The sequence below is a fragment of the Haliaeetus leucocephalus genome, unplaced genomic scaffold (assembly GCF_000737465.1).
Source record: "Haliaeetus leucocephalus isolate CR32 unplaced genomic scaffold, Haliaeetus_leucocephalus-4.0 Scaffold262, whole genome shotgun sequence".
Taxonomy (NCBI): domain Eukaryota; kingdom Metazoa; phylum Chordata; class Aves; order Accipitriformes; family Accipitridae; genus Haliaeetus; species Haliaeetus leucocephalus.
In genome coordinates this window covers 1,564,410-1,636,498 of record NW_010972698.1, presented here as the reverse complement: position 1 = coordinate 1,636,498, position 72,089 = coordinate 1,564,410, and positions in this window count along the sequence as shown.

The following is a 72,089-nucleotide window of genomic DNA, read 5'->3' as shown; positions in this document are numbered from 1 at the left end:
ATAAGTAATATGCCGGAGGCATTTAACTGTCTCAGTTGGCTGTGAGAAAGGGGACAGATAGTTTTGGCTGACTATGTAACTTAGAAGCCTAAAGTTGCAATTAGATAAGAGAAACCCTGCCCAGTTTCACTGGACTGTGTCTTGTCAGAAGCACTGATCAGAATTATCTGCTCCTTAGCTTATCATATGCATATTAAAATTCCATATTTCTACATCTGTTTCAACTAATCTTTTTCATTGAAACTGAATAATTAAAACTATAGGTTGTAGACTACCTGAAACCACAGCACAAAACTCTGCAGTATTTTATGACTTCACTTTTTTTTGACTGGGGCTTCTAGTCATCAAGACAACTTGAAAATACATTATATTTCAGTCACTCATAATGTTTCTGATACATAACTATGTTTACCTGCATAAAGTGTGTGAGAGAAGGAATCTTCATTTAAAACAGAATTGGTCAGTTGATGTATGCTAGGATAGTGTTGCTCTAGAAATAATTCCTTCAAAATAAAGTACAGCTTTCTTGTTAAATTTCTTTTCTTTTTCTTGCTTTCTCTTTAGAAAGCTCTAGTGTGATAGAAATTCCCAAATGGGGCTTTTCGTTTTTCTTTTGTCTCTCTTTCACTGGAACCATTCATTTCCATTTCTCCCCAAAACTTACTTTTGCTAACAGGCTTTTTTTCTTTTTTTTAAACATGAAACTAAAAACTCTGGCCCCAGAAGCCGGCATGCACCACTTCACCTCTGCCATTGGTCCGGTTTTCTCAGGCCTCAGCAGGCGAGGCGGGGGGTTTAGGCTGCACTCGCGGTGAAAGCGGGGCAGGAAGAGCCACAGCCGTTTCGCGGCCGCCATCAACACCCGCAGCACTGCCTTCCTGCCTCTGTGAGGGGTTTTCTGAAGCTATAATTGCCTCTGGGCTCTCAGAACTCTTCCCATGTCTCCAAGATGTCTTCCGGGGACCAAGGTAGGTGTTGCTTAGCTTTCTGTGAGGAGATGGCGGCTATGCTGCTGAGGTGAGGGGGTGCACGGATCCCCTTGTCCATGAGGAGGAGAGTGCTGGTAATGCCTCTCTGGCCAGGGGCTGCGTATGACCGGAGACATTGACAGTGCTCAGGTAAGGCCTTGTAACTCTGAGGCTACGAGCCTTTCCCTGTGGGCCAGCCATGGCGGCTGGGGGTGAGAGGTGCCTGAGCCGCAGCACGGGCCTGGCTCTGGCTCCGGCTCCTCAGCTGCTGAGCCTGCGTGGAGCCATTGCCCCCACAGTGTGCCGCTGGCCAGGGGGGTTGCGAGTGTGATTTTCACCTTTGTTCGTTTATGAGCTGACTTTACCCCAGTGTCTGAGATGTATGAAAGCAAGATTATGAACTGAGGTTTCTTTTTCTTTTTTTTTTTCCCCTACCTGTTAAGTTCATTTTCCTTTGTTCCTTAATGAGACTTTTCCATGTCACGCTAAGTGTCTCTGATGATGTGACATTCACAGCTTCCCCTCTGAGAACAATTCTGTTTAGTATAATTATTTTGCCATTATAGGTGCATTGCTAATCGTAATAAATAGTGAGCTTTCAAGGCCTTTTACATTTCTACTGGTAATTTCTGCTTGAGCGTTTATTGCAGAAGGGAAGCTCCTGCTTACTTTTTTTCTGCCTCGCGCCACCATTTCAGACCCTAGCTCTGAAACAACAGCTGACTTGATTGAAATTTGGTTTGTGCACTGTTGATATTTTAGTATAAAACCTTTACTTCTATGGATTCTTCCCACACAACAATGCATCACATTTTTTGCCAGATGGGCTAAAAACCCCTCATCTGGCAATTGTTGCTGGTTTTGCTATAGTTCAGGTAAAATTTCTTGAAGTTAGTGGGAGATTTGCATGACTAAGGACTGACTCTAATTGAGCGAGAGCTTGAGAGATTGAGCCTTACTGAGATTGAAATAACTGTTCTTCAGCTTTTTTACTACCTTTATATAGTTCATAGTTTTTGTTGTACTTCTTCCCAGGAATAACAATAATATTCTCATTTTACTGCTAGGCACTTGCATATAACCTATGGAGTTTCAAAGCAATCTCATACCAAATCCACATGAATCTTGTATCTTCCTTAATGTATTCCAGTCTAGTTCTGAGTAATCAAAATCTACTCTATTTACCAGGGCTTCTCCTATGTTTTATATTTTATTTGCTCATCCATTTCACAGTGTAGTTATCTTTTTCTTGGACAAATCTATGAATGTTAAAGTAATTAGTTTATTCCTTGGAACCTTTCCAAGTACAGTCAGTAACAATCATGAAATATCAGTTTCTCTGAAGTCCACTTTTTCTGTGACAAACCTTCTGTAAAGAACACATCTTCCATTGCCAACCCACATACAAATGTACTTGGCTATAATTACTACAGCAACAAGAAATGGCTAATAAAAAGAAATGACTGAATGAAGCATAATTATACTTAACAAACTTGAAGATTTAGTTTGCTCATTAATGAATACATGAAACTCACTTATACTACATCTTTTTAGGGTTTTCGGGAAAAGATTATCAAGTATCATCTTCTGAAATTATGTGAGAAATGGTGTTTGTTTCCTACACAGAAATGCAATTTGACCCCCAAACCGTTTCATGGTCTTTGACCTCAGATGACTGCCCTGAACATGGATTTTTCCTATTAACTCTTTTACTGCAAATGGAAATACCGTTCCCTTGCTGTCAGGCTGTTAGTGCCAAGGGCTGCATTCTAGCTAGGGCTGCATGCAGGCAGCTACTGGTAAAGGAAATTTGCAAGTATAATTCTGTTTTATCAACACTCAAACCACTGAAAACAATCCAGGTAAGCAAACAGAATAACTTTTGGGGAAGAGAGAAGAGGTGGAAAACATTAAATGTGTACACGTGTGAGCTGAACAACATTCGAATATAGGGTCTAAATTTAATGAATCTCGTATGGTTTCTTTTTAGGTCACTTTTCATTTATTCATTTAAATTCATTAAAATGAATTTAAAATTCATTTAATACACAAACAAGAAAGAAATGAACTTGAGATGGTGTTGCATAACCTCACTCTTCACTAGGTTTTGTCCGTGGTATGATTTATGACACAATTCCACAATACGAAGATCAATAGCGATAATCCTATACTTTTACATGGCTTTTTGTTTATTTATTTAGCACAGTTAAAAACAGTTTATAAAAGACCTGAAATGCACAGCCCCTCAGAGATCTTTAAGGAGCTGTCTTCTACTAGAATTATTATCGCCATTTTACATGATGAGTAAACAGTGATACTGGTCTACTGGGCAATACTCTTCCATCCCTCTATGCAAGCTGAGAATAGAGCAGATGCCTTGGAGCAGGGCTCTGCCTCACTGGTCCCTTGGCCAGATATTGGTGTTCAGTGCCAGCATTCATACACAGGACTCTTTGAGAGACTTGTCACCTCTTTTAGGCCCTAGAGTCTCTGTAGGTGCAGGGATTCATTCACATAGTAGGACTGGAGCTGTGACATTGTGCAGGACATGTTTTTTGAGTTTTCAGATTCCAGATCTCGAGAAGCAGATGGATACTTGACGGTGGTTAATCATGGCAGTGTGACCTTGAAATCTTTCATAAATTGCTTCCTGCTGGTAGGACCTGGGATGTTGGTGATTCCCTTGAGCCTTCCTGCTCTGCTGTGGCAGCTTATAGCTCTGTTTTGGACATTCAGTTTTTAGTTTTTTCCAAGGTGTTGAAAATGCTTTCAGCCTGGCAGTATGCAAGGACATGTAGATATTGATCCTGCTAGATTATTGTTTGCTTTCCAGGACTGCAAAGGACTGGTTTTTGCAATCCAAGAGACTGCTTGCTTTTGTCCATTCCTAATGATGTAGACAGAATAGGGAGGAGAGCTGAATGTGTAATTATGGATGTAAATTCTGAAATACGTGCAAATGACAGGTTTTTCTCTTTGATCTTGTACTTTCAAAACCCCTGTTTCATTTTTGTCAGCAAAATGGCTATAGAAAAACTGGGAAAAATCAAATCCTTGGAACTGTGTATTTTTTGTTCATGAAAATAATATTCCACCTCTTTACAGTTGTGTTGAAAGAATTCTCAAAGGAATTTGTAAGTGATCTTCTATTTTAGGATCTGGCTCAATCCCAGGAGACAGGCTACATTTTGAAAAGCGAATAGGAATATACCTCAAACTGCCTTAGCCCAGATGTTAGTATTCACAATGTGGCAAAGGCAGCTTCAGGGACTGGTAATAGGATGCATGGATCCCTTTCCCACATACCTCTGGCAGGTGGTATCATGTCACCTCATCTGCTTGTATTTCTGTTCCTCTTTCTCTCATGGTCTGTCATCTCTGCAGATTGTACAGGAAACTACCTTTAATTCACATAGTCTCATAGTCTTCCACACAGTGAGTCCCCAAATGCAGCTAGTAACTAGCTGTGGCTGTCATGTAAGTACCAGTTTTAAGAACAATCAGGTAGGAAACAAAATTAACTTAAAGACATTTATTGCTTAAAAAAAAAAAGAAAGAAAAAAAATCTCTCTTTACATAATCTTAGACTCTTGATTGTCTTTCTTGTCTCCAAAAGAATAGTTTTGAGCAGTAGGTAGGAACTTTATCAAAATTTAAATTTGGTACTGAAATAAGTGACATCAAGAGTGTCTGGTTGCAGGGATCACTACAAAGAATTGCCCCTTCTTTGTCATTCTTACAGATCATTAGATGCCAATGTGTTCTTAGTAACAATGTTTCACAAGTAAGAGGCTGAGGCTTTTGGAAATCCTAAAGTTGTCTATCATATTTTCAGCCATGACCCTGATACAGTAGTAAAATGTTAGTAGTGTTAGGAATAATTGAATCCTTACCTTATTACATATGGACTCATTTGAAAGCTCATTATTTATTTGGCAAGTACTTAGCATAACAAATTAATCTAAAGTGACACATGAGAATAAAGTAGGTAACTCAAAATGAAAGCTGAAATCAAGATTAAAGAGGTAAGATCAAGCCTCTTTATATTGAACACTAGTAAAATGTTTTGATAAATCGAAGAGGTTCAAATAGCTGTAGAAAAATAAAGAAAAGAGAGAAGACCACAGATAAAAGCAAAGTTAATTGTAATTTGAGAGTTTATTCATGGAAGAAGGGTACAATATCCAGGAATTCTGTAGAATACTTTTGCATATGGCTATATGTTTAGAAAAGCTACCTGGGAATTTTTGTTTAACTGGACAGATGTCCTAGTTAGAGCTTTACAGTAACTTTTTCCTGTATTATGATTATCTTCACTGAAGCTTTGTAAAGGAGCCAGAACTTCATCTTTGATTCTTCACCATGTGTTCTCTCAAGAGTTTCATAGAAGAACAGGTGAAGTGAGCATAGGTGTCTCAAGATAGATGGCTATGCAGAATGAAAGACAGATTATGCATGTCCTTGGGGAAGGGAAGAAAGAGAAGAGGAAACAGATTTAAGTGCTTCAGTTTCACCATTAGCATGAGCAAATTTGAGTACCCTTGCAGGCTGTGGTGTTTGCAGCTGCATAGCTGGCAGAAAGGGCAGCTTCTTGAAATAGGCTTCAGAGTGTTTACTGCGTAAGTAAATTTTATTGCTTCCTTTTTTCATTGCTTGTTCACTTTATTTGGGTCACAATTCAACAAAACATTTAAACATTTCAAACAGGTGAATGCTTCTATTGAATTAAAAGTTAAGCACGTACTTAAGAACTTTCCTAGTTCAAGGCCTTAATCATAAAATGTCATAAATAGGGCACCACAGCCATTTGTATGTATCAGCAAGATTTCCCTCTTTGAATCCCTTAAACATTGGGGCACGGTTTACATACAAAGCCTTTGCCTTTATTATGAGATATAGTTCACTTCAGGGAAGTGCAAAACTATAACCTACTGCTCTGTAGGCCACGTGGTATAGATCCATATGGAAATGAAGCAGATAAACTGGAGCTGCTTCTGAAAACATAAGACTAAGTAGCTATATGAATGCATAGTAATTTAGGAGGATGATGAACCTTTTACTTACTGTTAGGATTTTTGGTTATTAAAAATCGTTCTATTTTTAGCTGAAGCATCAGAGTTCGAGAGGAAAAATAAGGAAACTGTTACAATTTAAATAAAACAGAATGTAAGACCATATAAACACAGAATAAAAACTTGAAGAAACCATTTTAAAGACATCAGCTCAAGCAATGACTTCTAATCAGTTCTAACTGGTCGTATTAGACATGCAGCATTGCATTAATAAAGAAAATTAGCAAAAGGGCACAACTTTATATGAAGACTCACAACAAACCCTCTCAACAGAACAGCTTTATGAAGCCAGTTTCCTGTGAAATGAAATTAATAATATGCTACAGATGTTTTATTTTTAACTAAAAATATTCAGCCACAAGTAATTTTGGAAGGAATATTTTATTCTTTAGGAAGAAAGTAAAAATACCCCACATAGCACTCAGTTGCATAGCTTCAAATAGATTTTGGGTTCACAGTAGTTGAAATGTTAAATTTGTGGTGTTGGCATTCTAAAATGCAGAATTTCAGACTCATGTTCCAAAGTTTAACCTGGCCACTGTCAGAATCAAGATGACGCATAAGAATTTCCTTGTCCCTGCCAGAATGCTAAATGATGCAACTGCATAAGAGTACTGCATAGTGGAAGCAACAGATTCTGTTTTTCATCAGCATGGTGTGTGGCATTCTGAAGTATTTCCAATATGTGTGGTATTAGGCAAATCTAACTTTTGTAAAGTAAAATTTATACAAAATGTCCATTTTCCCAAATTTCCAGTGATTCAGCAGTTAAATAGGAAAAAACCATGAAACTGTGGGTCAGAGAAAATATTATGGTAAATTCGGACAATGAATTTTGAAGAATCAGAGGGACAGTTGATTTGTAGCAGCCAGAGACCCATGTGTTTCACAGAGTTTCTTTGTAGTTTTAACCTTTGACCTGCCCAGGACAAAATCTGCAGGAGATTCTGGGCAGAATGACAAAGGAGTGAGAGTGGCATTCTTACCACACAGGTCAGTGTGAGATGGGGGCTTTGGAGACCATTTTGCTTAGTTCCTCCATGACTAGGGATTTGAATCAGATGTGTGTGGAAGAGCTTCCTTTACATGCAGAGAAGCCTCTATGAAAGCTGTGAATGTCTGTGTTACATCAGAGCATGTTACAGGAATAAATGGGAAATCTAGGGTTTGTGACAGCAGTGAATAAGATATATATGGTAAGTGACAAATAATGCTTTCATGTCAAAGTCATCCCAGTAGCTTTTTGGTGAGCTGGAATAAGAAACACTAGAATCAGGGACGTTCAAACTCTCCTTCTAAGAAGTGACACTGTACTCAAGTGTCTTCCTTGAATGACAAATGTGAAATGTTTTCACCTTACCCATATACATAGACATGTATTCATGGGTTCTTTTGTTACAAGTTTTATTCAAATATTTTCTTCTATACATGCCACAAACTTTGGCAGAATGCTTACTGTCAGTTTTAATTAACCGAGACCTCAATCTTTTCTAGTAAAGTGGTATTTTTCAAAACTTTCTTTTGGTGACTTAAAATATGTGTTAATGTATCTAATATGCTAACTAATATTGTAGACCATATACATTAATATTTAAGGCTTTTCTATATAATTTATACCCACTTGAGGAAAAAAGTAGATTTTTCAGTGACTTAGATTTTAGAAAATTAAGATTTTGAGAAGACAACAGAAACTTTATTATTGGCAACCTGCTGTATATAAAAGAAGTAACAACGTCATTTCCCTTTCTGTTGGTAACCTTTCGTTCTCCCTGAGTTGTTTATGGAATTCCATCAAGTGATAAGACACACACAGAATGCCTCCTCTGGTACATCCAGCCAGAGCAAGCAGAACAAGTGTTCCTTTTTGCAATTTCCAAATACCATTATATATATATATATATATATACATACACACACACACTCTTCTGAAAAAGGTTAATTTAGGGAGGAAGGAGAGAGTGAAGAGAAGCATGTACCGTAAAGAACTTTGCTCTATTTCCAGTGAACTGAGCTTTGCTTGTGGGTTCAGAGTAGCTCAGTGGAGACAAAAGAAGTCTGTCTTTTTTTTTTTTTTAAAAGCTTGCCTGGGAAAGATAAGGTGGCAGAACTGAGGCATAAAGACACTTCCATGGGTGAACACCGCATTGACTTTAATGCCTTAAAATAAAACTCCTGTTGATATAAACCATGCTATACTAAATCTTAGGTAACTGTGAATTAGTACATTAGGCAACTTAATGTTTGTCCACTTTTCATGTGCATCAGACACAAGTTTACCCATTCTTTATTTGCCAGTATATGACTGAATCCATATGAGGAGTATCTTTGATGGAACATAGTTAACGTATCAGTTATTAGCCAGTGGGAAGCAGGAAGAAATCCAATGAACATCCTGACCCTATTCCAGACTAATGTGGGACTGGAGTAAATGCATGTATTCTACTACAGGTTTTAAAATACGTTTTGTTTAGTCTGCAATTCCTTTTCTTTATATCAGAGCCAGATAATAAACTACCTCAGTTGGAGAGCTGTGAATCCAGTTTTCTGGCCCTGTTATTTTTCAAGACACCAACATCCATCAGCAGTTCCAATTGTAAAAGGAAATGGACCTGCTCAGTAGCCAGCATGTTTTTCTGCTACTTGCTATGGCTTACATTATGCAAGCTGAAAAGTTAATCATGCTTTCTGCTTGTTGCATGCAATTGCTATATATCATACTACGCGGATATCTGAAGCTACTGGAGTTGGAAGAATCTCTGCTTCATCATATTTCTGTGAGTACTGTTTTCATAAGTTATATGGCTGATGCTATACTTACTGGAGAAATTAAATGCTATAAAACTACTTTCAGTAGTACCTTAGGGTGACATTAGAGAAATAATTGTACTAGCCAATTTTGAAATCCATAGCCATAATACTCTACACTTATGTTTTAATACTTGTAATATTTTAGGAGTGTCAAATGCAGACCCATTACAAAGTACATGTGTTCTGCATATTTAGTTAATCAGGTATAACTTAAACTTTCCTTTAACATAAAAAAACATATGAAAGGTATGGATAGAAAATCCTACAAAATTAAGCCATTAAATCTTCTTTAGTATGCAATCAGATAAAGGAATAACCTTAATGGGAATTATCATGTCCTACATCAATAATGAGAGAATAGTGAAATCCCAGTAATGTTGCACCTGTCTCCATGTTAACTTTTCACATATTGATATTTTTAATGAGATGAATCAATTGGGCTGAGAATTTAGGAAGTGAATGTCAATGGAAAAACAAACGAAAACAAAAAATGAAATTGGGATGAACAAATAAAATGATAGGAAGAGATGCAACAAAGGAAGAATAAAAGGGGCTTAAGAAAAGTCAATTTTCTATCTTAAGGTTGGCAAAAAGGAAAGACTGCATTTCTCCCTTGATCTTTGTGCAATCCCTTTCCTGACATGTGTGAGGATTCTCTGTGGAAAGTGTGTAATTTTAGTTTGTGTCATACTATGAGACTGCTGCCTGTGACCTGAAGAGTGACATTCTGTAGTTATTCTTCAGTTCTGGCTTTCTTATCTACACATCCTCATTGCTATAAAACTTATTTGGGTTCCAGTCAGAGCTGTGCCATCATTGTAGCCCATTTGGATTCTTCTAGAGATGTCAGTCCTCTGAAATTTCTTGGCAGGCAGAGCTGGTTGGAATTTGGCTTGAATTAATTTCACTTTAATTTAAAGAAGATGAATGCTAGCCCTTTAACTGATTCTAGGAAGTGCTTCCAGAAAACTGCAGTTACTTTTCAAGGCTCAGTTATAGAGGGAATCAGTACAGTATAGTTTCTAATGGATGCCACATTGGCTGAAATCCTGTCTCTGAGGAACAAGTCACGCAGCAATAAAAACATTTTTAAACTGCGTTAACAACATGACTTTATTGTGAACTACTGGAAGAGATGGAAGCATCCTAGCCAGTGGGTGGAAACAGTGCCTTCCTAAGTCATGAGGGTAGAGGGTCCAAATTCAGTTTGATCAAGCAGTGATTGCTAATGCATCCAGACACTCTGCTATAATATGAGATTTCACGTATTTTACCATTAAATCCTGTCTCTCATAAAAAAAGCATGCACGATGTCATTTATGCTGTATTTTTATAGCTTTTGGTGGCTCTTCCTGGTACGTGGAAGCCTAGACTGTCAGGTGTCCATGAAATGTTTAGTAGTCACATGCAATAAATCATACATGGTGTCGGGATGCATCAGACATACTGCTCAAAAAGACATACTTAAGCAAAATAACTCTGTTCATGCATAATTTCTCTTACTGGGACCACAGAGGATCTCCCAAATCCTTAGGTAATACAGAGTGAAGACTACTACTTTCATCATTCCAAAACACTTTTTGTGCTGCTGTTTTGCAGCTGTTAAGAGTTGCTCAGTGGGCTGGATAGACAGGCCATGGAACAAGTCCGTTCAATTTTGATTTCAGTTCAGTTTTGAAATGTTTAATTTTGATGTCAAGAAGAAACTGCTGAAGTGTGTGTGGTCTGTTGATGGATGCTGTAGAGAAAACAGGAACCACTTACATCAAGGTTTAATTCCTAACATTTAAACAAATTGACATGTTTTTAGGAATTTGCGGTATGTTCTATGCATTTCAGAAAGGGTCCTGTCAGTCCCTCAGAGGTATGGTATACAGTTTGGCATGATTCTGGCTGTCTTTCCTGTCAAGGCCCAAACACTGACTGTTATACATTGGAGAGAGAAATACCTGAAAAATTAAACACACATACACTCTTTTCAAATCAATATTTAAGAATATGTGACTTGCCCAACAGGTTTTTCAGAGTAAACCAGGAAAGCATGCCTTCCTTACCATCTCCTTGATTCTTCTTTATGTGCAGAATTCCTTTCATTCAAGGCTGGTAATGTATAGACACCATTTATATAATATACGTGAGACCTCTCTATCAAGCTTTACTGCAACTAGAATTTGTTCAACCTAAAATGTATTACTTAGTCAGGAGAGGTAATACTGAATCACTAGTAACAGTATTATCTGGTTTTCCTCATAAATTCCCTTCCATGAAGATATAAGCTGATTTGGAAAATAATGTTGTTCCTTCACATGTGGCATTTTCTTGCATGATCTAAAAATTCACTTTGTTTCTTGGCTTTAACACAATTATTTCCTGCTGAAAGCTGTAGAAGCATTTTTATATGTCTTTCTTGAGAACATCAGAGATTTTAAATTGTATTTTCTTGTAATTGTCAGAACTGTGCATGAAATAAAATGCAATGTAGGGTGCCTTACAAGTTATCATCCTTTATTTTGGTCACAAACAAAAGTATCCTGCTATTACCAACCACTGCTGCCTCCTTGAACTCTGAACTTTTAAGAAAAACTTGCAGCAATAGTATCTAACGGGAAAAGTCCGTTCCTGTAAAAGTACCAGCCAGGCAGTGCTCTACTCCATGTTGAGCTGGATCCAGTGGCCAAGCGTCAGCTACGCTGTTTCAGATGACAAATGCCTTATCTGTCCTATGCAGAGGTGCTTTGAGCTCTTGGCCTCAGTGGGATAGGTAAAGGGGAATGTCCATACAGATATACCTCTGTTTTCTAAGAAGTGTAGATGAAACTTCTTGGAGTGCTGTTTTTCTGTTTTGGTTTGTTTGGGTTTTTTTCCTCTGTTATTGATTTCCCTCTCTCCACAGGAAAAATAACGGAAGTAATAATCATTAGAAATAGAGAACATAAATGCAGCAGAAAGCATACATGAAAGATGTAATCTAGAGAAAGTGAAATTCTACTAAATATGTCAAAAAGATGGTCTGTACACTCCCTGTTTTGGAGACATAAGCTATCTGCATGTACTGTTGACTTCAAAGTGGTAGAAGATACTCTTCAGGTTTGGTCTTAGATATTAAAAATAGAGAAGACAAGGTAATTTCACAACATTCAGCAAACAGTGATGTTAGTTCACTTCCTGCTTACGGGACATTAATCGCATTGATTTGGATTGCTCAGATATGCAATTGTACTGCTAAATCTGAGCAGTTGTGAGGTTAACTGTAAAGTGTTGCTTGGCAATACAGAACTGCCCTTTTGTTCATAATTGTGTCTAATTTGCAGTATTTTTAAATTAGTTGTACGTGTCAATCATTTGTTACAGACAATGGATTTTACTCTTGACTACTTTGAAGGGTTTGTATGAAATAGACAACCCCCTTAAAATGGTGGAAGCAGATAAAACTATTAGAAAAATGTTTGAATTTGAAAGGAGTCTTATCTTTTTTGTTTTGACAAAGATTTTATTTTAAAGTCTTAAAAATTAAATTTAAAAACATTGGTTTTAAACCAATAAAAAGAAATGACCTTCAGTAACCTTGTTCAATGAACTCTTAATTCTAAATGTTTTTGACATCATTTCTACATCAGAATTGTCAGGTAATAACAAAAATATTGATCAATTTAGGGTTTTTATTACTTGATATGTTAAAATAAAAAAAAAGGCAATTTCTTCAATTCATCAAAATGTATTGTATTCCTTTTAATTCCAAAATTAATAAAAACACATTTATACAAAATATATACCACATATAGCAAAACACAACCATTACCAGATAAGATGACCTCAAATTTAATTAACAGCATTTAATGAACAGCATTTAATTAAGTATAAAACCATCAATTGAATGCCATTTTCTAGTAGAAAATTCTCATGCCCCATCTGCTCATTATCTGTTAGACTATCTTGTATGTGTGGCATTTGTAAAAATAGTATCTACTTGGCCTTCCCCCCACTCCCCCTTTCATGCACTGATAAGGCACAGGTAAGATTGTCTTAGTTTTATTTACCTTGGTAGTTACATTTCAAACTTCATTCTTGATTTCTTGTCTCTTGCTTCTGTTTAAGACCACTTATTCCCATTTACAAAGATTTTTTTTTTCCTTCCCCCCACTTACTTAGAAGCTCAAATGTATTTATGTTATAGCGATACATGTATTTTCTTGTCATCATTACAGTATTTTAGCTAGGTTTTTTGGTAGTTGTTAACATATCCCAGAAATTGCATGATTTGATATCAGATTCAGGTGAATGTGTATAACATTAAACTGGAAAAATTACTTAGAATGAAAGTGCTTTTCATTGTGCATTTGTTTAGCTGTGTAATTCTCTTCGTGTCCTGTCTATCCTTTCTAGTCTTCCTGATGCTGACCCTCCTGATTGTTTAGGTTTATTGTCTTTTTTTTTTTTTTGTGAAGGATAAAATAATGGCTGAGAAGCCATAATTAATATTTTGTCCATCATTTGCCCTAATGTGCACTCAGGAGAAGGAGGAATTTCTCAACTAATTGTTTAACAACTAAATCTGAGGTACATCTGTACTCCTAGGTTAGTACAGACTAACATCAGTCCAGAGTACTCTGACAGCTAAGTTATTAGTAAATTACTCCATTGACTCTCCTAATGTTTGAATGAACTCAAGCTCTGCGCTTCCTTAATGAATGAAGGCATTCTCTTTATCCTATGGAACATTTAAGTTCTGGCTGATATTACAACTGAATATCAAAACCAGAAAGGCTTATAAAACATTTCTTTAGTAAAGTATGGGAATAAATAAGCATGTGTTGAGGATGTTAGTTTAAGCTGGTTATCATTTTTCCTCTTTATGTCCCTGTGGCTTTGTGGTAGATGTGAGTCATCAGGAGGAGCAATGAAGGTGAAAACTTAATTAGTACTTTTGCAAAGGTGATATGTGGCAGAAGGAGCTGTATCAAAGCTGATATCTAGGGCTTGGGAAGCACAGGTGTATAGGAAGTAAAACTAGTCAGAAATAATAGGTAAAGGCTATTATGTAGGATTAGATTGTCAGAAAAAAATGTAGGCACTAATCAGAAGAAATTAGATCTGTGCACCTGTATATGTGCAGTTTTTACTCACTATGTTTAGATGGTATGCTTAAAGTATACACCTTAGTGGATAGTTACAGTGAAGTACTCTGTGATTCTGTGAGGAGATCAGGTGGCATGGCTAAAGCAACAAGTAAGAAGAATTATTATACAAGTATTTTGTAGAATTGACTGGAATAGTCAATAGTAATGTCTGTGAATGTTGCTTCCATACCAAGTCTTAGTAGTCAGGAACTTCTCTATGATATCTAAACAGAATTGGCTTTTTCTTAGTGTAAGCTTGTGCTTAATTAGCATGTGCAATTTGACCACTAATCTAATCAGTTTAGCATGATCAACAACTTTATTCCTGGCACAAGGATATATATTTGGGACAGAATTTTTCCTAGCAAATTTTTCACCAAATAACCTAAAGTTCCATAAAGGTTAACTGACTTCACAGGCGCCATACATCTGTCAGTCTCAGTTGTCCTGAGACAGACTGAAAACAGACAGTTTTCAATGAAATAAACAGGCTTCAGAATTAGGACCTGCAGGCAACATAAATGAAAATGAAGGAATGAAGACCACAGAGGTCCTTTAAAAATATATGTGTACTGTTGGGTTTGGGTTTTTTTCAGATAGAACTTCCAGCATTTTTCACAGATTAGTTCATCTGCTTAGAAGCAAGCAGCCCTATCGTACAGAGCTGTGATGTCACCTGTTACCTTCATTTTTGTTATAGCTGCTGTGGCAATAACCATTACAGTCCAGGCTGTACAACTCTGTTCTATCTCCTCTCTTCCACATGCTCTTCCATTTTGAGCTGACATTTTCCACACCTGGTCTCTGTCCTTTTTAATGCACATTTTGAATACAGTGCTCATGGTAGTCACTGAGATGTGCATGATATATTTTTTTCCTTTAAATAAAATAAAAGCATGACAGTAACAATCTTTGACATGATAAACTTTGTATGAAGATGAAGACTAGTGGACAAGGGTCAAGACTTTGGAGCATGAAGGATTTCTGGTTTTGGACTGTGACAACTTGGCAGAAACCCATACAGGAGATGAGGAGTTGCCCCTTGTCATCTCTGTGAAATGTTCAGCTAAAATAAAGCCTTTCTTGCTTTTCTTTGTCCTCCTTGTTTATAGTACACTGCAAAATGTGTGGAACACTCAGTTTCTCAAGCTCACAGCTTGAGTTTTGGTTTGCTTAATTGCAAAATCACTTAATAAGGTTGTGGTGGAAGACAATAATAATATAAAAAAATCAAGACTATAAATCTTGTAAGGCAACATTTTTTTGTTTCTCAATAGTATAGGTGCAAAACTGTGGAGGTGTTTTATGAATACCTCATTCTACTTAAAACATGTAATTTGAGACACTAGATGGAGTTTGCTCTTCAGACGCTTGACATAACTGCATATATTTTAAAAGGAAGAGGCTTCTACAAAGTAGCATTCTGTACTACAGTCAGTATGTTTGAAATGATGGATTAGTTCCTCTGGGGAGTTGGAGGTTATAAGGTTTACTGTGGAAACTTCATCTGGGAAAGGTTACCAGATTCTATCAATTTAACCTATATGCTTTCAGGTGCATTGCTATGTTCCTTTGTTAAGGGAAGTTAGGGAAGGATGGAAGTGTTAGGCAGCACTCCCCAGCATGAGAAAGAACATTCCCACAGTCCCTCACCAACCCCAGGGACAACACACCAACTTCCTCCTAACCATGGAATGAAGACAGACACAGTATAGCAGAAATAGTAGGGTTTGTCCTGCTGCAAACTGTAGCAGTCAAGCACAGAGCTGATCAATAGGAACACCTGAACTTCCTTGATTACATCATTTGCTTCACCTGATAACCTTTTTTCCCCTCCTTGGTCCCCACTGGGCTCCAATTTAGTCCAGCTGAAGTGTATTCCCTAGGTATACAAGGTAGTTTTATCAGTTGCAGAGCTAAATGCAATGTGGTGATTTTTATTTTCCTTTTTTTCATTTTTTCTCGAGGCTTACTGAGCAGTTAAGGTTAATACCTAACCTCTAAGGCTTATTTATAGACTGAAGTAGCTCCCTAATATTGCACCACAACAAGAAGGGCCCTGAGGCTGTGTATTTGACTGCTGATGCCTGCTTTTGAATGATTTAAAAGAAACCCCAACAAACAAAAAAAAACCCTGAACCAAAATATTTTTGCTGTATTTCTTTAAGAGAAGAATTAATTTGATATATGTTCCAGTTCATTGTTATTCAAGTAATGCATTGTGCAGGACAACAATCCTGACTGTTCTATAAGGTAAAAGTATTACTTTATTGAAATCCTCTGCTTTTGAGCTCTACATGTGTGAACTGCATGGAGGGAGTCTTTTACTGTTGATTTGGTGGTTTTGTGTTTTGGGTTTTTTTTTCCAAAGGTATTTTTGTTGTTAATAGGCCTTAGCTACAGTTGGGGTTGAGACTTATTAGTGATGTTTTCTCATGTCACAATTTTCCTAAGAGTGTGCTGATATGTGCATCCAGCCATGTATGCAAAGATAGATACGCAGTTGTTGATGACTGGTTGTTTTGGGTTTGTGTGGCTGGGGTTTTTGGCAGTGGGGGAGAGGCTGCAGGGGTGGCTCCTGTGAGAAGCTGCTAGAAGCTTCTCTGGTGCCAAGTCGGACCTGCTGCTGGCCAGGACCAAGCCCATCAGTGACGGTGGTAGTACCTCTGGGATAATGTATTTAAGAAGGGGAACCTGCAGCACAGAGGAGATTAGAATGCGAGAGGAACACCTCTGCAGACAGCAAGGTCAGTGAAGAAGGAGGGGAGAGGAGTGCCAGAGGAGGGGATGCCCCTGCAGCCCGTGGTGAGATGGCAGGCTCCATGGAGGGGAGTGGGGGAGCAGATGCCCACCTGCAGCCCGGGGAGAGAGGAGCCCACGCCGGAGCAGGGGGATGCCCCCCAGATGGCCGGGACTCCGTGGGAAAGCCCGTGCTGGAGCAGTTTGTGCCTGAAGGACTGCAGCCCACCAAAAGGACCCATGCCAGATCAGTTCATGAAGAATGGCAGCCCATGGGAAGGACCCACACTGGAGAAGTTCGTGGAGGACTGTCTCCCATGGGAAAGACCCCATGTTGGAGCAGGGGAAGAGTGTGAGGAGTCATCCCCCTGAGGAGGAAGGAGTGGCAGAGATGTGTGATGAACTGACCCCAACCCTCATTCCCCGTCCCCCTGTGCCACTGGGGGGGAGGAGGGAGAGAAAATTGGGAGTGGAGTTGAGCCTGGGAAGGAGGGGGCGGGGGGGGGAAGGTGTTCTAAGGTTTGGGTTTACTTATCATTAGCCTTGTTTTGATTTGATCTGTAGTAAATTAAATTGATTTTGTTTCTTCCCCAAGTTGAACCTGTCTTTTGCCCATGACCCTAAGTGGTGAGTGATCCCTCTCTGTCCCTGTCTCAACCCACAAGCATTTCTTTATATTTTCTCCTCCTCATCCTACTGTGGCCTTGGGGGGGGAGGGGGGGGAAGGAGTGAGCGAAAGGCTGTGTGGTGCTTTGTTACTGGCTGGGCTTAAACCACAACACTGGTGCATACAGTTTCTCTGTATAATTTCCTCTGAAGCTGAATACTTAGCCTTATTACATCAGAGGCAAACTTAGATAGCTTAAGGAGGCTTATTAATATAGCTGTGAAAACAGAAAAGACTTCTGTGATGAATGTCCATTTGTTATGTGCAGTTATTGAGTGTGTTGGAAATGTACTAGATGATTTCACAACATATTCCAATGCCATTGCTGCTGCAAATTAATGTGTCATGGTTTTTTTAACTTTAGTACTTGAATCATGCTTCTTTTATGTTTGAAGACATAACCACTGTTATGTCCAACACTTCTAATAAATGGCTTTAATGTGGTCTGACCTTTAATTTCAGTGGCTTTCCATGGAAATTTGATTTGGACTAATTAAGTAATAATTTCAAAGAAATAAATTTGATTACTATGTTACAGTTTTGCTTTATTTTTTAAGAAGCAATATTGTGATGCATAAATACTTCTTTACTGCTTCAAGCTTTTTCAATAAAAAAGAATGAGATTTACATCTTACACGTATTGTAACTGAAAGATGTGTCTAAAAGAGGCATCATCTCTATTTTATAGCCGTGGAAGCTTATAAGTCTTGATCAAGTAGCTTCCTGTAATCTCTAAATAAAGTAGTGGCATAGGGTTATATTTTGAATTTTTGCCATATTTATTGTACATTATTCCAGGAATGAATTCCTGTAGAACATGTGCTTGGTCTATTTAAATCGGATACTATTTAATTTGTAAGTTAATGTAGTAAGTTTCCCAGGAACAGATAAAAAAATTTACATCATGAGAGGCTTGTTAAAATAATGAGGGGAAGTAGAGGCTGGGAAAATTGTGGATAGTAGCAAAATAAATCATTTAGAGCCTGAAAGGCTAAAAAAATATAATTTAGGCCAAATAATTTCATCAAGTTAATTTTGTAATCTAAGCTTATATAAGCAAATAGCTGTACTGAGTTCATATAAATATGGATTGTGGGAATGAATTGATTGCTCTAGAGAGAGTGCTTATTGAAATTATTTTGGTTTTATTCTCTCTGCTTTAAAACTTTAGCTGGGCCAGAGAAATTTGTATGGATGAAAATTTTGCCAGAAAGAGTAAATTTCTTTTTGAACAAAAAGTGACCTTATTCCCTATCAGAAAGCTAGAGTAAATACACCTTCTTCCTAGGTAAAGAAATGTTGTTTTTCAATGACTCCATGGTAGTTTCCAGTATAAGAGCTGCACTTTTTCTCCTGTTTTCTAGAATTTGAAATGGTATTGCAGATATGTAGTAAATTTCCAATAGAAGAGAAAGGGATGGATGAGAAACTGAATGTGTTTGCAGCTTCAGTATTTTTTTCCTGTAAGTAGCCCTGACACCAATAATTATCCACCTTTTTAATTCCTTCTGTTTAAAAATACTTTTTGGTAACCTTTAAAAATGGGAAATGTTGCTTCATTTTCTGTAAGTTACTCTAATTTGTAGGCCCTGTCTGCTAGGTTTTTTTAAGAAATTTAGGATAATTGGGCTTGGAATTAGTTGAATATGCTGGACAAAAGTTAGGATACAATGCCAGTTGCATTCCCCTAGGTAAGATAATGGCAGCTGGCATACACACACAAAGGTATAGACTGGATGGAGGGAGGGAGTAGCAGTTTTGTGGTGGAATTAGGGGATCAATTTGGAATTATGACCCAGAATTTGTTCAGAATCTAGTTGCTGAACTTCAGGAGGAGTATTGTTGTGGATGTGCTGACAGTGATGCTGGAATTGTGTGAAGGGTAGGACTACTTTCAGATGGTGTAAATTTGTTTAAATTTTATGGCTCTGAACTGTGGACCATCAGGCTTTCTAAACTGTAGTTGTGTTTAAGAAATATGTAGAAGTAACGTTTCACTGGTTTGAGTTACCAAACCTGACTTTGTTTCCCAGTCAGTTCTCTATCTAATTTGCATTGGGTAAATTAGAGTCCTTTAAACACTTCAGATCAGTGTTTTCTAAAAATAGCTCACTTGCAAAAGATTGTTTTCATAGGATGTGCACCTGCTGACGTATAACGGTGCTGAAAGTGCTACAGAGTTTTCACAAGAAGTGGCCCTGTTCTCCACTGAACGAACACATTTCCTTTCCAGGCGGTGTTGGACTAGTCCTCTATCTCTAGCCTGCTGTGCATGAGCTGCAAACCGGCTACTGTTAATCAAACTTCCCAGCCTTTGCAAGGCATAGCTGAAGGAAAGAGGAAAGGCAGCTTACCCCACACAGCTGCCAGCTTTATTAAAAGGGAAATACTGTAACAATGCTTTGTCAATGACTGTGCTATGAATCTGATGTTCCCTTGGGTTTTCCTTCTGCTTTGTATTAGTTATTTGGACAGCTAGACTCAACACTTCTGTAGAAAAAGTGTTGTTCCATGCATCTATATTTTGAAAATGGGCTTTTGCATTGTAATTATACTTTAAAATTATGCTGTTTGCAGGTTGAATTTATATTCATTTTAAAGGTAAATCAGAAGAGTCTGAAGAACTGTCTGCTCACAAAAAGCAGCCAATGACATTACATTTCTTTTTTGTACTCCATCAATCAGCTATCCAAACATGCAAGTAGATAAAAGGAAAAATCTATTTTGAGCAGGTTCTGTATGCTTATGTGAGAAAAGTGTTAATATCACATAAAAATCCACTGGGGACATAGTCTTAGAGCTATCTGGTAGATATTGTATTTTAGTATGGTTTCCCCAAAAACTGGAGACAAATGAATTGGCCAAAAAACCCCAAACAAAACCAACCCTAATTTTGCCTTTCTGTATCTTAGAAGTGCAAAATACTCTTTTATTCTTATTCAAAGAAAAAAAAAAAATTTTTCAACAGTTCCAAAACAGGGGTATTGTTTCCACCATATCCCAAAAGAAGTTTCTTAGTAATCTCCAGAAGCTAAACTTTCACTGTGCAGATGTACCCCGCTGCCCCACCACCCCAACCAAACAGCTCATCTCGTGCTGCTTATGTGTTCTGGGAAAAGACATTTCAGCTGTTTTTATTCTCTGGGTGGTAGTATGTATTCAGAACTGTAGATAAATATAGATAAGTAAAAATGACATACATTCTGTAACTGATCCCTGGAGGTGATGCTTTTGGAGAAGCACTGAAGGTTCCCAGCTATTTGTAACCCTCAGTCACTCACGGTATTGGTTTAAGTAGAAAAGTAGTGCTTCATGGACATTGCCTGTTGGAGCCTATGGGTTTCAGAGTACAGGACACTGCAAATAGGGATGCAGCAAGACCTGTGGAAGTTTGTTCTCGACACACAGAAAGTCTATAGTCAAGCTGACTCTAAATTTAGGATCTTAAATGTATGCTCGAACTTCTAATGGGCAAGGCATACTTCATGTGAGTTGTAATTTTTTTTATTTTTTTTTCTTGAATGTAGATTTTCCCAAATCTTTTTAATCCACCTTTCTGTTTCCAGCAGATCATAGCTTTATCTTATTGGGAGCTTTTGTATGCTTGCAAAAAAATCCAAGTATAAATTAACCTCTTCCTCCCACACCCAAGTCCTCATTCGTATAGTTACAGGTTTTGTGTAAGCTTCGCTCTGAACTTGTTGCATTGATATCTTTGGAACACAGAATACTGGCAAAGAATAATAAAGATAATGTAATGCCTAAGCATTTCAAGGTTATTGCATAAACAGGTATTCTGTATTACAGGTTGGTTCCATCTTGATGTCCCCACTAAATTCTTCCTTGAAAGGGAACTTAGAAATTAAAGAATATGTATGTTCTATGTTTACAATCTCTTTCAATAGCAGCTTAAATGATTGCTGATGGAAGACTTCAAAAGATGCTTTTCACTATTTATACTATTCCTCCCATTTTTCTCTCTTCCCTCCCCTCCCCCCGTTGCAGAGGCTCACGCTCACCAATGAAATTTATTCTTTAATCAAAGTTGTTTAGAACTCTAACATTAGTAAAGCACAGATTCAGTAATGTAAGGGGAAGTTAAGTCTGCACAACAGACTTAAGAATTCTTAAGTTTTAGAAATGATGGCCCAAAATGCACATGTCACTCCCCTAAGAGGTGAGGGCTCTCAACCTCGAGGAGTTTCCTTAGGTGGTGGTCCCAACCCAAGGGGAGAGTCCCCAACTGCTGACCTGCTACGAGGTGGACTGGCTCCATTTGCTCTCTGACAGGGCTCTGTTTATACCCTAGTCGAATCGTATCTGTGGTAATATATGGTCAGCAGTCTAGAAACTACTCTTGACTGAAACGTTTCATTGGCTGAGGGCCTTGTTTGTTGACCGAAGGGCCTTGCCTTTCCTATCCCTTGGCAGGTGTGATGGCCGTCACCAGCTGAGGTGTGTACATGGTCACAGTCACCATGTGGGCTGGGCAGCTTGACCCCCAGACTGCAGCTTCTAGTTTTGACTCTTTCCTTTCAGCAGTTGAGAATTTTCAGTCTTTATTGGGGTGGGTGCACCTGCCACAAACCCAAGTGTAGAAGACTGAAATCTTTGAAATATTTTTTTTTTCATTGTTAGTCTTGTCTTCAGGGTATCTGGACATGGGTGGAAAACTTTGTATAGGAACATGCTGGGTGTTTGTTTTTGAAGCAATCATTTCCACTATTTTTTTAATGTGAAATTTCTGCTAGCTCTTGCTACGTTATCCTGTTAGATTCTGCTCCAAGCAGTTTGGATTTAAACTGTACTGTAAATTTAAGTTGCTGTTGTATTATTCTGTTGTTGAAGGCTGGATAATGGGTATAATGGATTATTCATTGTGTGTGTGTGTGTACAAAAAAAGGTGGAAATGAGATAAGGGAATGGGTTGCTTGTAACTGTTATGCTGATGTGCCAAAATGATGGAGTGCAAGCTGTGCACAGATTAATGTTTCACTAGCTGAGTTGAACTTTATTAGAAATATGTTCTGATCCTTCTTAGGTGTCTTATCAGAAGGGATTTGCCTTAAAACCAAAAATCAAGAAATGAAACTGGAGGGAACTGACCTTCACTTATTGAAGTGTCTAATGCAGTTCTCAGGTGACACAGGGTAACAGATATGGCTGGTGGGATAGCTGAGCCACCAATATAGTGCAGCAGTGGAAAGGTTAGCATGAATTTGGGATTTGCAAGCAAGAATACTTTAAAGGAAACAGAAATATTGGTAACTGCCCATGAATATCTGGGCGGAAAGGGGCATAAACCTTAATGACAAGAAAAACTACTTATCTTGAAGGATTATTTGAGACCAAGTTCAGATGGATGTTCACAACTACTTTTTGTGGGAAGACTAGGAATTAGGATGCTTCTTTTAACACTTCTACAATTCTATTATTTAAAAAAAAAAAAGTGACTTCATTTCTAATGAAGCAGCTTGATAAAGCTTTTGGAAGGGACTAACTGACACAATAGGGAATTACTGAAGAAAGGAAATGAAGTTTGTGATGTGACCCCTTGGGTGCTGGATGTTTGGTAAAACAGGGCGGCAGATGGAGGATGCGAAGAGAGATTATGTTGTTGTTTGTACTGTATTTGTATTCTGTTAACTCACACTTAAGGGATTCTGCTGGTTATCTGCTGGCAACCAGAAAAGATTCCTCTCTCCTTTTGATACAAAACTTGGCTTCTAGGGTTTAGATTAGAATTATCATTTGTTTGCTTGCTTTTTTTTTTTTTCTTTCTGATGTATTAAAGCTTAAGCACAAATAGAGAATGAAAGTGGGATGTGCTAGTGCATCCTGAGGTTGATTTCTGGCTTTGTTTGGTCTCCCTCCCATCAGAGAAAGACATGATGTCTTTCCTAGCACTTTTCAGGAGTTTTAGCAAGCAAGTTCTTGGTGACTGAAAAAAATCTAATACTCCCATCTTGTATGATGAAGTGCTTTATAATGGCTAGTAAAAAGGGCTACAACTAGTCTCTAATGGTCCACTGTATTTCACTATGAGCCCTGTAATCATCAACGTTTTGCTCTTTAGCTCAGGGATCTAACCATAATACCCTTCCAAGCTGTGCATCCAGCATCCATATTTTTGTTCCAGGTCACTGAAGGAAAAAGGCTTGTCATTGTATTATTACTGGGGCGTAACCCCCCCCCCCCCCCCAAAAAAAAAAGTAGAAAAGTACCAGCATTTAGACATTAGCAAAAGGGGTTGTCTGAACTAGACCAGCAAGACTTTTCTGTTTGCTCAGCTTTGTATTTTAAAATTCTTCATTCATGTGGGTGACTTCTGTAGCTGTCAGCAGGATAACTCCCTGCACAGGTAGAAGGCTGATATTTAGTACCAATTGAGTCAAGGTGTAATATGTATTTTTATCACAGATTCTTTCCTTGCTCTACAAAATTTCCTATAGTCCCTTTGTAGCACAAATATGCTATGGATTCCAAATGGCTGTGATAATTAGGCAGGAAGGATATTTCTTAAGGGATTTTGAACTATTACATGAGTAATGGTAGCTTTTCTTGTTGTGTGTTGGGGGTCATGAGGAGGTGCTATTTGACTGATTTGGTTCAAACATTACTATGAATGCTGAATCCAATCCTCCTGGGCAGTCTTACTGTCTTATACTTCCTTAATGCCCATATATCCACTTTTTTGTGCTTGTTGAGTGTGGGGATCCTTAATTCAGTATAAACTGGTAGACACTGTTCAGGTGTCAGTATAAGCATAGGGTATCTCCATCTAGAAGAATTGCCTCAATTGTAGAATTTTTCTTGCTAATGGTGAAGTAGCATAAATTGCAAAAACAGTTAAAAAGGTGATGAACCTGGAGGCGATTAGCTGAAAAAGCCAGAGAAAGAGAAAATATAGTATATATTTCTCAGTCGTTGTGATTTTGCCACAGTGGAGTCCAGAAAATCAAATACTCTCCTAGTAGATGTATCTACTTTGTATATGTAAATTGCGTAGGTATATAATATGTCAGACAAGCCATTTACAATGCAATAGTGATGCTGAATTTTGTTTCCCACTGTAGTCCATAGGGAATGTGTGCATGTATACGTGTATCAGAGTGAAGTTTGTCTAACAATGTTTTGCTTAGTATATATGGTCTCTGTGCAGGGGAAGAAGTATTTTAAAGGAAGAGCAATATTTGCCCAGTCTCATGGGCTGACCTTACATTTCACTAACTTGAAGCCTGTCTTTCATATTGTGCTTGCATTGAATGTACATAAAGTATGTGATGGCCTCGCCTGCTTCATATGCCTGATATATTTGACAAAATCCATGGTTAGTTACATCTAGCAAATGAAAATGGAAAAGACTATAGTGAAGATTTAGGGGTTTTCTGTTAATGGGACTCCATGCTTATTCTGCTATTAAAATGTATTCTCCAGGAGCAGCAGACTACTTCCATGCTGCCCCCACCTCTCTCAAAATTACTTGATTTGCTTAAGTGTGTGCTATTAAATATCTCCATCAACTGTCAAAATTCACTCAATATCTATCCCATCATATATCAAGTTTCAGCAAAGCTGAGCAGTTCACCAATAATAACATTGAGGTGGTGTTAATTTCCTTCAGAAAAGCTTGGCAGTAGAGGGAAATGTCTTCATTCTAGATTCCTTATTTAAATAAGGCTATGGTAACTCCAATGACATATCTGTGAGGTTACCTCTCATCAGAGTAAAAGATGGAAATTACAGGCCCTATGATGTACACACAATGATAATTTAAGGCCCATCAGCAATCCCATTGAAACTGATGAATATTTGCTGTTGACTTCAGTGGGAGTAAGATAAGGGGACCTGTGTAATTTATTGTGAGATTCTTAATGCATGCAGTTTCCTTTCATCACTCTCAGTGCAATTACATTGATCCAGACATTAGATTGTAGCATGCTCTCCTTTATTAATGAGTAGCTGACCTCAGCAAAGATTTTTTTTTTAGCTCATTTTGACTTCAAAAATGCCATTTTATACAGCCTGTAATGTGTCTGCACTAGCTTGTTCTAAGAATGCTCTGGAGTATTATAGAAATCAGTAATAGTGACCTTTTTGCCCTGTGGGTCTCATAATCTTAATACTATTGAATTTGGAAGGAGACAAGACTGCTGTAAATTTAGAATTTGAAACAGTACTCTGTCTCTATTTTTTTTTTTTGTAAGATGGCCTCTCATTCATCATTTTGCAATCTCTGACATAATTAAGTTATGATAGTCTTTATTTAGAAATATCTACAGATCCATAATAATAATAATGCCCCAAACACCCTTGCTATTTTGACTTGCTAATTGTTAGTGTTGTGCTACTACTGGATTTATAAACTGACACTGTAGTAACATGGGGAAATTGCATATAGTGGCTGGCTAATATGTAATTTTCTTCAAGCACCCATGTATTTTAAAGCAGATTGTGTTTAAGGGAGTAACTTCAAACTCTTCTTCAGATTTCAGTGCTGTGTGAAAAGGTTGCTTTGGATTATTGTTCCATTTTCACGATACTAATTTAAAGCTTTTATTAGATTGACTAATGACATATCACTAGGATGTGCACAAGACTTGAATCCTGGTCTTGATAACAGAACTTGTTTAATTTCTGAAGTCTTAATTTAAAGCATTAAATAACATCTCATACTTCCACTGAATGAAGCCTGTGTGTAAGAATGTCTGAGTAAGGTCCAACACCTTAAAAGGCAGAGGAGCTAGAACACAAGCAAAGGCTGGAGTATTCATGTCCCTGTTTAAAGCAAAGGCCTGGGCAGCCTCATCAAAGGCCTTAATAGCAGCACTTTAATAAAATGGTCCTACTAAAATCCCTATGGCCTAGGATCTTGTAGTCATTCTATATTCATGTTCTAGTGGAACAAATTAAAACTCTCTTCCTTAAAATATTCTTTTTAGGTAGTTGGTAAACACTTTTGTGTTATTATTGTGTGAAGATCCAGGAATTGTAGTGCATATAATCAAACGGTTTAGCAAATAGCTCTTCAAACTGATCATAGGAAAGCATTTGCAGTTTTGACTAGAAAAGGAGTGGATTCAGAAATTAAGCTTACAAACCTGTGTAACATGATGGTCTTGGACAGAAACAAATCAATCTACCTGTTGCAGGGTATTCACCAAATGATAATGTAAATTTTTTTCCTCCACTTATTCATCTTTAACTTAAACATAGTAGTTGAAAATATTGGATAATGTTATAATTTTAAAGTTCTGCCTGACCTTCCGCACCTATTAAGATAGGACAGCCACTTTGTTTTTAATGAGCACTTTGTAGGAATGATACCTTTGGGATTAACAACTTAGAGGACATGTAAAGAGTAATGCAAGATAGACAGGACTGTGTTTGTGTTCAAATTAATGTTAAATGATACAAGCAGAAACCAAATTCAAATTGCAGTTAAATGGAATTAATTAAAATTGATTATTTGTGTGTCAGATGTCACACAGAACATTTGGAAGCTGTGGTAGAAATGACCCAGTATGAGCCACGTAGTAAATACGGTTAAAAAAAAAAAAAAAAAGTAGGATGCATGTCTGCCAGCTGACATTTCTTTTGGGGAGGGAGCTCTATATTGTGGAATTTCTTTTTCAGGTCTTGTTCTGTTAACTTGGGAAAAGCTGGATTTGAGGGATGCATTTGGAAGATGCTCTCAATTTGAAGGTGTCTGCTCCCCCTTGAGTTACATGGCTTTTAAAAACGTTTAGTTTCACTTGTGATATGTAGGTAGATAGTATAAGGCCAGGATCATCAGCATCTGGGACAGATGCCAAAAATAGATGAATTTGTATTTTAAGAGGAATATAGCTCATCCGATACATTTCTGCCTTATCTGTACTATGGATGCAAATAGTGTCATGCCTCTGTGCACTCCCATTCTGTGAGCTGTGAGAAACAGCAGCAACCACGTGCTGGTTCCTGCCATGCTCTAGACTTGGTAAAGTCAGGAGCCTCTCTCTGTCTTAGAGGCACAGCAATGATAACCGACAGTATCTTGCTTCTCCCAAACCCCGCTGAATTTCTACTGATGTAATAATCTCTGAACTGAAAAAAAGAATGTGATCTGGCACAGCACCCTGGTTTGCTGCTGATCCCCATTTCGGAAGGCTGAATAGTTTCCTGAGTCCATGATATTTTTGTCTCCATTTGGTCCCCACTTTAAGCACTTTTATGACAACCCTGCTATGATTTATCTCTACCTTCTATACTGTCACAGTAGTTTTCATTAATAAAGGTAAGGCCTTGAATCTACTGTATACTGTCTAAAATATCTCCTGGCGATCAGTTTAATTATATTCATATAAAATGTGGTTAAACAGCTGTGGTGAAGCTTGTTATTACAGCCATATATTAGTGTTTCCAGGCCTCCCTCTTCATGTGGAAAAGTAGCCAACTTTTGGTTAGAGTTTTTACACTCCAAATGTTTACTTAGCATAAAATTCACTCATGTGAAGGATTGCTTGGGTGTGACAGATGGCATATTCTGCATCATGTAAAAGTAGTTTGGGGGCAGAATTAATTTTGTTTTTTAAACACCCTTTTTATCAATTAAGTGGTTGGAAGATTATTTCTGGCCACCTTTTTTTTTTTTCTTCAGAATTTTTATGGTTTCAACACAGTTCTTTGTGTTTATTTTCATGCTTCTCTGAAAATATTAATCCTTGCCATCTTGTGGGGCTTTTTCCTCTGTTGTGGAGTGCAGTTCTGTTTGGATTTTTTTTTTAATTTATCTTGTGGACAGTCTGAGTAATTTTTTGGACTGTATCTAGCTTCTGCCCCAAATTAAACACACCAGGCCAGAGAGAGTCAGAGCAAGTAGGTCTGAAGTTGTTGTAAGTTCTATTATAGAAACGACCAGCAATTCTGAGGGATCTGACGGAGTTGATTAGTCCACTCACCTGTGCAATATAGGACAAGCTATGCCTGTTCATGTCAAGTGATTGCTTAACCTGTTCCTAAATATGCTAGTAATGGGGATTTCACACTGCTTGAAGGAAATCTTTTCCATTGCTTTGCTATTTTTACCATTAGGAAGTTTTTTTCCTACTTACAAACATAAGTCTTTCTTGCTGAAATCTAAAGTCTGTTGCTTCTCTTCTTTTCTATACTGGGTAAGAAATAAAGATTATTTCTTTTTTTCTTTAAAGCCATCTTTTTATGTACTGAATGCACATTATTTACGGATTGCAATAGCAACAGACTTGATGGTTACGGAGACTTGGTCTGAATTCTTCAGAGCCACTCCACGCTAACTGGATTCATGCAGGATTCAGACACAATGTTATAGTAATGGCATGTTAAAATTGATCAATTCAGATTTATAGCCAAGTTTTTGGTTTAGGCCTTCACGGCGTCAATATTATTTATTAAGCATGTATATGTACAGCAGCAGTAATACCATTTATTAGACCAACCAAAGTGGTTGACAAGAAATAGTTGAGTGTTGTGGTTCCACAAGCTCTCTTCAGGTTTGAAATGAAAGCTGCAAACTTCAAAGCTAAATGAAAAATGAGAAAACTGGTTTTGGTCTGACTGGTTAATATATCTAGTTAAACTACCTGAGAGAGGAAGTTATTGCTACCCACGGAGCAGAAGGACCACCTTGCTGTGGAAAGGTATTTCAAGGTGGTTTCCTACTCTAATGGGAAATAGAAGGAAAGGTAATTTATTGCTTGTGGAACATGGAAAAAGTTACTGTGAGAAAGACGTTTTAATGGATTAAAATATGATTAAACTCAGCACACACATTCTGAGCTCTAATTTAACTTTCAGTTTATATTTTTTATATCTGAAGGAGGAGCCATGTGAGACTCAGTTATATTTTTCCAAATAGACCATTTAATCTAATAAAATATTACTTCTAGTCTCTAACTTTGTCTTATATGCTTAGACTATCACAGCTATAGTAACACTGCCCTTGGAAGTACTCAGACTTTTGTTGATTTGAAGATGTGTTTGATTCATTTGCTAAATTAGCACCTGTTTTGAAGAAAGTAAGCACTTATCTAATGTGATTTTATTGCTAGTGTGTAATCCTGGACAATGTCACCTAATCCTAGCTCAGTTGTCTATTTTTGACATTTATGCCCTCCTGCAAAACTTTATATGCCATAGTGTAGGCTCTTATCTCAAACCAGCTGATGGTGTGTCCACCACGTACTTCCATGAAGTGCAAGCCTCTTTGAAGGTATTGATTTGTCCTGTTACTCAATGGCAGGTGGCTGCACACACGTGATCATGTTAAGCACTAAGTGTATTTCAGTGTATTGTTTATAGCTGCTGTGTTGTTAGACTGTGGGTTGACAAATCTCAATAAATAATCATGAGTGTTCAATGATATTACAGCTCCACCATTAGACTCTTAAACAGGCATATGTATCTGCCATACTTTATAATAAGGTGCTATTTTAAGTGGTTAAATAGTGATTAGGAGATATTAATAATAAATAATATTTCTCAATAGGGTGCACAGGTCATTAGTTACATAAGTCATGGCTATAGCTTATCCTCATAAATCACTAGCTCCTACAGCCTTTCTTTCAAATGTACATGCAGCATGCTATTTATGATAATAACAAGAAGACTTAAAGCATCTGTTAATCACCTACTAAACATTTATAAATGAACCCTTAACTCAAAGGAGGCCTAATAAATCATCCTTCAATAGTTTGTTCTTTATACCATTACCATTTCTTATTTTCTGTAACATACCTTTTGCTGAATGGTTGTAGAGAAGTGTTGAATGATTTGACTCAGCCTTGTGGGCCTATTGCAGACTTGGGAATATAATGACTTAGATCACTCTTTGGAGAGTGTTTTGCTGTTACTTTCAGTGTTCTTTTTTGTAACTCAGCTAGTTTCTATTGGCTATGGAATATATTTCTAGAATTGAAATGTCTTTAAGGAAGTTTTGGGTTTTTTTTTTACTCAGGGAAAATATTTTGATTTAAAATAGAGATAAAATACAAGCTTTTATTACTATTCAAAGCAGACTGCATACATGTTTTTATAACTAAAAAAATAAAAAGTAAAAATAATAATAAATCTTACCTATCTTAACTACTTACACTAGGGTTACCCAAGTAAATGCTACTGTATTACAAAGATATCTCTTCTTGTACTTAAATTTGTCTTTTGCCAGCTGAGATGAATTTGTGAGGGTATTATATTTCACTGAATGTCATGCTTTGTACCAGTTTGTTCACTAAAGAAGTCATGATACAGACATCTAAACAATTTGATCTTGTGTTGCTTGGCTTTGGCTCTTGATTGAGACGAGACACTGTGCAAACACTCCGTTTGGAGCAAAGGTCAGCTACTTCAACTTAGGCAAAATATAGCAGTCGGTTTTCCTGAATAAGTTATCACTGTAGAAATAAAAGCATTTACTGCTTTGAGTATTGCTCCAAATGTTCTTAGTAGGTACACCAGTGACCAAGGCCCATTTCAAAGGAAACTTAAAAGATGTAGTTTTATCACTTGTTGTTTGGAGGACTGTTGATAACCATAGTTTTCTTTGTATAGCTGCCAACCTCTTTTTGAATCTTGTCCATCCACTTGTTAAAATGCTTTCCATTTCCCTTACCAGAAGTGTATTTCCTCAGCTAAGGTTGTTTCCCTTGCAGTCATCAGATCACCTGGTTCTGCTCTGTTCTTCCCTGAATTGCTGTCTATAGACTTTATTCAATGTACCTACCAAAGACATCTTTCTTCTTTTATTGATATGGAGGGACTACGTCAGCCTTCAAGAAATAAAAGGAAAAAGAAAAAGCTACTGTTATGAACTGAGAGGAAAAAACAAAACCAAAACATTAGCTTAAAGTAAGAATAAGATTTGTTTGTGGTATATATCAAGTATCTAAATGTGATAATTCCCTGGAATTATACAGTTATTTTCTCCTCTGTGACATTTGTAGGATTGCGTAGACTAGCCTAGCAATGTGTTTTGGGGTCGTATTCATGGTGTGATTCTAATGACTTCTACACAATTAAATGGGCAATAATTTGGTTTATTTTGTCAAAAGAATGTTGCTTTTTAAGGCTGTTGACAGTCATTCATAGTGGAAATTAGTGGGAAAAGGGAGGCTTACAGCTAGAGAGAATGGCAAGGGAGAGGCAGAGAGTCAGGTTCAGTGTGGAAATTGCTGGGATGCTGCCTTCCAGGGAAATACTTGTGCTTCTGCGAAAAGGCAGACAAATGTGAGCAGTCTACCTCTTCAAGCTAAACTCCTGGGAGTAAATATCACTGTAAAGCCAAGGAGTTATGGCAGAGATAATAAACAGACACTGATCGTGTCTGACATTGCAATGCTGTTGTCTTTTAAGGTAGAAAAGACCATTATCTGGTGACAGAACTCAGGGGACAGGGTGTGTGTATAAGTGTGATTGTGTGGGGATGTCTTAGTGTTATGTGGGCTCTCCTACCATGGTAAGATTTGGCAGAGGCTAGGAAGCATTGGTGTTGAACTACATCTGTGTTTCTGATAGTGATACTGTTGGGCTGACTATCAGCTAGCTGCATTGATTCTGGGGACACTTAAAATCAGAATTTGGTGAAGACATCCTGGCATGGGCCTAAAAGGTGAGGGATCTTTAGATTTAACTGAAGCTATCTGCATTATCCTTGAGGTAACCTTAAATTTAGTTTGATTTGGGGATGCTGCAGATTTCATCTGTACTTGTAGATGGGTCCCCTTGTATAAAGGATCTTAGTATGATTTGGCTTACTATCGTTAGTTGCGTGGCAGTGCTGTGAGGACAGATGGTACATACGGAAGGTGAGTGCGCACTTGCAGCAAGGAGGTGCTGTGCTATCACAATGGTGGTCTCAAAGTTTTTCTAGAAGGAAAGTAATATGTGAAGTTGAGAAGTTTATTAAACACAGACTTGAACCTGTTTCTACAAGGGAGTCCAGCCACTCTACTACATCCTGGTACTGGCTGTCAATTCCTTAGGACTGCTTAGTCACAAGGCTTCTCCAAACTGACTGTGAACTGGGACTGTGGATGTGACTGGCTTTAGGACTGTGTGAAAGGGACAAGCTTCCTTTGTACATACTAAGACCTGATCTGAAAATTCTGTGTAGAAGAATGGCCTGCCATGTTGTCACTGAAGTATAGTAATGAGGTAAATAAACTAGTACTAGTAATGAACTAAAATGTGAAGAGGCTGTTCTAATCTTTGTCCTTTCTTGAAACTGAAGGCATAACATAAGGCACTGGGTAATCAAAACAACGGTCACAGTTCTTCAAGGAAGTTCAGTGTTAATTTTTTCCTTTAAGTCTCTGAAGTTAAATTGTTACTAATATTTTTAGGTGATAAAATATTAAATCTTAGTAATCGTAAAGCAGAATATGCACACAAAAAAGAAACCATTTTGTTGTCATTTTGTAAAACTGCCTTACACTGGTCTGGGACTGGTTTTCACCCAAATGGTAAAAAAATTCCATATCTTTATTGTTGTTGACCACTGTTCCACATTTAAATCCTAATCCCAAAATCTGCTAATGTCCATAAATTCATGTGAACCAAGATAGTGTATTTCTGAGAGATGGTACAGTACTTCTAGCCTTGTTCAAGATGACGCAGAATTGTACTCGGCACAGTGCAGAACAGAGCTAATGAAACAAATACTGTTTCCGCCCTGGAGCCTACTTCTCTAGAGCTAGTTCAGAGATCACTATGTGCCATGTTATAGAGATGCTTCTGACTCAGCAAGCTGAAGTCCCACTTTTAGCACTTGAGATTAAAGCACTTGTTTCAGTGCTTAATTATTTCAAGACTGAACTGAAGAAAGTAGCTTTCTTCTTAAGGACTCTGAGCTGAGGCCCTACTCTGGTTTTGAAGGTACTGCTTATAGATTACCTTAAGTATAATGTATTAAATCGAGGAGTACTGCTCTGAACATTTGGGAAATTCCCCTGCTGGTATATTGCTATAGTTTACATCACCAAATAATCTCATTAGTATATAACGTACCATGTGCATGATGCATATTTCAGCATCCTGTATTTTTTTAGAGCATAATGTATGCACATCACTGGATTTGTGTGTACTCTAATATGATATATTCATTTCTCAACAGCAGTATCTGAAGTATGTTCCCAGCAGACTCTGCATAAACAGTGAGCTGAAGAGTGGCCCTAGGGCAAAGAGCTGAGATATGATATCAATGTGCTTGTGTTCAGACATTTAGCTGATGAGTGATGAGGGATTTAAAGGATTTTTGTATTTCTCTGCTGAAAGATTGGGGGGAGGTGGGGGGAGAAAGAGGGGGGGAAGTACAGGCAATCCAAGTGTATGTTGCCCTAATCTCTGGAAAGCAGGGGAACCTACTAGTAGTGAAGCTTAATGAGGAAAGATTCAGGTTCATTTGCTAGACTGGCTGTGTTCTTGAGGTGTTCATAAAAAAAGTTACTTTGCCACTTTGAGCTCGTATCCATCTCTGGAAAGTAAGGATGCTGCTAACCCTGAGCCTTTGAAGACTGCTGAATGAACAGGTGACATGCTGATGAGTCATTCCCTAAAGCAAAGAGAACAGGTCTGATCATGCAGTATGGTGTTGCAAAGACTATCTGCTCAAAGATCCCCTCCCCAGAAAACACATCAGAGAACATACCTTTATTTCTCTCTACCAAAGCTGAACTGCCTTTTTTGCACCTGTTAACATTTAACAGACTGACCTATCCTAGGTTGGCTCACCGCTGTTTATGCAGACACATAGGTAATGGTACTTTGCAATAGAAAGCTATGTACTCCTCTCAGCCTTTTGCTAACAGTGCTGCAGTAAAATGAATGATTTCAGCTCCCTGTTCCAAAAAGGTCATGCAAACTAATAGTTTTTCTTTACTGAGCTGATTTGATCTGCATTGTATGCACTCTTTTGAGGAAGCTTGGTCAGGCTGAACAGTATGACAGGGTAGCAAGTGCTTTTACGTTAAAATCACCATCACTCTTGTAATAATAAAAAACCCCCCACCACTTTGTCATGATGACAATGACCAGCAGCTCTGCTGGTTTTCACTGTCATTTCCAGCCTTCATTTTCATTGTAACTCCTGACTATAAATCGTCTTCAATGCTCACTGTACATTGCACACGTCAAGACATATAAACTGCTGATTATTAAACTGTTTTCCCCAGTCCCATTCTGCATGAAAGGCCACTGTCTGCTGCCTCTGGTTTAGTAAAATATTTTCCTGTCAACAGGAAATTATTCCTTCTTTTGTATAGAGAGAAGATGAGATTACTTTGTCATATTCCTGTAATACTGTGTTCATCTGAGACATTCTATAGCTCATTGAACTTTGTGTAGCACAATAATACTTGATGCAAAGAAAATAAATCAGCTTCTAACTATTAGTCTAAGATAGTGATAAGAATGGAGAGGAGAATTTCCTGCATCATATCAGGTATTGCTGTGTGATCTTTTTTTGTTGATGTCGGGTTTTGTTCGTTTGCTTCAGGGCCTCATTACAAGTTCTGCAGCAGTAGTCCTAGCTTCCTCCTATTCCATATCCTTCCAGTAACAGCTTTAAAACCATGGGGTGATGAAAAGTAGACACTGGACAGGAACTGAGTTGCAAACCATATAAACTATTCTGTTTTTCCACACTGTTATTTGTATTCTTGTACTCCCCTTTTTTTGTCTTCCCTACCCTACTCCTCATTAGAAACTTTTCTTCTTTCTTTGCTCTGTCAGGAGTCTTCACCTGCATTAAAAACACTGCCTCATACATACTCTCCACACAGAATCTTGCTGGTATTTTATGAGAAAATTGGCAGAATTTAACATGACTCACCACTTACAATAGCTTCTACAATTTTCTCCTTTTTCCTCTATTTACCCTTTTTTCCTCTCTGATCTCTTCCTTTATCTTTCTCTCAACCTCCTTTTCCTTGGCTTTCTTCATTCACAACTGCAAATCTGCTTTGCTTTACTTGTGAAACAAAAAAATTTGTGCTTACACGCATTATTTAATTTTATTTTTTATGTTCTGTTCTACACGGCCCCAAGTGTTGTTCTTAAACCATTTTCAGTTGTGTTCTAGTTGAAGCATCCTGTTTTCACCAACTGTGACCTGTCAGAAGCTGCAGTAAACATTCCATCCATCTTGAAACTCTTCCTTCACTATGCTTTTCTGGCACTTATCACTTTATAGGATGGAGCTAAACAGGAGTTTTCTTTCCAGGATTTGGGATTTAGTCCATTAGCTTTGTCTTCAGTTCTTTGCTCATCCTCTACAGCTACTCTCAAGGTAGTCTCCTCTGCCAATCCAAATTAAACTGCAAACTTGTAAGCTGCTTAGAAATCATAGTTCTGTCCAGCTAAAATTCTTAGGCGGTTCTTGCTTTTTCATTTCATGCAACATCATTGTCTCTAGGCTTGAAATTATTTTTGTATGCATGTGACACTGTATTCTGTTATTGTGATTTTCACTGTATCGCCATTTATTCTGCTGTTCCACAATCTGTCCTTTTTTGTTGTACTAAGCATACGGGACTTGCCTTTAGTTTCAAGCCTCAGGAATTAGATCAGTAGATCCTTATATCATATGCAAGTATTGAGATGTCAGCTTCCACCTTCAGTCACTTTTGATTATCTTCATATCTTTTACTTTCTCTCAAGTTGAGCTTACTTGTTATGAAGGAATTGAAGGAGTTTGACTTGAATATCTTCAGAGACATAAGGTGTATAAAAGGAAGGATAGATGTTCTGCTTGGGTGGTGCTAGGTATTCTGTCTGGATGATCTGGAAAACCTGCTATCCCTATTCTTATATATAATTTCTCATGCAAAGACATCAGAGAATAATAATAATACATGCTAAGTAGACAATTTATTGCTTTCTCTATCCAGCTAATGGGTGGGTTAATTGACAATATAACAGGTATCAGATTCTAAGGACTGGAATTCTAAGGAATTCTAATAGATTCTGATTCCTATTGGTTAAATACTTTTATTAAAATTATACAGTTTGTGGTACCCACAGGAATGGAACCAGAAACACTCAACTTCTGGTCCAGTTTTTCAGTGAGATATTACTAACATGAAAAATGATGAATAAGTAATGTGACTCAAGTGGATGTGACGGATTCTTGCAATGAGTTTTTCCCTCTATGCACAATGCTCTTTCTTAGATAGTCTAGATACTTTGTTCTTTTTCCCATTCCCTTTACAATTGCATTTCTAATGCCTTCCTAAAAATATAGGGATTTTTTAGTTTTTTGTGGAACTTCACAACTTTGAAGAGCTGGATATCAAGTATGACTCGTGCCCACTACATTTGTGCCATTGTAATGGATTCTTGTGAGCTAGATATGCCTAAGAATGATAAGCTCTTCCTTTGGAAGAGCTGCCTCCTGAATGCTGTTGTAGTCATACTGAATCTTGTGTAACAAATTGTTCTTCAGTTAACTTTAATTATAATAATTTAAACAGATAAAAGGCACTATTATGCTACTAATAACTAAACGGTCCTCAGGCTAAATTCTGCTTACCTGGTCTCTGAAGCAGATAATTTATCCTCTGTTGGTGTGTGGTTTTGGTTTTTTGTTTTCTTTTTCTTTTTTTTTTTTTTTGAGAGGGGGTGGAGTGTGGGTTGGTCTTTGTATTGTAGTGCTCAAAGACACTGACCTCACCATGACACCATGACTGGTGTTGTATACAAGCAGGATATAAAGGCTGTGTATCAAAAAAGTAAGGTGTTTTTCCTTAATATGGATAGACTGCCTCTTCCCCTGTCTCCCTGAGCCTCCCTACCCTTACTGGCATTTTAACCTTGAGAATGTAGCTTTGCCATTGCAAAGTGTCTTCGCTACTTTAATGGTGGCATTCACCATTGCTTACAATAAGACCCTGGTGTAAGAAAATAGTCAGAGATTGGAAGTCATTGCTGATGATTGTCTCATTCAGTCCCTCTGCTCAAGCAGGGTCAACTAGAGCAGATTGCTCAGGACTCTGTCCAGTCTGGTTTCGAATATCTCAAAAGATGGAGTTTCCACAACCTGAGTGACTTGTTCAACTACCCTCAGAGTAAAAACCATTTTTTTCCTTTCTTGCATATGAATGGGACTTCCTGTATTTCAATTTGTGCCAATTGCCTCTTGTCCTGTCACTGAGAAGAGTTTATCTCCATCATCTTTACTTCTCCAAATCAGGCATTTACACTGACAGTTAGGATCCTCCTGAGTCATCTTTTCAGGCTGGACAGTCCCATTTCTCCTAGTCTCTGCTCATATGTCAGACACTCCAGTCCCTTGTTATCACTTTACACTTCGTGTCGGTCAGACCTACTGATGCTCCCATTTTACTTATCTGGGCAGTTATTAACAGTGGTAGGAATAATTGTGTGTTAAATTTTTTTTGTCTATGATTTCAGTAGTCTGAATGGGGCAGCAGGTACAGTCTAGTACATATTTGAAGGGAAATACAGAATTGGAACTCTTTCTTCCCTCAGTCCAAAGCATTTAAAGGCAGTTCTACTTTGAATTGCTGTGTCCTTCTAGCATGTTGATCTGCATTGCACTAGACCACATCAGTTATGCTGATTCTAGACTGCAGTTGTCTGCACAGAAATGTTTTAAAGGGGAAAAAAAGAAAGAACATGGTTTTAATGTGTTCACCCTATCTGACCTCAGTATAGCTCTTGCTGTTTAATGATGGCTCTGTGTCGTATCAGAATCCTAACCAAGAAGCCAGGTCAGTCAGGTCAGTTCTGATTTGCTTTTTTGCAGATTTTATTCTTACCTTTTATTGCCTTTTTTCAATCTGTATGTTCATTTCAGTTGTTTCCGCCGTGTTACATTTTTTGGCTTTCCACAATTTTACAACTTCTGTGTTAAATCTAGAGCCTGTTTCCATGTAGGTAAGCCCTTCTTCATGTCTTTTTACCTTGATTCCTACATTAGCGTCCTGCTCCTTCCCCTCCCCCCCCGCCCTTCCCTTGTCTTTCTGCTTCTGGCAGTACTACAAATATCTGCTATCAGTACAAGCATTAAAGATCTTCTGACCCATCTTCTCTCTTGCCGTGGTTTAACCCTAGCCAGCAACTAAGCACCACACAGCTGCTCACTCACTCCCCCCCCCCCATCCAGTGGGATGGGGGAGAAAATCAGGAAAAGAAGTAAAACTCCTGGGTTGAGATAAGAACAGTTTAACAGAACAGAAAAGAAGAAACTAATAATGATAACACTAATAAAATGACAACAGTAGTAATAAAAGGATTGAAATGTACAAATGAGGCGCAGGGCAATTGCTCACCACCCGCTGACCGACACCCAGCCGGTCTCCGAGCGGCGAATCCCTGCCCCCCACTTCCCAGTTCCTAAACTAGATGTGACGTCCCATGGTATGGAATACACTGTTGGCCAGTTTGGGTCAGCTGCCCTGGCTGGGCATGAGAAGCTGAAAAATCCTTGACTCTAGTCTAAACACTACTGAGCAACAACTGAAAACATCAGTGTTATCAACATTCTTCACATACTGACCTCAAAACATAGCACTGTACCAGCTACTAGGAAGACAGTTAACTCTGTCCCAGCTGAAACCAGGACATCTCTCTCTCTCTCTTTTTCTAGCAAGTAACAAGAACTTATTCTTGGGTGTTAGAGTTGAAACCAAAAGCAAACCATTCTGACACTGAGGTATCAAGATCAGAGGGATCTGAAAATAAAATCAGAACACAGTGGATCTCCTTTGTGAAAGATATCTGTACCACTCCTTGGGGTTAATTTAACAAAAAAATACCTTTAGTGAAAAGATTAATACTGCAACAGTCATTCCTGTGCCTCAGACTTTACAGTATATGTGTAGGGACACCAAAACAGCACTAATGGGACTTAACTGAATCAACTCAGTAGGCAGGACTAAGAAATAAGTGACACTTAAAGAATGCCTGAAATTAAGGTGAATTATGATGCCCCACCTCTAATGTTAACTTGCAGCCTGATTCAAAATTTTCAATGGAAAGACCATAACTGAGATTAGGAATACTCTAATATCACAAAGAGATACAATTATATTTTATGATTGAAAATCTGGGTTTATGATCAGAGATTTTTCTCCCGCCTTTTTTATAGTAGGGAATTCTTTTTTTGCATGTTCTTCTTTTTCTAAGTTATTTTTCTTTTTCATGGCTAGGATGGTAAGTGGAGAGTTAGAACTGAATTAGAACACTGTACGAAAACCTGTTTCCCAACACAGACTAAAATGAGAGAATTTCGCAACGGGTGTCATCTTTTTTTTCTATAAGGGTATTGTTCCAAACTCATTATTTCTGTAATATTTCACAAAGTAGTTAACATAAAGTTTCTGTTTCCTCTGGCAAAAAAAGATTTGGGGTTGTTGCCATGTATTGGATTTTAAGTCCCTTAGCCACTTGAAAGCTCTGAAACTTCCATCTCACTTAAATGTTGTCAGCTATGGAATGGGGAGGAATTGTCTATTGACTGTAAGTGTTGGGTGGTGTGTGTGCTTGGGGGTGTCATAATTAAACTCTTAAACCTGACAAAAGTTAACATTCTTTTTTCTCACACAGCCATTCAGTACTTCGTGTGAACTTCTGTTATGTCAGCACTAGTCTTTGTGAAGTTGCTTAATTAACTGGACCAGAGACCTAATGCAGCTTAAAACTACCCTTGGAAAACATGTTACTTCTAATCTAGATCAGTTTGTCCCATCACTAGGCAAATACTTGTGCCGACTTGGAGTGGGTATAGAAGAGACAGGTATTGCAAAGTAAATATTCTTATAGAAAATAAATATGTTTTAATTCTCCCTTGGCACCCAAAACAATGAAAATCTGATAAATAGTAAATAATACTTTGCCTCTGGATCTCTCTGCTTGTGTTTTGGACATTAGATCAGTTACTGCTCACATTCATTTACTACTGATACTGCTTCATTAACCTCAGCAGCATGTTCTTTGCTTTCTTCAGGGTAGGAGGAGTATCAGGATCAACAGGTACACCTTTACCTTCTCACATGCCCCCCTCTGTTACCAATAAAGCTGAAGAGGTCATCCGGGTACGTGGTAGCTCTACACTCTGAAATCCTGAAGTAGGAACTTCTATTATTGAGACTTTTTCTCAATATTGTTGTGAGTGTCTGCAGTGTTTTTCTTTTGCAACAACTGAAAACTAAAGTTCAGTGGAGAGCTCTGAAGGTGTTAAGGGAATTATTCTTGGAGGTCTTTATGTGTCCCGGGCTTGATTTATCTCTTTTGCACCATTCTAACTGAGAATAACACTTGAAAGAGTGAGAAAAGAATCAGGCCAGAAGATGTTAATTTTACATTTTCATCTTCAAAGCAAAACACAAATGTACTCTTCCAGGCAAATGTTAATAAGCTTTTAGTATTTAAAAAAGTAAATAATTTATGGAGGTTCTACTGCATTTGCTGTGTTTCAGAAGAGTAAATATTAAAAACTCTGCAACATAAAATAATTTCAAAACCAGTGAAAATAGGTGCAGCAGTGAATAAAATGTGCATTTTGATGATAAAATTTTAGATAAAATTAATAAAGATACTAAGTATATTAAATGTAAATCAAAACATGAAAGATATTTCCCACTTCAGATTTAATTTTGAAAAAGCAGCTTTAAGTGATAGACTTTGCTTACCTCTAACTTTCTGCTAAATCAAGATTTCAGTTGCCAGTAGTATTGAGAGATATAATGGATGGCAGAATTTGGTCTATTTCTAGTGAGATGCCCTTGAACTAAGCAACTCTCTACAATTACCATCTGAAATTATATGAGTCTTTGTGGCACTTCTATGTTTGAGTTGTTATTATAACGCTATTTATTCTCTAGGTGTAATCCTTTTCTCATTTAAAAGGGAAAAAACAGTGGAGGAAACCAATCTCATTAGTCAAATGTGTAAGTAAAATCTGGCTCTTTAGCACTCTGAAATCTGACTTGCACTTGCTGTTATGTGCCAAGATGAGTAAGGGTGATGGGTAGCTCTGGGCTGTCTTTTCCAACTATCTCTAAAATGAAATTGAGTGGACCAAATGTTACAGCATTAAACCTTTCTCAAGTTTGGATTTTGGCTTTTGTTACTATTATATCAGGAACAATTAGTGCATTCGTTATAAGTAATGTCAGAGATGGAAGGAGTTAATGCCTCAAACATTGTGGTGGGGCAAGTTCTGCTTAATGGTGCCCTCTGCCTGACAAGGAACCCTGCCTCGCAACGGAAGTCCGTTAGCAACAGGGCGGGGAGGGCGGGACCAGGGTGAGCGGTTCCGTGTTCTGATAGGCTGAGCCGGGCTGCTCACCATATATGGCCAAAGGCCAAAGAATGGTTGTACCTGCAGGGAGGGAGAAGTTCCTCCCCAAATGACCCCCAAGCCCACCGACCCATTTCCGGAGGTTCTGGAAGCACAAACCGCACGTAACACCTAATTAGCCTAATGAGTCCCAGTGCCTGCCTGAAGGAGGGGAAGGATGACAGAAGGACACAAACTGCAGCCCCGCATGTGCGCGTGCCCTCCGGAGCTGGACCCCTTGGCCGACTGGACCAACGCTGGACCCAGGACCGGTGACATCTTTCTTTTCTCTCTCTCGCCCCCTCTCTTCCTGTAGTCCCAACACCTCGTCCCTTTAGACACAAACCGTTGACCAAGTCTGGGACGAGGAGTGGATCCAGCCACCCCCCAGCTCCTCTCTGAGAAGAAGCCCAGAAAGCAAGGGGGTCTGCTCTGAACCTCGTGACCCAACGGGAGGGCTCTCCTTATTGTCTTCCCTGAACTGATCCCCAAGTAAGCTAGACCTGTACTATATGTTTAGTGACGTATGGTTACCATATGTTACACAGTTTACTGACGTAGTTTCATGCCAATTTTTGTTGTGAGCATGCAAATTCTTGTTGTGAGCTAATAAAAGTTGAGTTTTGTGAGTTAAAGGATCCCTGGTGTCGTTTCACCTTAATCCTGACCTGGGAATCAGCAAACCTGAGTCGCCGTCCTGAGAAATTGGGACGTGACAAGTAACTGCTCATTTCAAACATGTTATACAGCATTGACACTTTATGCATGTGAATTCATATGCTGTTTTATTATGAAGATTTTAAACACCTCTTTCTAGCATCACATTTATGCAATATAAATTTTGTGTTGTAGAGTGCAACTGCTAATTTTTCATCTCTTTTCAACAGAATTATTTGGCCTTTCTACTTCCCCATGCCCATCAGATGGGCTTTCTAATAGTAGTACTCTATGATACTCATTTTATGGTGTATGATACATCAGTACAGAAACACAGGGATGCAGAGTGCCAAATTCTTAAAGGAATCTGGAGTCTGAATGCAAAGAAACTGACTTCAGGCTCACTTGGGAAAACAGGCTTATAGTCTGGGTACAGACTGTGGGTTCTGCTTTATTCCCATTTAAGTTAAAGCTCTCACATTTTATTTCTGTGTAATCAGGCCCGTAGGACTTTATGTGCCAGAGACATCTCCATTTTATTACTCATATCTGCTAATGCTCGCAAAGGAAGAGGCAGAGAGTGGATAGTTGGCAGTGTAAGAAACATAAGGAGCTTAATTGGGTGTTGCTAAAAGTCCTGCTGTTTCTCTTTGCTTCTTGTAAAGGTTACTAACAGCTGGGGTATATTACAGTTTCACAATTTTGTGATCAGTATTTCTGAAGAAAAACCTTCTATAATAAAATTTTTGGTATATAAAAAATGTCTTAGACATAGTTGAAGCTTATAAATTAGAAATGGACAAGCTAGGAAAAACCTTTCATTGTCTCAAAATATTCCAGCTCTTCAAAATTGTGGCTTTGGTTTAACCTGCTTGCTCTTTCGTAATGGCCTCTGGCAGGATGCCAGTCTGGCAAATATCTATCTTATGAACCATCATTTGCCTGAGAAAGGCTGATCCCACCTTAAATTATACACCCAGGACTTAATGGATTTAAACTTAATTCTGGTTTTACTTTTGGGATTGCAAAATTTTCATTCTAACTTGGAAGCGATTTTCTCTAAAAGTTACTGTTTAAATTGATTTAAAATGTCGTAGAAAACTCTTGTTAGAAAATAGTATTTTCTAAAGGTTGTAGGTGGAATTTAGATTTGGTTTTTGCAGTTAAATATTGTTGAATTATTTGGAGCAATAGTTTCAAATAGAAATAAACCTTCTTATTCATGATTCCTCAGTAACAAGTTTGTGTGCTACTCAGCCAGTTTTTTTTACTTGGATTTATCCCACTTGATGCAATTTGTTTAATCTAAATGTGATATAATATTGATTATACCTGTAAGCATGTCCAGGAAAGAAAATGGGTATGTTCAGCAACAGTTGCTTCCATAAACCTGTGCTGAAGGGGGTTAATTATATTTTAGCTGAGAACAAATTCTAATTATTTTCCAAGGTTTTTCCAAAAACAACCTTTTTGTTTCAAGGAGTAAGGATTCGCTTGTGGGTTTGGGGGTTTTTAGGAAATATCTGTATTTTTACAAACATTCAATATTTTGTGAACCAATACATTTTACAGAGTTTTCTTGTTTTCAACCAATTCCTTTGTTAGTAACTTACCTTTTGAGAAGAATTTACAAGAGAAAGAATAAAGCATTATTTTACAAATGGAATATCAAGAGATGATATTTCAACTTCAGTCTGACTTCTTTAGCTTAGCTTTGATCCTAATGTGCTAAGTGTAATTTTATTCCTAAACAGAACTGAGCTTAACTGTGATTAAGGTTATTAATATGTTCTTCTCAAGTATACTGAACATAATGTGGTATATCAATTAGTTTAAAATGACAATAAGGGTCTTGTCTGATAGACTGAACATGTAGTCCCCATGTAGTTTATGATTACAAATTTTATCTATTTTTATTTTGCCAATAAAAGATAAATATTATGTATGTATTATTTTAAACTAGGAACCATATTTAAGATGCATATTGAGTTGGAGAATCTCTGTAGGCCTAACACCAAAACTTGCTGTGACAGTATTTCTGCCTTTATGCTAGAAGAGTAAAGCCATGCCATATAGTATGTGTCTGCATTATGAATGTGTAAATTATTTGAATTCTGTGATATAGAAGTATGTCATGTGCTTCTCTAGTGTCTCCTTCCCTCTTGGAGACCACTTTGCTACTTCTGTGATTTGTTATCAGTCAATACCAAGAACAGTGCTTTGAAACTTGGGTAAATGATGGTTTCATATTTTGCACAGGCTCATAATGCTTATATCCTCAAGTAGTATTGCAGTCAGCCTGCGAATTCATGTCATGTATATTGTCGCATCATTTCCTGAAGTCAAAAGAAAGCAAGACTGAAATAAAGTCTGGATTTTTATAGGTGTGTAATCGGTACTGTGAATATCTGGAGGTATGGGGTATCAGTGTCACGGAACAGTGAGCTCCCCACAGCTTCTGATGGCCTGCATGTCCTTCAGGATGGGATTGTAGCTGAATGAAATAGATGTCTGAAATACAAACCAAAACAGTGACTGGGTGGTAATCCATTTTAAAGACTCCTAATTCCTTATTTCAGGGCTTTTGTTATCCAGTTTCTGCATAGTTTGCAATGTACCTTGCAAGGGAGGATTCTCTGTATGCAGTGTGGAGTGATCAGCCAGCATGTTTATTTTAAAAAAGACCGCTGATCATCCAGTGCCCTCCTGAAATATTTTAGAAAAGGTGGCAACCTTATTGCATCTTTTCATAATACACATTTCAAGTCAGACTCATACGTTATTCTTTCTTTGTTTTTTGCTCTAGCATTTTACTTGTTTCCCCATCTGGAAATGTTTACTGAAACAGGCATAGCTGATCAAAGATATTTGGGATTCAGTTGCTTCTGAGGCTTAACATCTTCCGAACTTCTGTGGATGCAGAATTAATTGTGTTCTTATCTTACAATAATGTAAAAAATTCTGTCACTGTTGATGATTAGTTCAAAGATTTGAAAGAAATCTAATAGCCTTTCTTTTCCTTTCTATTTTCTTTTCTTTCCTCTATGAATTCTCAGCATGAATTAAGGGTTTGGATTGTACCTTTTAAAACAAGTGTTATCCACAGAACAAACACAACATGATGCTAGCATGCAAACCTCTCCATGGTACATTGCCAGGATGCAGTACCTCAGGGGGAGGGGTCCTGGCTCCAGTTTTGGTTATCTTAGATTCGGTATGGGCTCTGACTTCCTTTCATTGACTAGTTTGCCGGATAAGCCCTGATACCACACAGTGTTAAGTGGAGCAAAATTACCTATAAGGGTCTAGTTGCCTTGCATCATCACCCATAGTGTTGACCATGGTCTTCAGTATCTTATAGGTTGGATCTGTCATTCCCTTAGTGACAGTTTTGTGATATCAAAATATCTGAAGACTGAAATAGCTCAAATTGTTTCATACAAGCACTCTGGTTAATCACAGATTTCATAACGTATTAAACAGTCATTGCTTCAATTTCATTTGCTGGTGTATTCTACTGCATCCTTCTGAATTCTCCCCCCCGCCCCCAGGGACATATTGAACCATGTAAGAACAGAGGAAACTTTTTTTTTTTGTGGAAGTGAGATGGTATAATTGATTAGTTTCTTTTAAAAGTCAGATTTATATGTGTATCTGTCAGAATTATAAATACATCTGTTTATATAGACATATGAGATGACAGCCTTTTGGGGAGTGGACATTAATCAAGCTCATATTAGACAAAACCAATTTGAGACAAGAATACTAGAAGACCCAAGGCTATTCTACCAGGGTCCCTCTCCCATACCGCTGCCTCCCTGATGGTTGCATTGAGTGCAACAGAAATGTAACAAAACAACTCAGTTCTGTGTAGGTTTAGAAGAATCTGAGATAAGTAATATCTCCTGTGTTTATTAAATTCTGGAGCTTGATTTATCTGGGTCTATTTATATCCATATAATTAAGCAGTTATCCAGGGAAAGATAAGTAACTGCTTCAGACATTAAGTTAACATTTAAAATGAATTTTTTTCCTGGTTGTTTTTAACTTAACTGCCTACAAGAAAGTTTGAGGGGTTTCTTAATTCTGACTTTATTATAGACCAGGATGGCATTATGAAGTTTTATGAATAATGGTATCAAGCTAACAGAAATCTATTAAGTTTTCATATGAAGAGGATAAATTATGTCTCTTGATTCCTGGCATTTTAGATGAAGATTACACAAGCTCCAGCTTGGTGAATTTCAAGACATTAATTCTGCCTAGGATTTGGAATGTTTATAAATGCATGCAGCAAAATTTAGATCCATTTTCCTTTTTAAAAAACTAGCTCTAAGGCTGAAAAATAAGCAGTATGTAGAAGTTGTTTCTTCTTTCAGACGTACAGCATTTATACTTAGCTATAGCAAAACCTGAGTCATGTCTCTTCTGAGAAGGTGATGGCCATTTCACTTATTTTTTCAAGTATTAGTCTTCTGCATGCTTTCAAATAAAGCCAGTTGAACTTGTCTTTTGAAATATATATCCAAACATGTTGATTCTTCATATTTTTGAACTGAAGGAAAAGAAAGATACTTGAATGATGAGCAACACAGTATTTCTTAAAACTTCCTGATGTAGGGATACTTCTGAAATAGTATTCTTGAGTTCTCATGGAGGAAAGATTGGTCAGGAACAATAGGCTTTAGATAATAGGTTTGATCTCAGCACCTCTGTACTCTTTTGTACAAAGTATGTCTGTGTTTGATTTATGGTTCTTTCCTTCCTTAGTAAAATCTCTGTGGAGGCTTTCTGGATCATTTAAGCTTTTGGCTTTACTCCAAATAATAGGTTTAAGGTAGTTGGGGGGTGAAGAAAAGTGATCTGGTGCTTAAGCACACATGAAACAACCAGTGGAGACCATCTCTTTTACCAGGTGTTAAATTCTAGTTTAATGCTTTTCACCACCATGGGGAGTGATGCAAGAGGTCCATTTCTATTCTGACTTGAAATACTGAGGATCTAGAGGAATCAAGATGCCTGTTTGTCTCCTATTTGTTGTTACTTAACACATAGCTGTCTTTGGCAAAAAAAAGTCATGATATGTCCATCTCTTGTAAGGCAGTATAGGATGTGTTTTGATTTCTCACATCCTGTTCACAATTTTCCAGTCAGCAGTATGTGCCAGTCTGAGCTTATCCCTATACAAATCCAATATCCAAAACTATTTAGGGAGTGTGAATTCTATCTCTAAGTAAATCTGCTGTGGAGGTAAAAACAGTATGTGTTTTGACTTAGTCACACAGTGTGGGTTTCAGTGATGAAGAGGAAGAAGCTTCTGTTGTTCAAAAGCTCTGCAAGACTGCTGTGGTGCTGGTGAGGAAGTACAGGCTGAAGTGCAGACAACACACCTTTCCTGTGTTCTCTTTACAGACTCAGCAAAAACTCAAGTGTCTCAGTCCCCAGAGGACAGTTAGAGCCCTTTTGATTTTTACGGGTAGAAGGATATCAAGGAGATGAAAAAGCATGAACAGAACCAAGCATGTTTGTGATCTAGGATGCTTTGACCCTTCACAGTATCTGTTTGTCTAAATAGCTATAGCCATATAAAATACCCTCCTAATAGCATTTGACCAAAGTTTTACCTTCTTTTTCAGAGTCATACCTGTCTATTGTAATCCATGTATTAACAACCTTCACACTTGGTTACTGCCATTCATTATATCCAGGAAAGAAATCATAACCTGTGGGGGGAAAAAGCATAGTGGTTACAAAGTTAGATATCCTGATACAGCAGGGGTCAATGGAATTATAAAACTGTAAGTTGTAGTCTTTGCCCTGGCTGCTTATTAGGGGGCAGCTCAGGGTGGTGGTGTTCAAGTTAGAGCTGACTCAGAAAAACTTTGAAAATAATTTCATGCAAAATTTGCTTTTTGAAGAATCTAGTTTTCCCCTGAAAAGCAATTTCAGCTGACAGTTTTCAACTAGCTGTATACAGTGCCAAGCAGTGTTGCTAACTAGCTGAGCAGCTCATTCCTTGAGACGTGGAGATTACCTGATTTGCAGGGTGGGGGGGAATCACAGTACAGAATTTTCTTATGGGGTAGACTGGCTGAAAACAATGATGCATAATCTGCAGGTTATGCTAAAAATTAAAAACAACAAAAAAATTATCAAGGCAACAAAAAGTATTACAGGCCTTCCACTGCTGCTATTTAAACTTTACACTCTCAGCCTCTTCCACATATTTCAATGGCTTCCAGTATCTCTGATTGTCTGAGGCTATGTATTACTGGAACACTTATTTCTGACGTCTGCTACTTTTAGTATTTAATTTTACTAGTGTATTTTTACATGCTTATGTCTGCCATTGCCAAAAGTAAATACTTAATACCTACCTCAAGTTAGAGCTCTCTTAGTAACTGTTTAAAAATTTTATATCAACTACCAGCCAGATGAATAAATAGTCTCACTGCTCCCACACCGAGCACAATTAAAGCAAGCCACTTACTTCTCCCTACAAAAAAATTATACATATTTTTTATGATTTAAAAAAAATATATATAGGCTGTTGGATGCCATGGAGTCAATGACAGTCTGTTAAGAGACTGCAGATATCTTAGAGTTTACTTTTATCAGGGCCTCATATTGATAGACTTATGTCTCTCAAATGTTCAACCTCTTTTCTCCTTCTCAGTATTTTTATAGGCTTTCCTAATAAGCATGCTTACAGTGCAAGCTGATGTCTACACTGCAAAATTACAGAACAATAATAAGAGATAACAGCAGGAAGTGATTTATCTAATTGATAAAGAATGACCACATGCTTCATGCAGGGTCAGAGACAATGTCCTGCAAGTAACTTTGCAATCAGTTCCACAAGAGATTTCTAGGATTCGTTATTACAATGGAATAAACCACATCCCCAGCTCCAAATGCTCTGAATGGTTACCGCTGCTTTATGTATCTATACAATTTGCCTTCCATAACTAAAACTTCCTTCTATCAATCAGTGATAATGACCCCTCTGGGAAGTGAATGTAGTTCTTAGGAGACATGTGCTTTATGTGCAGTAAGGAGGACAATTGTGTCAGCTTAGGCTGTTTCCATACGCCTAAATTTTTTAAGAGCGGACTACCAGTCCTGTCTAACTTGCTTTTAGTTCTACGCTCTCTTCCTATTGATGGCTTTGGTTGTCCTCCACAGCACGTCAACTTATCACTTCGAAGAGCAGGTTGCCTGCTGTCTTTCTACACTGTCCCTTTCCTCTTGCCCACAAATTATTGTGGTATGGTAGGTGATTAAGGCCTCAGCAGCTACAAACTCATTCACTTAAATTCAAGTTTTATTGCTACAATAGTAATTTAGTGATTTTTTTTTTTACCTTTTTTTAATATCTGTGATCTTTGTTTTCAAAATAAAATATGTAATCAAGTCTTTCTTGTTCAGTAACTTCACAGGGGGAAAATAAAGGTGGTAAAAAAATCAAATAAAAATTTACAGAATTTGTAAGTTTTTCTATTTTCCTCTGAAAATAATTTTTCTTTATAAGAATTCATATGATATTCCCAATGGGAAAAAAGCAATAATAAATAAAGAGAAAATAGCATGTTTGTAAAGCAATGAAACTGAAAGAAAGAAAAAAAAAAAAAAAGGGGTTTCCTGGGGTGGAGGGAATTTCAAATGTGTTAAACCCCACCACCCAAGAAGTCTTGCATAGGAACAGAGATGCTAGTTTCAAGCAGTTTTTCCACAATACTACTTCTATAATAGCACTTGTTCTGGATTTACTGTCTGACAGATGTTTTGCCCCTGTACTCTATACATAGTGAAGGTTAGAGCCATGAATGGGGCACAGCTCTTCTCAGGTGGAAGGCAGCAAAGAAAGACTCTGTATTTTTTTCACCCTACAAATACTGCTTTGAACAAGGTTCTTAATATGCTAAGTGATGATCTGAGCAAAATAAACATTGAGTTACTTCTAAATGCTGGTAGCTAAATATGCATTGCCTTTGTGCCCAAATAAGCTATAGTTATTCCTATTTATGCATGCTGCCTTTTGCTGAGGTGCAAATTGTCATGTGGGTGAGCTCATGCAGTGTTTTTTTTCAGATGGAGCTGACAGTATTGGTATGAGGAACACACTCTTGCTTTCTAGTGCCTCCTGCCTTTTTGCCGATTCCTGTCTCTTAAGCCATTTAATGCTTTTAAAGAGTTTCTCTGTAACACTGCCAAAGGCAGTGCTTGCATGGATTGTCTGCATTATAATTGCCAGTCACAGAAAGTGAAAGCTGTTTGGGCTACTGTTCTCTGGCACTTTACATTTTAATTTCATTTTTTTTTTAACTGCTTTGTTGCATATGTGAATAGTAATGAGGCAAATGAATTTCTAAATATTGGAGTGATTTTGTGGCCCATCTTTTTTTTTTTTTTTTTTTTGGGGGGGGGTTTAGTGATGGGCTGGATTCCACTTAGTGTCTTATTGGAGTGGAACAATATACATGTTCTGTGATAACACAACAAGACTGAGGAATTTTATGGCTCAGGGGGCAGAACAAGCAATGAGTACACTTGCAAATCTTATGGGTTTTGGTCTCAGTTCTGAAGATCTTATTTCATAAGACCATGTAAAATATGTAAGTTAGGTGGGGTCTGATTTTGGCATGTCTCTGCAAATACATTTCCTGGCAGTCATGAGAAATCTGTTTATTTGTTGCAGCAAGTACATGAGCTCTCTGTAAACAGTTTGCTTTGTAACCCTTCTGTAAAGACATCTATTTCCCTGTCCCCATCTTTTAAAATTAATTTAGCTGCTCCCCTTTTTATTAAACAGTCTGCCATCTTTCTATACATGTTATTTATATTGTGAACACATATTTTAGTATCAGAGTTGGGAAGAAATGCTTTTAAAGTATTTTAGTGACCACAGAATTTTGTGGTTTGCACCATTCAAGATTTCTGCTATAAGTTGAGCCTCCTTGTAATTGTAAGCTTGTACATTCAAGCTGGGAAGTAAGGGGTAGCTACTAGACGTCCTGTTTTCTCGTTCCGTTTTTTTGTACAGAAGCTAAATTGCTTAAACAATATGAGTCAACTGGACTTTTGGCAGCTGCAGTGGACAGTTATTTCGTTCTTATTTGACTTGTACCTCTTCCATTGCATTAGTAAATATGTGTAACTATAAATTTACTTCCAGATTTTGGTTCATGTGTGGATGGTTAGTGGTGCTGTATATGTGGAAACAGGTGCTGGTTAACTCAAGATATGTGTGGTTCAGAGAAATAATATTTTTTCCATTAAATACACCTATTTAAATCTGTTTCTTCTGGATTGATGTTTCTATTTAGGTGAAAGCATTGGTAAAGCATTCACATTCCTTCCTGTAAATAAAGAATTCTTCTGCCTTGCAAATTCCTGTTTAATTTAGATCAGGCTCGACTAGCTGTTAAAAGCAGGAAGAGCAGCCTACCCCAACATGGTGGCTGTCTGCAGGAATAGGTCAATGAACATCATGGACTTCTCCAAGGTTAAATGTGGATTTTATCTTCCTATGAATTCTGTGCAGTCAGTGCATATTGTCATGCAATAATCACCATGAAGTAATAAACCAGGTTTATTAAATAATAAACATAGGTTTATTCCCTTATAATTAGTATAATAGATCAGGCAGAGGCTGTATTTTTAAAGGACTAGAGCAGCTGTACAAGGTTAACTGGATTATTTTAATGACTGAGTCATTTCTGCCCCCACAATCTAGTCTGGGCTAAAAATATTTATCTAAAATGTTCCTTCTATTGTCAACATTTAGTGGTGCAAAGCTTAATAAAAACCAGAATGATTCAATGTAATATATGTCTATCAAAAACAGACTTCAGGAAAAATGCATGCATCAGTAACATTTAATTTTACCAGGAGCAGAAGATCTATTTTTCATGCAGCATATTTAAATGAAGAAACCTCTGCCAAAAGAAAGCAAGCATAAACGAGTGTGTCATTCTGTACACATTCCTTCGCAACTAAGTACTATGTAATTCTAAGCTTAAAGCTTGGTCCTTTTTAATTCTGTCATGAATTTTTTATCAGCTTGAGAGAAAAAGAAATTCCAGCACCACAAATATAAATATATTGCACATCAGTGCAAGGATGAGAAAGGAAATAGTTGTTTCTGAAAGCTGTTTTCCAATTGCATGTATCAAATTCACTGCAGTGAAATTAAACTGTAGAAGCAGGTTTTGAGAGCAGATTGTTGTCGTAGTTCCTTTGTAGTTTATTTGTTGCAAGAGCTGAAGGCCCAGTTTGAATACAGGTTAGCAGAGAGAGGAGGAATGGCGCCGCCTTGGGTATTGAGTATCCTGCAATTTGGATACACGATGATATGTTGTGTGTGACCAGAGTTTAGCTGTTATTTTGGAAGATTTGTTCGGCTGCTTTAAGAGAGCGAACTGTAGATCTCCATCATCATTAGGTGCTGATTGCTCTCAGTTATATCCTGTGAAACATGATGATGATACCAGAGCCCTTTTGTAGAGGACACAGTAAAATAAGCAATCACAGATTACATATCAGGCAGAAGATGAATGTATGTTGGGAGCAGTGCGGAAATGAACAATATTACTCAGTATGCAGTGTCAAGTACAGCAATCTATGTTCCATGTTTCTTGTCTCTTAAACTGTGTTGAACATACAAGTTCATACCAATGGGTAATAAGGATCTTTAACAGTGTGTCTGGGACTTAAATACTGTACCATTCTGTATGAGAACAGAGATCTTTCACTGGCAGAGAGAAACTAGCAGCTTTCAGAGACCTAATGATTGGGATGCTGAGATGGTTCCTCTTTTGTGTTTTAATTTCTTTTGTTTGCTGTTTAAATAGTTAAATATCTATTGTGCTAGAGAGCAGCACAGAAGCACTGATTTTTTATAGCTCAGTGGTTATAGTATTCATGTGGGCTATGGAAAAACTCTGCTGCAATTAATAGTTATTCATATAAAGTCAAATTAGTCCATTAGAAGAGATTAAGTGGGACCATTCCCCAAGCAGCCAATGGCTCATGGAGTGAAACCTGCCTGGCGAATGCAATGTGAAGCAGGGCTAGGATCTGAATGTGGCTCTCCTACTGTTTAGGTGAGCTCTTTGATCAATAGTTTAGTGGTTATTGCAGGGCTACTGCCTCTCCAGTTTTGATGACCATCTGTAGAAATCAGAAGTGTTTCTCAGTGAAGTTGTTAATGAAGCTATTTTGTTCATAAGAAGAAAATCACTTTTGGTAAATCAGTGCTTTCCAGTTAGCAACATTACATTAAAAAAAAAAAAAATCTAACTTTTTTTTTTTAACTTGAAAGCAAGTTTTATATAGTTTTATAAGATTTTCTGGGCAGACACCAAGCTGATGTGTGATGAATAATTGAACTAGGGGAGATGTGAGTGCTTATTGGATTTATTCAGGAAGATGCACAAAATCTTCATTGCGATTGTTCTGTTAAGGATGATATACTTGAGAACTGTGTTACAAACTGTGAAACTCAGCGTTATTCCATCCTAAGGGGCCAGCTGAAAAACTGCAAAGTCACAATCCAGCTCTGCAAATATCCATTTTCTGAAGATAAGTGGTATGAACGTTTCCTTTCAATGAGAGAGAAGATTATATTTAGCAAAAGTGATTATTGCGCCCCAAACAATCGTTAGTGCTGACAATACTGTCATTCTGGTGCATGAATCATCAGAGCATTAAACACATTTAAAACTCCACCAAAACCAAACTTACTAAGATTGCCCAGTGATGGATTAATTGTCATTCTGTAACCATAATAAAGCTGTGAAATTATCTCCCTTTTTATCAGAGTAGCAGCCGTAGGCCCTCTTTCTTTTAATTTGTTTTATATTTTCTGCCACAGTGTTGGAGATCTTCATAAATAAAACTATAAAACTATAAAAAGAAATGTGTAAATTAAATATACAAATGTGCCAAGAGTTGCAATCTGACATAGTAATCATTCATTTAATAATTTATACTTTGGCAATAATGAAATTCATAAATAGTCAGGAATAGCAGTGCTAAAACTTGCCAGAAAAAATGATGCTGATGTTATCAGGTGTTTAAAGTTCTGATTGTCAGCTCCAGGTGAGAAACAGTTCTTGTAGCTGAGGAAGACCAGGTAAAAAGCAAATCAATATATTTTGAAAATTATCTTTGTAACCTTTAAATGAAGTAATAAAATGTATTTACGGGAAGAATGATGAGTCTCAGATCAAGCGCCTGGCAACTGAAAATTAATATACTTTGAATACAGATTAGTTCCAGTTTTGTAGCTGAATTTTTGTCAAACCCTAAATTCTAGTGGATGTAGGGTATATGTATGTGACACAAATTTTAAGGTTCCTGAATTTGAGAAGTATATCTTGATGCTGAAAACCCTCAAAATGTTGAGGTTCCTCTTCACTTCAGTTTTCCACTTTACTTGAATTATGTGTATGACAAATTTTTGATGTTGTTGCATATATTTTCTTGATGAAAACCCAGAACACTAAGAATTCGCAGATTCCCTACTGTATTATTACAGTCAAGCTCTTTGTTGTTTGTTTCAGAATTTTTTACAGCTATATGGATGCAGTTACTCAGAAGACATTACATGCAATGTTGTCAGCAGGAGAGTCCAGATCTCTGGACTGTAAGTTGTGTTTATTTCTATATGGTCAAATTAAAAACATGTACCTAAATGTTATACAGACATGACCAAAATTTTGATGTGGAGGATTTCTGTTGGCATGACATCAGAAAATGCACTAAGTCTAGTAACAGTACTAGAGACATGCCTCCACTTGTGTTAAACAAGGCATTAGAGTTAGTGGATGATAGTCTTAACAGAAGGATGAGTATCAAAAGATGGCAATTTTATAGCAGCTTTGGAAAATGACTTCTTTTTTGTTTCAATGTCCCTTGCCACTCTCATCTCTTCTTCTGGTTCTGTGTTGATTTAGGAGGGGTGTCATCTATGGAATGTCCAGTTCTACCCTTGGGAGGTGCATTATTTCTCAAGGTGTCTGGACACTCATCTTGGTTCAGTGTTTTGAGATTAATAAATAAATCATTAATTGTGTGGTTACATTTGGGACTATGGTGGGCTGACCTGGGCTGGATGCCAGGTGCCCCCTAAAGCCACTCTATTATTCCCCCTACTAAGCTGGATGGAGAGAGAGAAAATATAACAAAAGGTTCATGGATTGAGATAAGGACAAGGGAGATCATTCACCAATTACTGTCACGAGCAAAACAGACTTGACTTGGGGAAAATGAATTTAATTTGTTGCCAATCAAATCAGAGTAGGATAATGAGAAACAAAACGAAATCTTAAAAGACCTCCCCCCACCCCCCTCCCTTTTTCCCAGGCTCAACTTTACTCTCAATTTCTCTACCTCCTCCTCCCAAGAGGTGCAGGGGGACAGGGAAGGGGGGTTACAGTCAGTTCATCACACGATGTCTCTGCTGCTCCTTCCTCCTCAGGGGCAGGACTCCTCACACTCTTCCCCTGCTCCAGCATGCGGTCACCTCCCATGGCAGACAGTCCTCCACGAACTTCCCCAACGTGGGTCCCTTCCATGGGCTGCAGTCCTTCAGGCACAGACTGCTCCAGCGTGGGTCCCGCACAGGGTCACAAGTCCTGCCAGAAAACCTGCTCCAGTGTGGGCTCCTCTCTCCACGGGGCTACAGGTTCTGCCAGGAGCCTGCTCCAACGTGGGCTTCTGTCCTGGTTTCAGCTGGGATAGAGTTAACTGTCTTCCTAGTAGCTGGTACAGTGCTACTGGTACTGGTACAGTACTGGTAGCTGGTACAGTATGTGAAGAATGTTGATAACACTGATGTTTTCAGTTGTTGCTCAGTAGTGTTTAGACTAGAGTCAAGGATTTTTCAGCTTCTCATGCCCAGCCAGGGCAGCTGACCCAAACTGGCCAACAGTGCATTCCATACCATGGGACGTCCCATCTGGTTTAGGAACTGGGAAGGGGGGGGCGGGGAATCACGGCTCGGGGACTGGCTGGGTGTCGGTCGGCGGGTGGTAAGCAATTGCCCTGCGCATCATTTGTACATTCCAATCCTTTTATTACTACTGTTGTCATTTTATTAGTGTTATCATTATCATTATTAGTTTCTTCTTTTCTGTTCTATTAAACCCTTCTTATCTTAACCCAGGAGTTTTACTTCTTTTCACAATTTTCTCCCCCATACCACTGGATGGGGGGGAGTGAGTGAGCGGCTGCGTGGTGCTTAGTTGCTGGCTGGGGTTAAACCGCGACAGCTTCCCACGGGGTCACAGCCACCTTCGGAAACCCACCTGCTCCAGCGTGGGGTCCTCCCCGGGCTGCAGGTGGAGAGCTGCTCCCCCGTGGACCTCCCTGGGCTGCAGGGGGACAGCCTACCTCACCATGGGCTTCCCCACGGGCTGCAGGGGAATCTCTGCTCCAGTGCCTGGAGCACCTCCTGCCCCTCCTTCTTCACTGACCTGGGGGTCTGCAGGGTTGTTTCTTTCACATGTTCTCATTTCTCTCTCTGGCTGCTGTTGCGCCATATTTCCCCCCTGCCCCTTCTTAAACATGTTATCCCAGAGGTGCTACCACCGTCGCTGATGGGCTTGGCCTTGGCCAGCAGCGGGTCTGTCTTGGAGCTGGCCGGGACTGGCTCTGTTGGACATGAAAGAAGCTTCTTGCAGCTTCTCACAGAAGCCACCCCTGTAGGCCCCCTGCTACCAAAACCTTGCCATGCAAATGCAATACAGGGACTAGTATGGCTCTGGTGAGCGTTACGCACACTCATCCTTCCTGTTCCCTAGATGCTGGACTTCATAGTACAAAGCTAATAATTGCCCCAAGACTTGTGGTGCATTATCAAAGTTCAGATATTTATTTGCAAAACTTTTTTTAAGACCAATGTCCCAGAAGGGGAAAAATGTTGTTTGACCTAGAGCATAATTATCTCTTTTTAGAATGGTGAAATATGCCGTCAGGTCTACTACGTTTTCAGCCCAAGCACTGTTATTGCAAAGAGGCCAGTCTCCAAGGATTGCCTTTGATTAGTGTGCACATACATGCAATGAGACATAAGTATGACTCCTCAGAATTAAGTTCCAGGAAGAGAAAATAAGGTGGGGGAGAAGATTAAACTCTCCATACTTTATCCAAGTTTGATAATTACTTTCTTGGATTAATTTTTTTTAATCTATGTAGCTATTGATTTGGCAATAATTTGTGTTACATCACATAATTAGCCATGCTATACCATCTCGTTCTTCAGTTTTGAATTATATTTCCCAAGGCTTTTTGTACTAAAACATTGCTGATTGCATATAAATTAGAATAATTAGTAGCTTTAGCAGTAGATGGCACTATAAGGTGTTATCTCAATTTATATGATTTTTCACTGAAGAGCTGAATTCTGTCCAGCTTTCAGAATGGAAAATATATTGTTACTGCACCTTAAACACCCTTATGGGGACATATGTTGATAGAAATACTTTTCAGAGCTAGTATAAATATTTTTTACCTATGGTTTCAGAAAAACAGATGTCTATGCCTATTTCATTTGGAGGCACAACAGGTGCTTTTTGGTGAAGGTGGGGAATAATGGTTTCTTGGGTTTAGAATAGGTAATTTACCTTTGTAATTAATTGTTCCTGATATTGATTTCAAGCATTTACCCACACAAATGAAGCACCTGCATGAAGAATCTAGAAGTTGAATAGATATGATTGCTAGAAATAATTCTTCAATGGCAATATTATAAAAGTTGTATTTTCTGTTTCCAGTTATTAACAAAATAGTAGTTAACCATTGAAAAGTTAATGGATTACAATAGTTGCCCTTGCAAGTATTTCATAATTGATCAGTTGTTGTTATGATACAAAAAAATGTGAGGTGCCAGATGCCTCATGGAAAAGATTTTGTGATGTGAAGAACATCTTTTATTAACTTACTTTGGTGAGAATTCATAATGGCACTAGAGTATGACCTTGACCATGTGTAGTAATTGGTACTTCGTGCAATTAAACTGTAAAGTTGAAGTTATTCATATGAATATTGATGGGATGAAGAGATTTGCAGTCTGATCTCTTGCAGCCTAGACAATCTAGAATGAATTTATGGGAGAAATAAGAGATAATAATTGTATCTTTTTATGTTTGTTTGTCCCAGACATATGTTTTGAAAGTTGAATGAAAAGACTTTACTAACCATTTTATGTTCAATAGCTGTCAATCTTTTCACCATGGAACTTTTTAATGGCTCACAGTTGCTTTTTTGTGGAACATCAGTGCTCAAAATCATTACAATGTGTTAAGACTATTACCTTCTTTAACTTAAGAGATGATAAATAAGACTGCTTTCTGGAAAAGATTTGTGTATATTCTCATTACGCGATGAGAATACAGGGTTCAGCCATTATTTTTACCTGTACTTTCTCATGTTTTCATAAGCTGCCTTTTTCCCCAGGTCATATTGTCCTTTGCGCTAAGTGAATTCAAGAGAAATTTCAATTTCCAACAAAATCTTTTAGAAAAAAAAATTTTGTTCTGTACTGTGCTTTCAAAATATTAATATCACTGCTTCAGCAATCAAATTCCTGTGAATGTCACTGCCATAAATAACCATATAATATCTCTTGGTGGTTCTTCTACATTTTCAGAAGGCATTAAAGCCCCCAAATTTAAAAGATAACAAACTGCCAGCAGAATTTAAAAGGAAAGAGTGCATAGGAAAACTATTAAGAAATCTCAGTGTACATCAAGCTTTCTTTTCCAGCTAACAACTTATTTTACCCTTAGACTTTAGCTGAAAGAAGCAGAATTTCAGGCCCTTCTGGTTTTAGCACCTATAACCTTGAAACTGATGGTGGTTTTGTTGTTATTTAAAGGGTGACTGAAACAAACCTTACATATTAAGTGAGGAATCAGAATTTGGAAAAGTTTATTTTCTTGCCAATTGTAATTAAAGATAGTAAAGGAAAGTACAGCACTTTTGCAGTATCATAAATCATATAATTAACTAACATTAGAAGTTTGGTTTGACAGAGACTCTAAGGAACTTTCATCTCCTGGGATGACTTATGGTAAATGATGTCAATATTATCTTGTCCTAATAAGATGATTAAATATTTAAATTATTGACTCAGAACTTCTGTTTGTGTTTGCTCTAAGTTTGGATTTGTCTGTTATTTCACTTTTGAGTTGTGTTCCATGCTCATTCTCCTTACACCTTAATGCAAGCCATTAAATTGTGAATGCAGAAGAATGTGACTTTCCTCAGTCCTGAAAAGATTTAGGGAAATGGTTAATTTTATGCACAAATGTAGACCTATTCTTTTTCAATAGGGCTGTTGCAATAAGTAAAGTTCATCATAGATGTTTTTTACAATATTGGGAACTTCAGAAATGTGGGTCTGTCCCTCTCTTATTTCTCTTCAGGATGTGAATTCTCTGGTGATGGATTGTTCTAGCATAGATCCAAATAAGGACTTTCAGAAACTATTGCTCTTGTAATGTAAATAATGACAGTTCTCTGCTAATGAGATGATAATTTAAGGAAAATATGGAAATGTGGTAATTTTCACATTCTCGTTAGTGGTTTGGAAGATGATAAATATTAATTTTAAGTGTCTTTTTTCCTGGTAAAGTTAAGGAATGTGAAAACGGTTTCTAAAGATGGCTTTTATTTCTTTTCAGTTTTCTTCCTGTGGACCTACACTTCGATTCTGATGTTGCAGTTCATGTGCAGAATAAATGCCACCGTAGATGGATTTTTAACCTATTTACATGTTCATGGGGGGTTTTTTTGTTTGTTTGCTTGTTTGGTTTGGGTTTTCTTTTGGGGGGGGAGGGAGGATGTTTGTTTCAGGACTTAATTTGGTCCATGGAGCAATGCATGGTTTGGACTAGTCAGATGTGAGTGGAAAAAGCACCAATGTATTTTTCACCCTTGCCATAAAGAATTGGGCAAACATCATTATTTTATTTTTCTGCTTGTATGTGCCTGGAATCAGTAGTTCAGTTGAAACAACTGTATCCATCCTCTGGAAAAGTAACTGTTTATATACTGAGACATTGTACTCAGAGTACATTATTGTGGCACATCAATGTAGATTGCAATGTTTATCTCAGAAACAGGAGTGATGCTACCAATATATAATTTCCCCTCGCAGAGTTTTCATTCTTGGAAGACTATATTCTTTGATTCTATTACCTTAGTAGTGCTTTGTTTCTTTGCAATGAAAAACAATAATTTTACTGAAGCAAGAGATGGAGCTACCTGACACGTAAGAGTACAAGGTTTTAAAGTTTGTTCTCTGATTTGGAATATTACTGGTTCACTTGGAGGAGGAGGATTGTCATTTTTGCACAAAACCCTTGTGTTCTCCATTTACTTTGGCTGCTCTATGACCACACATCGCAGTAAGTATTAGTCATTTTACTTCTATTATTAGATGAAAGAGGTAGTAATTAACATCCAGACAGTACAAGAATCGGCTATAGGCAATCCTTTCATTAGTTTTATGGGTTTGCTTCCCATCAGTTTCAGTATTCAGTCAGAACAACCCTTTCCGTTTGCTGTCCTTCATTGAACACGACCCTAGGTGTCCCCCTTTCTTCATTTCAGTAATGATTTCTGGCAGAAATTTGAAAAACAGCCTATGCTATAGGTGACTGTTGTAGCATTTGGCCATCAGAGGAGAATCTGAAGTGTCTTAAATGGAGAATAAAGAAGAACCGATTTGATACCTGTTGATTTCAGCTGAATCTGTGCTGATGCATGACTTGTTTTGGCCTCACTATTTTAATGTGCGAAATGTTTTCCCATATGAGACCACAAGCAAGGCTTGCAGGTATTTTCCTACATCTCTTCCAAAACTTGAGTTCGAGTAGTGTCAATTCTGCTTCTTCCCATCAGATTTTTGTGCTGATGCCTCTGTTTATGTCTTAATGTACCACAAATACACATGGAGTCTTGCTGCCTTTAAGGCTCATAAGCTATGATGCACATGATCAGGGCTGCTATTCCATCAGGTCTGTTACCAAAGTATTTAACTGGTTTTAGGAGTGTGTTTAGTACTTTCACAGGCAATTGTTCTCTGGCTACTGAGGCATAATGTTGGAAGTGATATCAGAGCAGGGAAACCTTTGAGGCATCAGGAGAAAGAATGCAGTTTTTTGCAGCTTGTTATATATAAAGAAAGTGCAAACAATATTCCATGAATAGAGCACCTGCATTAAAAAAAAAAGGGAAGCCCACAAAAAAAGACCCCAAACCAAAACCAAAAAACAAACTCCCCCCCAACAAAAAAACCAAACCAACCAAACAAACAAAAAAACAAAACCAACAGAAAACCACCCACTACAGTTATTTTTATGAACAAATATTTGAAAACTTAAAACTTAAGTTTTAACTTGGTCCTGCCTGGAATTCCCTGCCCTCCTTATTAATTTTTCACTGAAATGTATTTGGGGCATTTTGTTTCTTTTACTCCCACACATTGACTTCTTTTCAGACTGGTAAATATGTAAACAATCTGGATCCTATTAGGTCATGAAATATGTAAATTGAATGCCTGTTCTGTGAGACTGAATGATTGACCGATACACTTCTTCATAAAGGGTTGGCACCATTCCTGGAACTGCTCAGTGATTTGATTGTACTCATTTGTGGAGTAAAGCACTATAAGACAGTATAAAACATGTCCCCTTGGAAATAAATTTGGTCTTGACTGTCTGGTCTATAGTCAGGCAAAACATCTCTGAAATCTGTACCATATTGGCTTGTCTTCCATATATGTAAGTTGGATAACTGTTCTACAAATATGCTTTCCTCTACTGGTGCCTCATATTCTTACTGTATTTTTATTTTTTTATTTGTCATTTCTGTAACATAGCAATGTCTTGTTTTAGACAATTATTCAAAATTAAAGTAAAAAAAACCCTACAAAACACAACATTGGTTATATGTAAGACCACACAGCCTGTCTGTATTATTTAGCCTTCTATGTAAAGAGAACACAGCATTCTACAATTGAATGTCAGTTGTAAATACAAACGTATCCCTTTCCAGCCCCGCTTCTGTTCAGAACCCTACCATACAAATAAGGATGAATTTTCTGCACTGGGAGAAGAATGCCTCATTCATTTCTAATATCTACTTCAAGACATTGTGTATATGAGTGTATTCGAATGTACCTATGTACATATTTGTGTTTGCTTTAGAATTCCTTAAGACTGAACTTGGTTTATGTTAGCGTCACTGTCTTTTCTGAATCACAAAAGCATCACTTTGCTTCAATAAAGTTGTTTGGTTTTTTTTAATATAAATTTAGCCTGTGATAGAGGAATTCTTTCTTTACAGGAGCATCTCCTAACTGTCCTTAATTGAATAATGAAATTTCAAAAGTAAAAGTATATCTATCAGTGGGTGACAAGCAGCTGTAACAAACAGCTAATGTAAGGTAGGAAATTACACTGCATTTCAGTGGTTGTTCAGGTAAATGCAACAGTAAAAAGCTCAAATGCTGTTAGAATCGGGCATACATATGTGAACATGCCCACACACACAAAAAAGCTGAGAATAAAGTTAGTCTACAGGTAACTTCCAGATGAAGCTGTTTGCCTCAGTTTTGCTTCCTGTTTTCACCAGAGAAGATTTCATAAACTCAGTAAGAAATAATAAGGAGATTATAGTTAAACTTCAGAGGACTCATACTGACTGTTCACTTGCTTCATCCTTTAATGACTGTATCTTCAAAGAAGCAGTGGCATCTTCATCTCAGAAGAGGCTTTATGAAGTAACTTTTTAAGCAGTGCTCACTGTTTTTTGATATGCTGGTCAAGCAGTGATTCTAAATGCAGTCATTTAAGATTACAAGTCTTGTATCAAACCATTTTGAAAGTCTTCCAATTGTCTTCAATGAGTTTTGGATTAAGCCATTTATCAGGCATTCTTCATTCATCCGTAAATCATATTCCTGATTTCTGCCTTCTAGACTTTGCACTGTTATGTTCCTGCTTCTTTATCTTTTGCTTTGTGTCTGCCTTTTTTTTCTATCCTTTTCTTCTGCCAGGCACTTCCAAGGACAAGCTTAAAGAAGTAGAAGACTTCTCTTTTCCATTTTGCCAGCATTCCTCTACCTTATTTCAGATAGATCTGCTAGATAGCTAACTTTCAGATAGCTTGCCAACAAACTTTGAACCTGATCTTTCAGAAGTATGAGAGCTGGCATGCTGCTTGTTGCTAGATATCCTTGTATTGAACTGATGGCTTCGGCTTTGATCATACAGCAAGGACCATACGAACAGAGTGTCTGCAATGTATCTTTAGACTGGAACTTTAGATGTCAAACTCTCTTGCTTTCACTACACTTTCTGAGGCCTCTGTTCTCTGCTTTCAACAGACAGTGAAAAAATAATTGCCCTTTCCCTGGTGTGGAATGTTTTACAAGAAATCAATGTCATTAAGTGATTGTTATCTTGGCATAGTGATGCTTTTCTGCGCGTTTCAAGATACTGAATGTGTGTAGTTATGAACATAGGTATATATGTGCTCACTGTCTCTCAAGTACTTTAGTGCAAAGAGACACATAACACTGGAGTGTGTAAAATGACTAAGAAAAAGTGAGAGCTGTACAACTATTGTTTTATAGCAGTCCAATTTCCTACTGACTTATTATAACACTATAACTAACTCATTAAGACCCTTTTTACCTTATAATAAAAATTATTTTTTTAACTATTTCACACAGTCTCCAAAGTGCATATCACTGCAGTTCCTGCTCTTGCAGTCACATAATGTATTAAAATATCTTATGGTTCTCATATATTTGGTAGTGTATTGTTTTCTTTTTGCTATTGTGTTTTTCATAGTGCACTTTTACAACTTGAACCCAAAGAAGCAGAATACTTAAAGTTGAATAAGGCCTAATAATTTTCTATTTAACTGTAATTTATTCAGAGGAAAAGATTTTTAAAATAATAATTAAAAAAATGATGTCATGGAAGATGAAGAGGAGGAGCCTGTAACTTCTGTAAGCAGTTCTTTACAGTTTAATCTCTAGTACTGTAATGGGTGCTAGCACACAGGTTGAATTTGTCTTGGATGCAGCTACTAGAAAACCTGGTCTGAAGTTCAAAGGGGTTGCATCTGATGTGTTGTTTATACCATTTACTTTATTATTACCTCTCATTAAAAGTTAGATATACTTTATATTTGTTTAAGATAAATCTGAGAGATTTTGAGTCAGGTTTTTGAGCCAGGAAAGTAATCTCAAGCATTGTATGGAAAAAAAAATAATTTAAATTTCTTTAAATCTCAGTCATTAATGGAGATGGATTCCCCCCCCCCCCTTACAAACCTGTTCTGCTTGAATGTTTGCGGGGCGGGGGGTAGGTTTTTTAGGCAGTTTGAGGATTTACTGACTGAAGAAGCCTAATCGTATCTCTGGGAAGGGGTTTTATTAGTTATTACATAAAACAATAAAATGTACCTGTTCATAAGGTGATTTATTCATGAAACTAGCAAATACGTTTAAGAATGATAGACTTCTAAAATATTCAGCCCTAGAGCATTAATACAGGTAAATATCATAAATAATTATGTTAAATTTGTTACCAAGGTTGTGTAGCAGTATCAAGTTGCTATGGAAATGTGTGGTCCCTGCTCAGAGATGCCAGCTTGGCTAATACAATCTCTTCTAGTTGCACCACTTTAGCCACAACAAAATCAAGATGGGGAAGAAATATCAGTGATACATGTGGGATACAAATCAGGATTTTTGGAAAAGGACATGTAGAAACCATAAAATAGATACGTTTTGAGTTCTGTCAAATGTCCAAACTTTATTTCATATCCAGAGTATTTCACAGAATGGAAGAATATTCTTCTTCTTGACAGTTTCAAAGACAAGAGTCATATTAAGGTGTGCGTAGATTTTTATTGACCAAGTTGCCATGAATCAATTCACCTTACCAGTCTTTAGCAAATCTCCATTTACAATTTCTTTCATGTATGTTGTTGTTATGGAATATATAACTCTCACTGTAGTGGAGTTTTGTCATCTCTTTAGGATTATTTTCTGAAGCATACAGTTACACCACAGTATTGAATAGTGAATAGACACTGACTGATGACATGTGCTATGACAGCCGTATAACACGATGTGTGCCACTCTAGTTTTGTAATGGACTTGCTATGCCATACTTCTTGAAAATAAAAGAAATATTGGTTAGAATCAATATGATGGCCTTAGTTCCCACAAGTAGCATGAGGAGCGTAAACTCTGATTTACAGAAGATCGTACTACTGAAATGTTTAGCTTGGTGTAGAACAGCCCATTCTTACTGCCCATTCTTGCTGCCCATTCAGCCATCCTGCTGAAAGTTTCCACAATTGCTGTGCTTGCTAACAAACTTGTAGCAGATGTTGTTTGTTGAGACAGTGAGTATTGTATTTTCTTCCTGTATAAATAAGAAGAAATAAAGGCTTTAAAGCAGATGCTAGGTGTAGAAACAGTGACTATTACATAGTTTATGCCCATTTCATTTGAAACAATCGTCTCCAGCTTCTAAGAGTGCAAGTACATTCTTAATTAGTTGAAATTTGTCATTAGTTCAAGAGTGCTGTAGCTTGACAACAGACTAGTACTAGAAAATATTTCATTCCTTCTATACTTGGATCCTTACCATGTATAAAAATAAACTTTCTATTTCCTCCTTCCAAATACAAAATCAGCATGTGTTTTGCTGGTTTTATTGGTCACAGGTAGTGTGTTAATAGTACGGCTAGTCAGGCAAACCAGTTTCTAATGACCAAGTGTTCTTGAAGAGAGGATCATGACAGCAGGATTGCAATCAAATAGTTTGAGTAATAGATCTGTTAGAGGAGAAAAGGTACTGTTATTCAAGAGTAATCTCAATAATTTTATTGTTCTCTTTAATTCTTGGCTTTCTCAGAATTTGGGAGATTTGGCTCTGGAGTTCATGTATGGGACTTAAGGGAGTCCAAGCCAATTTCACTTGGAGTATGTGATCAGTGTCTGTAAAGTGCTCCCTGATCCTTCATGATTATCAGATCAGATTAGAAACTAGAGTTAGTATCAATACTGAATTCAGAACTTTTATTGATCACTGTGTTTCTCAAAACACAAGAGGCCTTCCTCTTCTGGCTGTATTATGTTGTCTTTGGTTTCTAGATGACTTTCTCCAAGTATCCATAGTTTTTTCCAGAGAGCTATTTCTATCCCTGATTATCTTCTCATGATTCTTCTAAGCTCTTTGACTACTTACTGCAGTTTTCTTAAAGATGTAAAACAAATATGAGATGTTTGTTTGAAATTTGCATAAAGATGATGTTTCAAAGCACAAGATTTACATAATAATGACATAGGCGAAGGAAATAGCTGAATCACAAGGATAGGGATATGTAGTGCAGGATAACATAAACTTGGTAGAACTCTACCAGGAACTGGGAGCGGAGAGTGTTGATCAAAGTAGGTAGGTAAGCCAACAATGGTGTATGTGTCATTAAATAAATACGCCATTAAACTGCTACTAGAGCTTCCTATTCTATCCCCTATTCTAACCTATTCCTGAGACTCTTGATCACAATTCAAATTTCAGGATTCTGCAGCTGAAGGGAAAAATTTGAATTATGAATGCAGATTTACTCCCAGTATTTTCTTTGGGTCCATGGAAGACTCCAAATACACATGCAGGTTTGGCAAAGCTTGCAAACTTCATGGGAGCTAGTACTTTTTCTGTTGGAAACACTGGAATGTATGGTTGCAGTACAGATGATCTGTGGCTTATTTTGAAGATTGTAGAGACTGACTTTATGTAAAACATAGTGGAAAAAGAAGTGAATCATGCTATGTACAGTGCTTCCAGAAAATACAAAGATGTTCCTGAAACATTATTGTCACTTAAAAAAAAAAAATATTATTTTGAATCTAGATAGACTGTAAATGAAACTTAAAGGACTTTTTTCCCACTGTGTTTTTTGTAAAAAAAAGGAAAATAGCATACGTAAAATTTCAGGAGTATCCAAATGCTTATTTGTAATTTGAAATCTGAACAAGATGATGGACAAATTCAGATTGTCAAATAAAAATACTTTCTGCTATTTAATCATGGGGTTGATAAGAACTATGGCTGTGATATTTTTTTTTTTTTTAAAGTACCCCCTCCTTGGTGCAAAGGTATGTTTCAGTGCTGTTTTGTGCCTCTAAATTGAGGTTGTGGTTGGGGGGTAAGGGAGGCAAGAAGTAGAAAGAGGAAGATAATGGGAAGCTGTCTTTCTGTTTCTTAAAACACCCAGATGATTTGAAAGGAACTACATTTCAGTGGATTGATGAGGCTTGGCCAGGGATATCAACTACGGCTAAAAGTGCTCATTCTGTTCTCAGTCAGAAAGAGAGACTGGATGCCAGCATTCAGAAGTAATTTTTCTTTCTTGATGTAAAGTAGTAGGTATGTGGCAATCTGTCAAGTGAAAGCCTGTGGAAATCAAGTAGTTGGGCTGACAGATATTATCAGAAAAAAGGTTATTTAATAAAAGAAATGCATGAAGATGTAAGATACAAAAATTATCACATAATCCTATTGTTGTAGCAGATCGTGTAAAACAGCCTGTGTAGTATCTGAGGCTATAGCAACAGCAAGAAAGTGTGTTTTTATTTCCACTCTTCAGTAATAAATAGTGATTAAAGTCAAGCAATGCTAGCGGTTTTCGTTGATGACTGCTTGCACCAAACATAAAGAGGAAAGCACTAGAAGGTTGCTAGGCTAAATCTGATTCAGAAGAAAACATTTGCTTCCTAGCAAGTTGGTTTAAATGAATGATACAAAAAAGGGTGAAGATATATCAGACCTGTAGAAAGCTGATGGACAGCTGATGTGGTGACAGGCCAGAGAGATGGCTCTATCAGGAGATTGCAAGACTGAAACTTGGAAAGGACCAAGGTAGTTTCTATGACAAATACCTTTCCATAGCATATTCTCTGCATTTTATTACCTTCTGTTTTTCTCAACTGTTATAATGCCACATGTAACTTTTGCAATTTAATTAAATAAATGCTTTTTGCAGTTCATATGAGAGAGTATCTTGTGTATAGGGGGAAAATGGAATCATTAGGACTACCTTACTGGAAAATGGAGTATTCTATCACCATGAGCTGAGTGATGTATGTAGCAGTAGGAGGGGAGAAATAAGGATAGGAAAAAAATTACAGGCTGCACTACCCAGCTGTAGCTTGAGCTTTTGATAATTCAACTACATAGTGCAACTATGTTACAACTGGCTGATACCTTCTGCATCTGTAGCTGTACTTTCAAATGGATGCCAAGAAAGAACATTTTAAGGTTGTTTTGTGGGAGAACTTTAAAGATTGTGATAGAAATATGAAAGTAAGAAGAGAGAATGTGAAACAACTTGACCCTAAAGAAGTTGTCAGCCTATTACAGTAGAACTGGGAAACATTTTAATCTAGAAGTTGTAAGTAGCAGCTGTTGTGCACTTAAAAATTAAATACATAAGATAAGCTGTTTCAAGTGGTACTTTAACTTACTGATTTTGGTAATACTAATGATTGCTGTTGCTGATAGCTTATGAAATCAGGTCAAACTAATAAAAAAATATAGATTTTTAAAAAAGCTTTTGGAAGAAGAATTCTAAAACATTTTAAAGGAAAAATAAATTCCTTCACACACCCTCCCCCACTCTGTTGATTTCTGATGCAGAATGAAAGCAAAGTTCAAAAAAACCTGAAACGTTTTTTTGAAAAAATAGAATCTTTGACTTCTAGTGTGAGGCCAGCAAGTCTTGCATCCTTTGTGAGATAATTAACTCTCTAATACCTGAAATTAATATAATACTTTGCAAAGTATGCATTACAAGAACAGATGGGGGTGATTAAATGGTGGCTTATTATTCAGTCCCTTAACACCAAATACCATTGTTTGATTTCCATTTAGTAATGTTGGAGCTGTTGTGTTTGTATGTGTTCAAATTTTAATTACAATCATTTCCCATGTCTGATATTTTCTTTCATTTTTAATACATCTGATTAGTGCTTCAGGGCCTACTACCTCACTTTCACCATACAAATGAGGTTTAAATTCTTCAAGGGTTACAATTTTCATTTTTTGATTGTTGAGGGACTCGGTTCTTTTTTATTGTGTTCATTAGAGTATATTGCTTTAAATCTTATTTACTAAAGATTTTTCTTCTTTAAGATAGTGAGGGGTATACATGTTCAAATGCTGTGCAGCATTACATACTACCTGCTTCAGAGGTCTGCTTTAGAAAATGTGTGATATTGAGTATCTGATTTGCTGACTCACAAGCTAATACTTGTGTTTGATTTCTAAAAGTTACTATTCTGGGTGCCTCTCTCTAGCTACTAAGCTTATGCTATTTTGCAAGGTATATAGATTTTCAAAAAATCTAGGACCTTTGAGATGAATCTGTGAGGATATAATCTTAAAGGGGATGTTTGGGAGTTCTATGTTCATAGGCTGATGTATTAAGTTATATTAATCATTAATTAAATGTTAGTGACATTGGTATGTGGTGGCATGGCCATCATGGCTTCGGGAAGGCATGTTACTTGCTCTGCAGCTTCTAACAAAACCTTTAGCAGAGGGACAAGTTAACAGCTGTCCAGAGGCTAATCTCTTGGCAATCTCTAAATTCAACTGACTGCATAAGTTGGAGCGATTTGGCTCTCAACAAATTATTTATCACTAATAATTTCAGAAAATCTGAAGATATTGCTTCTTTAGTATTGGTGTTTGTGTCTTTCCATGTGTCTTTATATTTGTACACCAGATTTCAGAAAAGGTCAGTGCTTTGTGGCTGTGTTTAGAGCCACATGTTCTACGTGAACTGCCTAAGATGTTTGACTTGGGCAGCGGACCTTGTGGTTAACATTGCAAGGAGAAACTCAGGATTTGGGCAACTTAGTTTACTCAGTAGTTCTCAATATTCTGCTTTCCCAGCATCTAATTGCATGGACACTGATGATTATCGGTCCATTGTTTTAGGTCTCTGAATGCTATACAGTTCATCTCTAGTGTTTCCAGAGTAGAGCTCTTGCAATGTTTTTCTGTCTAATCCAACCAAAATCCATAAGTACCAGAGAGATTCTTCAGATAATTCTTGTCTATTGATATACTCATCTGGTTAAAGAGATTCCAGTTAAGCATAAAATGAGCAATTTTTTTAATTAAAAAAAAAAAAACTAAGTAAACTTAGGATGTTATCAATTTTGAAAGCTTTAATTAAGGCCCATTTTTAATTGTTGCAGTAAGGAGTAGCTGAGAAATTAAAAGCAGTAGCAAACTGGTGAAATGGCCGACATTCTGTAAATGGGTTTCATTTGAGCAACATTACTTGTAATGTATTTAGTACTAAGGCTTCAGAACAATGGTAATGAAATAAGGATTGCTGTTTGTATCTATTTACATTTCATAAAATATTAAAATACTACTGTGTTGTTATGCTAACATAGTTTTGTTTGACTATATAGGTACCTTTGATTATTTCTGTAATGAGTTGATCAATAGTTGAATACAGTTTTCAAATGTGAGCAAGTGTAATCGCCAAGCTACTTGACAGTGCCTACTTAACAATGCATATTTTGCCTTAAGTATAATCAAAGTGTATTCATTATAAGTAATAACCTTTCCTATAGAAAAAAGATTTAGAACAGTTTGAACAGAACTGGTGAAAAGAAAAAAAAAGTATGATGGTTCTTCATCAGTAATACCTTTCAACTCAACACTACCCTCCCTGCCCCTGAGTCCCATTAAATAAATGGTAGCCATTTGTTGACCAAATACCTAATGAAAAGCACTGATCAGGAACAGTTTACTTTAGAAAGCTAGAAAACAATTCCTACACTTCTCCTTGTGGACGCTGTCAGTTATCATAAATCAGCAAGACATAACATGACCAGAAAAATGTCCTCTAGCACATATCTTATGAATTGAACTGGGGACAACGAAATGCCCTTTCTTTGCAACCTTTCATTGCAGAGCATGTCAGCAGCTGGAAAAATGCCAAGTTTGTGGAGAAATCCCAAACTCAAAGAATCAAAATTGGCAGTAAAAAGCCACATAGACAGCCTTTATAAAGCACAGGAGTGTACAGTATAGGGAGATGGTAAGTGAAAGCAGAAGTGTGACTAAATTACGGCATTTTATTTTCTTATTTTAATGTCCCATTTTTTCAGCAATCTGCATCACATAATTTCCTCTTTCCCCTTTCTTGCCTCCCCCTCTAGTTTTAACAGCTTACTGTGCAAGGCCAAATGTTTTCAGTGAGCCATCAGTGTTATGTCTTTTTGTCACATTGCTATACCTTATATTATCTTGTTTTATTTTGTTTGGGGGTTTTGGGTTTTTTTTTTTTATTAAGAACAACTTTTCTGCTGAATCACATGCCATACTGTAAATTGTTTGTGGTTTCTGTTGGTTAGAATTTACACTCAAGTTGAATTTCCATTGGCATTTTTAACATTTTCTGCTGTTTTTTCTGTGCTTATGGGTGGAGGGTCCTCTCAAACCAGATTCCTTGCACTGTGTGAAAATGCTGGGAAAGCATAAAAGCCTCTTTTGAGCAGGTGGAAGATCTTGGCCTGATGCATGCACTGTAGTAGATGGCTGTACTGGATGGCCCAAATACAGGAACTCTGTCAAAGCCCAAACCTGGAAGGTGAGCTTTTAGCTCACCTCAGGGTGGGAAAGA